Here is a 72,089-nt window from a genome sequence, read left to right as displayed (position 1 = left end):
TCACGTAGAATCCATTTTTGAACTTAGTTTTTACAAAAAATAAACTGAAAGTGGCAAAAATAGTAAAAAGACAGCCCAGTTTTTATTTTTTCAAAACACTATATCCTTCACCAAAAATCATAAAAATTATATTACAACACTCCTTATAACTTCTACAATACAAGCATGATTTTAATTTGACAAGAAAACAACATCAAAAGTCTAAATTAAAGCAAAAACAGCCCCTAAAAATCCAATTTTTTTGTTGCCTTTTAGACTACAAAATCGACAAAAACTTAATTAAACAACCTCTCCAAACCATTAACTAGTCATGATTATTCATTTTAACAACAATATATGTACAAAATTAACATTTTAATTCGATTTTCCATTTAAGTATTTTTTTTTCAAACACTTGGCATGCATACGCAAGAATCATTTCCTTTTCCTTAATCTAGCTTATGTCATTCCCCAAAGTTTCTGCAATAAAACAACAACAATGAAAACCAGCAAAAGCAAGAGAAACTAAACAACCAGAATGTATCTAATATGCTTTAAAAAAGGCTGGAAAATACCTCAATGAAAGTGGAGTTCCTTGGTTAAAACTTTGAATGAATTCCTAAGCCTCAACCGTTTGTTTGCTTGTTGTCTTTACTCCTTTCCTTCACTTTTCTTTGCATATGAGAGCCAAGAGAAGAAACCAAATGGAGTGATGTGTGTGTTTGTGTAGTGGAAGTGCCGTGAATGAGCCAAGGGGTATGTTGGAAGATTTTATTTTTTTTTTTTTGGGAAAGAGAAGGGCTGAGAGAGGGAATTGAGAGCGGAAAAATTGGAGTCTTTCTTTTGTGTCGCTTGGAAGAAAAAGAAGAAGCAAGGCCGAGAGATTAGTATTGGATTTGGTTCTTGTCAAATGATGGTTTTTTACCAATGAAAAGAAAGGTGCATGGAAATTGAATGTAAAAATGGGTTAATAATGGTTTTGGTAGGGAAAATGATTAAAATGTGTAAATTTGGTCATGATTTGATTTTGATTTTTTTTCATAATTTTCTTTTCTTAAAATAAACCTACAAAAATGAGAAAAAATATACATTAAATGAAATAAAATAAATGACTCATCAAATGAAAAATATTCAAGAAAGCATTAAAATTTGACAAAATTTTGGTGTTTACAAATCATACTCTTGAAACCTTTGTCATACTATATCACATGCATCATTAATTGAAAAATATTGGCATTGTTTCTTCATGAACACACACACATACATATATAAAGAATTTGAGTGGCACCAAAATTCACATTACGTAACATGAGCATATTCACAGAAAACTTTACAATCGAATAGCATGTCAAAACATACCATTTTAGTTCATAAGCATAGGTCATAAATAGGCACATACAATATTTGACTTCTGAGTACTCAATTTAGAGTTTAACCCCTTCTAGAAGGGCAGTAGATAGCATTTTTCTTGATCTTCACTTGATCTATCCATACATGGGTCAAAGGCCAGACATACGACTACAATTGACCAATTATTACCAATCAAACATTTTCCCTAATCTTTACTTGATCGTCATATATGATAGAATTATAACTCCTATCATCTATTTCATGACTGTTTGGAGATTTTTGTAACATAAAATCATTTCACAAGTCACATGCATATTTCTTTCATTCTACGAAAAGTGTACCACTCATTTCATAAAAATATTGCATTCCAAAATATTTTACATAAGAATATATGATCCAATTTACATGTATCAAAATAAAGCATTTAATCGAAAGAAAAAATTCATATTTAACACTTTAAAAATTATAGAGGGGTAAGCACCACTTATCCTGAACTGATCGTGTAAGATACTCTTAATGCTCATTGCCCTTGCTTTATACCTATAGTAGATGCATGTTTGTTCTAGTTAGTTTACATTCTGATTCATAGGGTACATTTCCTTGTTCTAAGTATCCGATTAGTCATGTCAAAACAATCTATAAAAAGTACTTTAAAGTTTCCCAAAATGGAAAATTTTCATTTTTTGAAAGTTTACTAACACAAAAAGTTTCCTTTTTTAGAAGGTTTCTTGACTTAGAAAATTTCCTTTTATAGATGGTGGCCATTAATTAATATTCTAAGAAATGATTTTTCATTTTATAGAAATGGACCAAAAGAATTTGAATTAGATTGGGGTTTGGGCTAGGCCCAAAAGCTATACCCATCTAATAATTGGGTTTCCTTTCATTTGAACTTGGGTCCAATAAAATTAATACTTTATTTGGACTCTCAAAAGTTATCCTTTGGTTGCCTAAATAATATTAATTAAATATAATCAAGTTGGACCTTATAAATATATTTTTATACTTTACCAAATGAATTATAACAAGAGACTCTCAAAAAATCTAAAATTTTATAACCAAGAGACTGTATTGTGTCTTTATAGTTTAATTACTAGAAAATATTCTTGCATTTTAATCATTAGACTTGTTAAGTAAAGCCTATTTGCCTTTTCTTGAAACTTATTAGGCCCAACCCATCTAAATGTGGCCGAAGTTATATTATCTCATTAGTGACACACACGACCAAGTAACTAAAACTGGCCCACTTAAGTTAATTAGATAGGCAGCCTATCTACCAGCCCAACATTTCAATTAAACAACCCATTTAAATATCCAACCATTATTTGGCCAAGTTACTTAAATGCACCTCACCCATCTCAAAAAATAGATCAACCTATCTCAGAAAATAGATCAACTCGAACACCAAACAACCCAACCCGTTTCCCTCTTGGATCTATTCTTTCCCAAATCACAGAAACCCTAATTTCCCTTAAAACTCTAAGTCACAAACCCTAAATCACTACTAACCTCAACATAGTTATCATCATCATCAATCACTACCATTATCACTTGTCCCTAGCTTGTCTGACGTTGACAGTCGCTGCTGCTGTAGTTGCACATTGCAGCTGCTGTTGCTATCGGTTACCGCGGCTCATGATAGCCACAGCTGCCTTCATCTTTGGCCGACTAAGACTGGCTGACACGCATGACCCTCCCTCTTTTCCCATTCATTTTTGCTTCTATTCTTTTTTTTTTAAACTTTTTCAGATTTTCTTTTCTTCTCTAAGTTCACCCTATTATTAATGAATGCTTCTACTTTGACCCTAACTCTTTAAAACTTTCTACAGTTTGCCCTTAATTTCCTAAATTATGGTCCTAACAAATTTTCCCTTTTGTAAAGTTGTCATAGCTTGTTTTATCGTTATTAATCCTAACAAAGTCTAAGACCAAATCTTATCTAGACATGAACCAAAATAATAATTTACATAATGATCTTTTATAAATTATTCTTATATAACAAATAATTGATATAGGAAATTAACAAGTTTTGAAGGTAGAAAAGGAAAAGACAATACTAGATTAGGTACTTACTTGATTAGGTCTCTAAAGAGATGTGTCCTGTCTGGGATTCCGATTGATCCTTAGAGTCTCTCCCTTCCTCACAAAAATTCCTACTTTCCAATATGAGAAATAATGAGAGTTGGAAAATGTCGTAGTTTCATCTGATAACTAGTAATATAGTAGTCATAGGGAGTTAGTTTTCTTCTTGTAACCATCTATCCATTATTAGACGCTACTCCCCCATTTTCTACCCACTATTGTGATAACTTCTTATATATTGACAACTCGTTTTATTCCTTTATTTTTATTATTTTATTATTAATACTATATATATGTATTATCTATTTAATTAAATACATAGAATGGAAAAAGGACTCTCGGATATTACATTGGGTTGCTATTTTTTTTAACTTGGTTTACTATTTCTTTTTAGAAATTTTGCATTTTAATGATCAAAACATGGTTTACACTATCATGTACTAAAAGAAAGTAGACATGATAGCTACTAGAAATCAATTTTCCATTACCAGAGTATAAACATAGTAAAATAAGAAGAAACAAGTATAAGAGAAAGAAAAAGAAAGATGGAGAAATGGAGAAATGGAAGGAATAGTTCTAGTGTGAGATTTTGTGTGTGAAAGAAGAAGAGTAAAAAGAAAAAAAATGGATGAGACTGCGAGGTAGAGGTAGGGGACAACAAAAGTTGTTGCCCTCCCTAACTATTGAAAAAATTCATTTGGGGCCTATAAAATTTTACTTTAACTCCTCCTTTTGCCTCCTCCCTAAAACTTTTGTTGAGTATCATCGATCCCTCTAGCTTTTCTTTGAATTTATTCTTTCTCCTCCTTAATTTCAATTTTACTCCATCAATTTTCTTTAAAAGCAAGTGAAACTATACATTTTGAAACTTTTCAATAAATGTTAGTAGGAAAACTATACCCATACAATTTTATTTTATGATTCTTATTTACTTCGTCTTTACATTTTATGGGAATAAATCATAAAAAGGGGAGGAATATTAAAACATTTTTTAAAAACTATCATCATAGTTTGAACCTTAGAAAATATAGTTTGCATAATACTACATTATTTACAAATAATTATTTTGTTCTATTTGAAAACTATACGGCAAAGCAAGAAAAAGGTCAACTCATATTAAGTTTCATTTGGAGTACAATTTATCTTTTGAATATCTTGATATATATTAAATGATAAGCATGAAAATGAAACTTTATATATATTACAAAATAACTTATATAAAGATTTTTGTGATATGTTAACTTCACCCACTCTTATCAAATCTTGGCTCCACCATTGATGAGACCACTAGTACTTGTGGTGGTTGCTAGTGGTTACTAAAGAAACAAGTAGAAGTAGTAACAATAATATGAGAAATGACATTGACGACGAAGAAAGGGAAAAAAATTTTAAGTTGATGCTCAATTTTTCAAAATTATGAACTTACTCCAAAAATTCATTACACCATATCATAAAGTAGATATCTTTCCCTGATTACTTTTCCTACTTTCAATTTCATCCATATTTAACTAGAATAATCTTAGATTCTAAATTTTTTGCTTTATTTTAACTAGAATAATTTTTTCTATGTTTGGAATTCCTTCTAATTTTGTACCAAACTTGCAGATCCTCTGCATTTGACATTCGAATATTTTGCAGCCTCTATGATTATTTAAATTATCTTTTGTAGAATTCTACCGGTCAATCTTCATTTTATATAAGTTGCCACTACCTCCATGTTGCCACGGCTCCTCTAGGGTCAATCCCTATCTCTTTTAATTTTCGTCTCGTAATTTTTAGTATTGCTTTCTTGTGTAATTACTCTGATTTATCTATTTCAATTGAAAGCTATATTGGGGTTTGTGTTAGGACAAGCCTACCAATCTAAAAAACTACCATTGTAGGCATATCAACTAATATCCATCTATAGATTGTTCTATTTGCGACAACAAAAACATCTCCTATGAGTTTCACATAATTCTTACATGATTTTAGTGGTTTTTTACTTCAAAACCTGATTCCAACTGAAATTAGAAAATTTTCAAAGTTGACATACCTTCAACAATCACCTTAACTAGAGCTAAAAATTGTTTTTAAAATCTAAAGATATTGGAAGAGACTAGACTTAAAACTCAAAAATTTTTGTGAAGAAACCATTTTGAAATTCCGTCAATCCATCACTAAGAGCTAGGGTCAAAAGTCAGTCACTTGTAAAAACTAGGTTGACTATTTGTATTTTTTGAAGAACCACTGCAAATTATACTTGGTATGAAATTTGTATAAGACCTTAACTTTAGAAATCATCTTCTTCCCTTAATACCAAACTAGAGGTAGCTACTACCCTAGAGGAGCAACGGCAACATGGAGGTAACGGCAACTTTTGAAAAAATGAAGATTGACTCGTGGAATTCTAAATAAGATAATATAAACAACCAACCATAGAGGCCACAAAAGATTCAAATGTCAAACTATTTGGGACATTTTCAAGATCTGCAAGTACAGTAAAATATTAGAAGAAAAACCAAACATAGAAGAAATAATATAAACATAAACTAAGATGAGCAAATACTAGAAACAATCTATTAGGATATCAATATTCCATGAAGAATAAAAAATTAAATGCAATACTAAATGATACCTAGAGTTGAAAAAAGCAATTGCACTATCAACCTGAAAAGAAAACAAATAAAGAAAATACAAAAACAAGATTAAATCCAATACTTTAGATTACTTAATTAACCTTGTAGGAGACAGATGAAAACTTATGAACAGTGATACACAAACTCCTTATATAGGTATAGGATGCTTATACAATTTGTTTAACCTATCTACTACCAACAATTTATATTACTTCATTAGCCATGTAGGAGGTGGATGAAAGCTTGTGAACAATGATGCACAAATTCCTTTTTATATAGCTATAGGATATATTGCATCTTTTCCTTTTTTTTGTATTTTTTATTAGTATTGCCTTCTTTGAATTATTGAAAGTCTCTTTGTTTAATAAAAAAATAAAAGAAATATATGGTAAATAGGTTCGATGCAAGGCATTCATTAGAATTCGTAATGTGAAGTTTATTAATCTTACTTCTCCTTATTGCAAGTGCACAGTCTCATAAGGGTTAAGTGCGTAAACCCTTAACTATGTTAATTTATCACAATAAAGAGTCTAACCATTAGGCCTAAGTGATAACTTCTAGCCAAGATCATTTTCTCATTCTAGTAAGACATTTTCTCATTTAGTGAAACACGTATGTCAACTTTAAACATTTACTAATTTTTTTTATTGGTCAAGAATTAGGGTGAGATATTCACGTGGACTTAAAGCTTTCTGAATCTAGTTTTTGACACCATAAACATTACTTAATTCTAGTTTTCTACATAAAGATGTGCTTAAATTACTAAAATGTATTCCTTAATTGTTTGAAATAGTAGGTGTGATGCCCCCACCTCTCCCTAAGGTGAACCAAAGGGTATCCGCGGAACGCCTGCCCAACTCTCGTCAGGATTCGGTATAATTCTCGTTCAAGCTTAATACAATAATAACTAATACGACGAGACAAAGTAAGAAAGTGAAGTCGCTTCCATATATAAATATCCGATCTTATACCACAAGTTCAAGATACATCAATTTTTCAAAATATACAACTGCCAAAAGCTGTCTAGTCGATTACAATCGAAACCCTAATACAAAAGTTCATCCTAATGGTTTCTCCGAGTTTCACTCCATCTTCGTTCCTATTAAGGAAAACAAATCTGCGGGGTGAGTGATTGCTGGTGAGGTCAAGAAACACACATACGAGCACATTGTTCAAGTAATAATCCCATTTAACAAGTAAAATAGTAATATTCAAGTAAATAACAATTCGGGCGAGAAAAATAAATAGAAACAATTCAAGGATATAAGACTTCTCAGGAGCTAATGTCCACTTGCGCGATCAAGAACCTCCACGAGTTGACACTCCGTCAATCGGGTAAGTTATAATCTGTAGAACTTCATTTACTCGTTCCCCGATCACCGTTACTCCCCCTTCTCCGGGCTCGCACGTTTTTTTGTTATATGCGATACTGCTCAAGTATGCCAAGCAAGATCTCCCCATTAGATCAAACTTATACACGTTTCTCATGGCTCACCAAGCTTCTCGACCGAGCCCATGCCGGCTCGAATCGCAAGGTCGGCCGATGAGATTTAGGCGTCCCCCACTAGTATCACTAGGAGTCGAGGAGATTCATTCCAATCGACTTATGCAGCCATAGCATAATTAATCATTGAAACATGTCACTTAATTCACTTAACAAGTCACTTCAAGCAATTCAAGTACACTTCACGTAAATATTCACTTCAAGTATTTCATGTCAAGTAATTCAAGTACACTTCACTTAAATGAGAACAAGTGCGGTAAAGTACACACTCAACTCAGAATTTTCAAAATATTCAATCACTAATAACGATTAAGCACCTAACAAGTTCATATACACTTAACACTCACCAAGTCATATAAGGAAGTAGTGCGTAATTCAAGTGCTTAGGCGTCCGCAATGAGATCCTCTTGAAGGTCCCCTTGAGTGCCTGAGCAAATAATAATTAACTATCACTCACTATCACTTATAAGTCTCTTGTTAATAAGAGAGACCATACACTTGTACAATCTAAGAAAATGTCATGAAATAGAGCTTTACTTGATCAAAATCCAATGTTCAAAAGTGGTGTTTAACAATACAAGAAAAACTGATTTCCTTCATGAAAGCAAGTCCAAACTGGTCAATTAATATTGAAGGATAGGGAAGAGTTTTCAAAAACTCAATTCCCATCAAGTTCGAAAATTTCAAATTTGAAGGGCAGTTCCAAAAAATCGTATCTTACACTCCATAGGTCCAAAATTGGAAAACTTGATACCGTTGGAAACTAGTTCCAAAATACTAAAAGTTCCTAGAAGACACTTTTCTAAGATTCTAAATGGGAGGCACTCAAATTTCAACTTAAAACTACTGACTTGCACTTCCAAAACAGATTCGGGGTTGGTTTTTGGCAAACTTTGGAAATTCGGCAAAATTCACAGAATGTGAACTAGCCTCTGAAATTTGTACCTCAATTAGAATTCCAATCAAAGTTTAAAACACAATAAGTAGAACTAAAATTGGAGTTTCGAGCATCAATATATAGCAGTCCAAAGTTAGTTTAAAAAATAAGGATTGATTGAACATTTTCAGATTTGAAAGGCTATCTTTGAAATATCATTTGGCCATCGATTTGGCATTGGAACTACACCAAACTTGATACACTATCTTCCATGTATGAACAACATTTCTACCAAGTTTCATGCAAAAACTCCCACGGAAGGTAGTCATTAAGACAACTAAAGTTCAAAAAATATTCCAAGGCTAAACTGCCTTCTCACATTTCCTTCCTTTTTCGAAAGCTTTGTTCCACACAATCAACCTCGATTAATTCAAATATTGAAACCAATGTTTCATAACCATCCAATAAGCAATTTAGAGGTAATTAACATCAAGGTTTTCAAAATATTACCTCCCAAATCAGGTTTGACCATTCAACCAAGAGAAAGGAAGAGTTTTCCAGTTCGAAAAGCAACATTGGGACATCATTTGTATACCGAAATGGTCTGAGATTAACACCAAAATTGGTACAATTCAACTTCCATATGAGGACTACTCCTCTACCAAATTTCATTTGAAAATTCACACGGGAAGGTAGTGAACCAAACTACCAAAGTTTAAGAAAATCCCAAGACCAATCTGTCTTTTGGTTTCTTCTTCCTGTTCAAACATTTTGTCCAATGAAAACGACTCAAATCTGGTAGGTGATTGACATCAAAATTTGCAAAACAACAAGTCCCAAGTCAAGCTAGGCCATTCGACTAGCCAAAATTAAGGTTTTCTATCACTAGTGTAGTTAGGTAATTTGACCACATCTCACTCAATTCAACTTGAAATTAAGCATGGTTTGTGGCGTTGGAAACTATAGTCATAAGGCTACAATTCATCAGAAGAAATCCTTTTGAAATTAAGTTCATAGCTAGCTCAAATTCAAGCAACAAGCCTCAGCATCACTGACTCTCGAGCACAACAATCAAACAAAGCAGGTAATTTTGAAGAACTGGTACGGCTCACTCAAGTCAAATCAGGGGATAAATTTTATACCGTTAGAAAACTGGAAGTGTCTAGTTTCAAATGCCAAAAATGGCACTTGATTTTGACATCGGAGCAAAGAGTTATGGTCGTTCAAAGTTTACTGCCAGTGAAGCTCTGTTACATGTTTTCAAGATTTGAAGATATTTCGAAAATCTAAGTTTTGCCCAACCAAATCAAGTGATTTTTGGTGAAAACTTTCCACACAACCTATACAATATATCTACATCAAATTCAAGGTCATTTGATCACAAAAAAATTGAACAAGGGCTCGGCAAAAATAGGGCAGAATCGGCTAAGCTTCTCATGCAATTTTCCTTGGATTTTCCATCCACTTTTCAACTTATATCCACTTGTTTAAACTGAATCAACATAAATAACACCCAAAATCATCATATCAGTCCAACATGTCCATTGTAGAATTTCATAGAGCTCACTCCAAGCATTTTCAACCAAATAAAGACACCCACATGGAGCTACAAGCTCCAAGGCCAAATTTAATCCACTAGAACCAAAATTCAAGGGTTAGATGATCACTACCTCTTAGATGATGAAAAATCAAAAATTTTGGATCACCAAAAACTCCAAGAAACCATGAGAAAGATGCTCCCTTCCTAGTCCAAGTGAATCTCCAAGTTGTTGTGAGTTTGTGTGGTGAATTTGTAGTGAAATGGTGCACGATTTGGAGTGAAATGAGAGAGCTCTTCTCCTTCTTCTTGGCTAAGGAATTTGGGCAGCTTGAGAGGAAAGAGAGAGAGAGAGTGTAGCTGATGGTAAAGCTTCTTGGAGAAGCTTGGTAGTTGTGGCTTTAATGTGGCACTAATCTGACTGTGACTTTTCACCCTGATTCGTACCGAATTAGATTTTGGCCAAAACATTAAAGTTGTAGAAAATAGTGTTAAATAGTTGCCTAAAAAGTTCAGCTCAATCCGAGCACTTTAGCATGTGAAATGACCGAAATACCCTTGACTGTCCATGAACCCTGTTCCGCGCCCAGATTTCTATTTTCGGGGAAATTTCCATTTTTGACCCTGAAAATGCATGATTTGGCTTTGGAGGTCTTCATAAGGAATGTAGGTATATGTCTTGGCTTCGAAAAGCCATAAGATTCGTTTCAATCTGATAAGGGTAGCTTCAGTTATGGATATTGTGCCGAAAGGTGTTAAGCGGAACTTTTACACGTTAACTGCGATCGTTGCGGAAAATTTACGCTTGAGAAAATGAATTCCGGTTTCTAGGGTTTCATTGGGGGTTTTTCTAATGGTGGCTCTTAAGTTTCTAATTAGCTTTGATTGAGGGATATTGTGGCCTAATTAGATATATTTTATTACTTATTAACCGTATGTGTGATTGGTAATATATTGTAGGTTGGAAATGAAGCATTTATGGAGAAATGCTATCCGAACTTTGAGAATGTATGATTGCTTTGAGTTTGTGATTTAGGGCTTGGACTCGGGCAAGGTAATAATATATGATGGATGGTTTCTGAGCCGCGGAGGTGAGTGACCCTAAACTGTTTCCAAAGTACTTTTGAAATGTTTCTTGCATTATTTACTCGTTTGCATATCATGTGTGCCGGCATGCGAGTTCATGACATGATTTGGTTTAAATGAGTTCTTGGGGAGTCTTGTGCTGAACACCAACGTCTCCATTCCTGTTTATTGTTTATGACATGATTTGGAGCACCAACGTTGCTCCCCCTTATTTTTTCACGTTAAGTGATCTGTTTGAGCGTTGGGTGTTTAAGTGCAATGATTTCACTGGCTCACGAGAGTAATAAACGTACATTTGATCTTTGACTCTTGACATCATCGAAGTGCATTATCTTGAAATATATTTGATTACCGATTTTACTGGTTACTCACTAAGATTCTAACTCACCCCAAAGCTATTTTATTCCCCTCCACAGGGCTCGTGGCGAAGGAAAGACTTGTAGTACTTATTCACGTGGCTAGATGGCTTATATCTCGTACAGTTTGGATTTGGAATCATTTTATGTATAGTTGGGAATTGTTTCCGCTGCGTACGTGATATGCAATTATTGGAGAATGTGATGTATATTTGAGATTTATATTGTAATTTATTTGAGAATTGTAGTGAACAACTGACTCCTGGCGAGTGTTGGGCAGGCGGTTCGCCGAACCCTTCGATTCGCCATAGGGGGAGGTGGGGCCGTAACAGGTTGTATCAGAGCTTAGGCATCAGATTCCTGTAGCGTATTCTAGGCTTGAAATTTAGGATGCCGGACTGTGGGTTTGGTTTGAACCATTAGTGATTCTTGCGGGATGTCTCGACTTGATTGGTACAAGAGGGAATGTCGAGGACGACATTCTTTTAAGGAGGGGAGTTCGTAACGCCCCGAAAGAATGAGTGTGAGAACCCGAAAATTTTTATATATTTTCGAGACAATATTTTATTTCCTTGTCTATAATTTTATGCCTTTCTTCACTATATTAATTTCCTATACATTTTTATAAGAGAATATAGTTTTCAAATCATTTCCTTGATACAAATTAGTCCACGTTAAGTTTGAAGTGTATTATCAACGTGGGATCCGCTAGTGCGATTAGTGCGGTAAAATTTTAATGACTAGAAGGAGTTTTGTGCAAAAGAAATTACGTAACAAAAGGTGTTAAGAGATGATTGGAGGAGTAATAGATATTTGAGTGCTTAAGAGAGACAATTAGATAGACATCCCTTGGATTTGTGCCACTTGTCAAGCACCAAGCCAATCTTGACCAAAATCATGACCAAAATTAAGTTTAAAATTTATCCAACTCAAGTCAATCACCATTTTCTTCCTTTGCCTTCCATGATGGACGAAATTTTGGGAGGAGAAAAAGAGAGGGAGAGCTTCAAGTTCCATCTTAGATTATATCTTGTTTGAGTTGAAACCACAAAAACTAAACCGATTAAACTTGCAATAAGGTGACAAGGAAGCTTTGGATGGAGTGATTGTTGCATGGGCAGCCTTGTTTTTGTGTATTTCCTTCAGGTTTGAAGGTATTAAACTAAGAAACTCTTCTTCTACCTCTTATATTGTATTTTAATGGATAGATGACCTGAATCTTAGAAGTTTTAGGGATGAAAACCTAGATTGGTAAAGGGTGATGAAATTTCAGCCTGGGGTTTCATTGGAAAAGAACTTGTTCTATTTTGCCTGATTTTATTTGTGTATGATAGTGGCCAAATTAACCTTAGGTTAAAACATAAAAGTTGTAGAGAATGAAGTTTTGTAGTTTTCTGTAAATTTTCAGCCCAATCTGAGCTTGGTAGCTTGTGAAAATTTGGAAATACCCAAACTGGTTTAGGTAGGAGTTCAGCGAACAGCGTTGTCATTTCACCTAATCTGACTGTGACTTTTCACCCTGATTCGTACCGAATTAGATTTTGACCAAAACATTAAAGTTGTAGAAAATGGTGTTAAATAGTTGCCTAAAAAGTTCAGCTCAATCCGAGCACTGTAGCATGTGAAATAACCGAAATACCCTTGACTGTCCATGAACCCTGTTCCGCGCCCAGATTTCTATTTTCGTGGAAATTTCCATTTTTGACCCTGAAAATGCATGATTTGGCTTTGGAGCTCTTCATAAGGAATGTAGGTATATGTCTTGGCTTTGAAAAGACATAAGATTCGTTTCAATCCGATAAGGGTAGCTTCAGTTATGGATATTGTGTCGAAAGTTGTTAAACGGAACTTTTATACGTTAACTGCGATCGTTGCGGAAAATTTATGCTCGAGGGAATGAATTCCGGTTTCTAGGGTTTCATTGGGGGTTTTTCTAATGGTGGCTCTTAAGTTTCTAATTACCTTTGATTGAGGGATATTGTGGCCTAATTAGATATATTTTATTACTTATTAACCGTATGTGTGATTGGTAATATATTGTAGGTTGGAAATGAAGCATTTATGGGGAAATTGTGACGCCCCTACTTCTCCCTAAGGCGAACCAAAGGGTATCTGCGGGACTCCTGCCCAACTCTCGCCAGGACTCATGCAAAACACTCAAACTTATTACTAATCTAAATGTCATAAGTACAACAACATAAATATAATGATGCGGAAGCGTCAAGTTAACCATGGTCATCCATTATCCAACCCGTACATCGGGTGTTCAAAATATAACTTTAAATCCAAATTTACCTCATGCCCAAGTACTACATTCCAATTACAAAAGTACAATCCAAAACCAAGAGGCATAATCAAAATGATGATAGAAACCCTAAACAAAAGTACATCAGGAGGGTTTCTCCAACACTTCTCCGGGTTCAATCCTATTAAGGATAACAAATCTACAAGGTGAGCAAAACGCTCGTGAGGCCAATAACACACATGCAAGCACATTGTTCAAATAGCAAGCCAAGTATACAAATCGAGCAATAAAGGTTCGATAAATAACAATTCACCGGAAAAGTAAACAGAAACAATTCAAGGATATAGGAGCTCTCAAGAGCTATATTCTACTTGCACGATCAATAACCTCCACGAATTGACACTTCGTCAATCGGGTAGGTTTTGTCTGTAGAACTCCACTTAACCTGTCCCCTTTCACCTTACATACCCATGTATCGGGCCCGCCTGTCATTTGTTTGTGGCGATACTACTCGAGTATGCCAAGCAAGACCTCTCATTAGGTCAAGCTTATATATCTCATGGCTCGCCAAGGTTCCCGACCAAGCCCATGCCGGCTCGAGTCTAAGGTCGGCCAATGAGATTTGGGCGTCCCCATGTGCACTTGTGTGTCGAGGAGATTCACTCCAACGACGTATGCAGCTATAGCATACCATTACATTTCATTCATTCATTCAATGCATTTCAATCATTCATTCAATGCATTTCAATCATTAAAATTTCATTTCTAATGAGAACGAGGGTGGTAAAGTACACACTCGACTCCACTTTCAAGATTTTCAATTATTAATAACAATTAAACATGTAATAAGTTTACATACACCTGGCACTCACCAAGTATTAGGTGTAAGTAAGGTCAAGGAAAGTTCAAGCGTCCACCGTGGGATTCTCTTGAAGGTCCTCGTGTGCGCCTGAGCAAATAATAGTGAATTATCATTCATATCCCAATTATCGAGGAATAATTCATTCACTAGTATTAATCTAAGGAATTCCGTGAAAATGAACCTCAATTACTCGTAAATCGAGGTTCGAGTAGGGTTTGATAACATTCAAAAGTATTTAAGTCTTTATCTAGGAAATCGGGATAAAACGTTTAGATAATATCAAAAGAATAAAGAGTTCTTGAAAAACTCTATTTACTTGAAAGTTGGAAAATTTCAGTTTTGTTATGAATCTTTCAAAAATCGTAACTCATTCGGCATAAGTCGAGAATTGAAAAAATTTATACCGTTGGAAACCTCTTAGAAAGTACTACAAGTTCCTAGAAGACACTTTTCCATGAATCGAAGTGAAAAGTGCTCAAAAATGAGCTTGAAGGTACTGACTCGGTTCACAAGGCAGAATTAAGTTGGATTTTGGCCAACTTTGAAAATTTGGCACGATTTACACGTTGCGAATCGGCCCCTGAAATTTGTAACTCAATTAGAGTTGCAAGTAAGGTTTATAACAGAGCAAGCGGATCAAGAATCGGAGTTTCGAGTACCGAAATAAGGTAGCTCGAAGTTGGAGAAAATTCAAGACTGGAGAAGAATTTCCAGATTTGAACTTCCAACACTAGAAGTTTAGTTAGGTATAGAAACGAACTTGGATTGGTACCAAAATTGGCAGTATTTTACTCTTATATGAAGGGTCTCTGTCTATCAAATTTTGTAGAAAAATACCTTCGGAAAGGTGGTTAACCAACCAACCAAAGTTTGGAAAAATTCTTAAGGCAATCTGCCTTTAATCCTTTTCTTCCCAAATCCAATCGTTTGGCTAAGAAAATCCTCCAATCATGGTTCATATGTGAAAGGAAAGTTTAAGGATCATTCATGGTACATTTGGTAGCTGTTTAACACCAAGAATTTCATTTAGTAAGACCACAACAAGTCTCAACTCAAATCTGTCCAAAACTAGGTTTTTCCAAAACAGAGCAGTGTTCTTGTTTTGATCACAATTCAGTCGACCTAACTCGGAATTGAGCATGGTTCATAGCGTTGGAAAATACATTCATAGGGATAAAAATTCACAGAAGGAAACGCTCTGAAATTTGGCAAACAACCAGCTCGAAATTGAGCCTCAAATTGCTGCCTCTACAAATCATTCCAGCAGAACAGAGAAACAGGACAGCTATCTTAAAACGAATGGTCCGGCTCCTACACAAGAATCAGAATACGCATTTTATACCGTTGGAAAGGTATGGATGTCTAGTTTCCAGTGCCGCAAACGGCACTCGATTCCGATATCGGAGCGATAAATTATAGCCGAAACAAACTGGCTGTCTAGTAGTGACGGGAATCATTTCCCAGTTTTGGCAGATTCTAAAACTCAACATGCACTCACCCAAATCACGTAAAATTTTGAGGAAACTTTAAACATAACCTATATTTCATGTTTTCATCAGAATCAAGTCAATTGGACTTCAAAAAAATACACTAAAATGCATGAAATTAACAAGGCAGAATCGGCAGCATCACATGCAGCTCCTCATTTGATTTCCTTTTCATTTTTACCACTTAACTCTACTAAATTAGCACTTAATCAACACAATCAGCATCCAATCCTAGCTAATCAGATCATCCAAGTCATTGTGGGATTTCATAGAGCCCACTCATCAATTTCTCAACAATTTAAAGCTGCCCATGAGAATTCAAGAGCTCATGAGTGTAATTTAGCTTCCATAAACCAAGAATTAAGTAGTGGATCATTACTTACTTTCTTAGAGAGCCAAGACAGAGATTTTTGGTCACTTTGAGCTGGAGAAAAACCGTGTGGGTTAGCTCTATTCCTAGCTGATCTTGATCACCAAATGATTTGAGAGTTGCATGTGAAATTTGGAGGAAATTGAGCAAGGAATTGAGGAGAGAGGGTGGAGGAATTTTCTGGTTTAGCTTTCCCTTGGCTGCTCGGCTGTTTGTGCGTAGGAGAGGAATGAAATGCAGATGATATGAGCTTCTAATGGTAAGCTTATACGTGTGGCTCAATTGCACTTAAGCTGTCCACTAACTTAGGGCACATCCGCGTGCGTTTCGGCTCAATTCCTCGCGAGTTTATTTCACTAGTGCACTAAACCTCTAATACACTTGCATTCATATTATTATTATTATTCACTCTTAATAGTCCCAAAATAATGGCTTAAGGTTCCTCAATTACTCGCGTGCGTAAAACGCGTATTTTCAATTTAAGCGCGAGATAATGAAATTTCTAAAAAATTCCTATAACGGTAATATAACTAACTAACCTTTGAACACTTAAATATAAAAATGCCTATTTTGAGATTAATGCACAAGTCTCCAATTTTTTCAAGCTAATTGTATTCTCGAATCGATTATTTATTCCAGTCGCGTATTTACTATTTTCACTAAACGAGCTTCCAAAAAAATTAATTTTTGAAACAAGTCACTTAAAAAAATATAATGAAGCTATAATTCCATATATTTAGGTCTAATAAGGATAGAAAATAATATTCGGGGCAAAAATCCAAATAGATAATTAATTGAGCCAAAATTAGGGGTTTAAAAAATAATAATTTTACGAGTCCTCACGTGAGTTGAGTATTAATTTTTCAATTAACCTTTCTTAATCTATTATTGATCGTTCTTAATTCTCCAATATTAATACACTCCCGATTCAAGTATAGCCTAGAAAAACGTGCACCCGTCGTTCCGGACTAAACAAACTTTCGAAAAGCGAATTTTTCAACAAAACGCTTTAAAAATATAATGAGGCGTCGTTCCATATAAATGGATTTAAAATGGTCGAAATAAATAATTCGGAGAAAATGAGTGAATAATCATTTAAATATTCCAGTAATATTCTATAAAAATAAGAAAATTTTCGAGTTCTCACAAAAATGCTGTCCGAACTTTGAGAATGTATGATTGCTTTGAGTTTGTGATTTAGGGCTTGGACTCGGGTAAGATAATGATATATGATGGATGGTTTCTGAGCCGTGGAGGTGAGTGACCCTAAACTATTTTCAAAGTACTTTTGAAATGTTTCTTGCATTATTTACTCGTTTGCATATCATGTGTGTCGGCATGCGAGTTCATGACATGATTTGGCTTAAATGAGTTCTTGGGGAGTCTTGTGCTGAACACCAACGTCTCCATTCCTGTTTATTGTTCATGACATGATTTGGAGCACCAACATTGCTCCCCCTTATTTTTTCACGTTAAGTGATCTGTTTGAGCGTTGAGTGTTTAAGTGCAATGATTTCACTGGCTCATGCGAGCAATAAACGTACATTTGATCTTTGACTCTTGACATCATCGAAGTGCATTATCTTGAAATATATTTGATTACTGATTTTACTGGTTACTCACTGAGTTTCTAACTCACCCCAAAACTATTTTATTCCTCTCCACAGGGCTCGTGGCAAAGGAAAGGCTTGTAGTACTTATTCACGTGGCTGGATGGCTTATATCTCGTACAGTTTGGATTTGGAATCATTTTATGTATAGTTGGAAATTGTTTCCGCTGCGTACGTGATATGTAATTATTGGAGAATGTGATGTATATTTGAGATTTATATTGTAATTTATTTGAGAATTGTAGTGAACGACTGAGTCCCGGCGAGAGTTGGGCAGGTGGTCCGCCGAACCCTTTGGTTCGCCTTAGGGGGAGGTGGGGCTGTCACAAAATTATTTATTAAACAACAACAATTAATCGTTAGACCATTGCTAATGAGATCTAAATTTTCTCTATCTATTTGGGGATATATTATATTATATGTAGTAACAGTTGTAAGAATTAGTCCAACGAATTATCATACTTATTTCACCTTACAATTAGTAAGGCCTGTTTGGCAAGCGAGTTTTTTAGCAATTATGTTTTCTACAATATTTTTAACAACTTGAGTTACAGGAATCCCAAAAATGCCAAAAACTCTCGAATGCCTTCATTGAACCATTTAATGAAATGATGTCATTTTGGTGTTCCTTTATTTTGAACATATACATGGAAAAACACTCCCAATTTCTATCCGCAAGCACTGCACTAATTCTCTGCCCTAGTTGTCGCCTACTTGGGAATTGACTGACCAGGTGAAGCTGTTTGCAGCTGGTGAAAGACCGACCAAGTGAAGCCGTATGCAGCTAGTGGAAGAAGTAGGAAGCAGCTTCATCTGTAGCGGTGGAAGCTTTTCCTGTTAGAGTTGGTGCGATTGTCAATTGTCTGGCGAAGGAGAAGTCAAACGAATCAGAAAAATCTCATCTGACCAACGAACGGCGCCTGAAAACCTACCATCTGCCATGAAGCTCTATGACGAAGGCAACTTCTCCTCTTGTCATTGCCGCTGCAAAGCCCAATCTAATTTCAGGTATTTCACTTGTGAAATCTCCGCTTACTAGTTCCATTGTTTTCCAAATTCGACCATCATTGAATAATTCATGGTTGTGATATTTTGCTGGTGAAAATCACGAGCTAAAAAATTTTCATCCTAGTATGACATATCTTACGAGTTGCCAGTTAGGCGGAGGAAAATTTACGAGTTGCTTTAGCTTATTAGTATATGCCTTGGTCTTAAAAGTTGACCGACTATGCCTTAATTTTTAGCAACAAAAAATTTGCGATCGATAATTACTCCATTTAGTTAATAATTGATGGAGGGCCTGGTAAAATTTTGGATTCTATTTAAAAAAAAATTTCAAGCTTAAACGATTAAGATTGGCTTCATGCAATTACTAACGATATGTGGGTATTTTTTGAAAATAGTTAGAATGCAATGGATCATAGGCTTTGTTGGTTAATTTTATTAGGTAAATTTTGCCTTCATTGTAATTCTATTGCAACATTTGTTTTGTTTGTTTGTTGAAGAGTTGAAAAAAAAACTACCACAGGCATTACCAATTGCAAAGATAAAGAGAAAGACATGGTACAATCTTACAGATTACCAATTACCACTTTTGATTGGAAGCAATTATTACCAAAAGTTTATATATTACCAAAAGTGGAGGAACAATGTCATTAACTGTTGTCTTCCACTGGAGTTTTTAGACAAGTTGAATTTAATACTGAAAATTCAAAACAGAGAATTGAAAAATATTTAATTTCAAGATGAATGATAACTTTTAACATAAGATATTTATATGATGAATGATAGTTCAATGTCCAACAATGACTTCTAGTTGGCACTACACTGGATTTCATAGAGTTAGATTTCTTGAAGCAACCCAACTGAATTCACATCTTCAGCAAAAGAAAAAACTAAAAAAAAATCTTAGTTTAGCATTGATTTCTTGCACTAAAAGTTAGTTTTGAGGTTTTCTCTTTTATTGAGCAATATAATTTTGGCATTGGATAACAAGCGGACCATGGATTTGGACGTCCAAGCAAACACAAAAAAAAAAGGTGTTTGAAATGAACAAAAAAAAAGAGAATTGTATATATAATATCCCCTATATTTTGAAATACAAGCATACACTCTTTATTTGTAGGTTTATACCGCCGCACACTCGATAGCAAGGTCTTGTTACCTTAAGTTTTTTACACAGCCGGATAACTTGTTGTTGCTGATCCTGTGCACGATGTCTGATCCACGTGTTGAGAGAATGACTTATAACTTTGCATTACTAATTACTTTAGGGTATGCATTTTGTGTATTTCTTTTCCCAACTCTGTGTGCTGATTTTTTAAGTTCATTACACATATGCTTTATCATTTGTTCCAAAATTACTATATACGGAGTGAAATGCTTCCTTTCGCATGCTACAATTTACCAACTTATGCTAATACATATGCCATTTATAAAGAAAAAAAACCAATGGCAAATCAAGTTGGTTCATCGAGGTAAGGCTAAGCCCAATTTCTAGTGGAAAGAGAACTTGAGTTTGTAGAGTAGTTGCTTGAATTTAAATGAGCTAATAGAATCAACAAGGGCAACTTAAAGAATGAGATCTTCCTTGCAATTACTGATAAGTTTACCCAAAAAAGTTGCTGCTTTGATACATCTCAAATCAAGACAAAGTATTATGCATTGCACACCACCCAAGAATACAATTGCATGCGATTTAGGGTCACCAGTGCCGCATGGGATCCCATTCTACAGACTGTGACTATGGATGAAAGCAAATGACAAGTTGTGATTAAGGCTGTCAATTAAGTTTTTGGGTTTAATTACACATATTTTTGCTTTGATTATTTTTTTGGGCAACCTCATATGTTGTTTGTGATGTGAAATATGTAGAAGAATTCATTCGAGACTTACCATAATAAGGACTGTCATGTCTTTTACATTTTATCGGAGGTGTTCGATAAAATGGATGTACAAGGGCGATGTGTAAGAGATTCAAACCAACCATCAATTGACATAAATGAGGAGATAAAAATGAGACAAAGTCAGGTAGCAAACAATATGGGTGGAAAGGGGACATAGCCTTTGGACTTGATTGACGATGAAAACATTCAAAGCAGCCAATTGTAAAATCGAATGCCAAACATTCAAAGGGCAAAGGGAAGAAGAAGACATCGGAATCTTTATCTGTTAGGGACCTCCTGCCAGGTTTAAGTCAGAGTTCATTCAACAATGCAATAGTCTGGATGGATACCACATTTGCTTCTGATCGGAGCACGTCACAGTCCGTGAAAGCTCCACCTCCAGCAGCCCTTGCTATGGCTCCTTCTCCTACAAACTTGGAGAATGACCCTTATTTTGTGGATAAACCAAATGATGCTTTAGAATTATTGGAAGGCTTGCACGATAAAGTAGCGGTCACAGCAACCTCCATCTTTGCTGAATTAGCTGCCATCGAAAGACTTTTTTGAAATAGAAGACTGAGATTAGGTGGCAATTGTATGCACTCAAGATCCTAGGAGGCCAACTAGACAACTGAGAACATTTCTACCTAAGGGATTGTGACCCTTTTTACATGGCATTGATTGCTTGTCTTAATGTAATGAATTTTTCTAAGTGATTGGAAACAGTTTGTTTAAAAATCATTTTGACAAGTTTGAATACTTTCGCTGTCTTATGCAATGGTTTGGCACATTTTAAGTACTCGGAAAAATAGTAGTGCAAGATATTTGACTTGTTCAGAATATTCAATAAAGTAGTTCTAATTATTTAATTGTAGGAGTACCTCCTTAGCATAATTGTTGTAGCATACTTTATGACCCATTTGATGCTTATCTGTCAATTATTTTGAAGGTGCATGCATTGGTGCTCATTAAATAAATGGTTGGATATCAGCCTAATTTTCAACTGAATTTAGAAGATTTGGATGATATGAGAAAAACAGCAACTGCTATGCTAATACTAACATGGCTTTGTCAAAGAACTCAGATACCAAAGCTGAGGCAGATGATTCAAACGAGTGCTTTGATAGGTCAGGGATGGGTAAACGAGTTGATGGTTGGACACTATACTAGAATACTTGAGAACATGCACATGATGTGCCAACCTTTGTCCAACTCTGTCAAGTGTTACGGGATGGTGGATACATCACTGAGGGACCTTATGATAAAGTATCTTTAGAGGAAGGAATAGAATTGGTCTATATGGCATGAGCCATGATTTGATACAAAGGGTTCTGGGTGAGCGATTCCAGTATTTCATTGAGACAATCCACCAACATGTGCACTGAACGTGTCAAGCCTTAGTGTATTAACACCTGTTGCAGTCGGACATAGGAACACAGATGCTACTCATTCTAGAATATTGAATAATAGACAGTTTTATCCATGATTTAAGGTACTTGCCTATCTTGAAATAAAACTATTAAGTTATATATTATATAATTTATATAACCTATTCTAATACAGGACTACATTGGGCCTATTGATGAAACCCATGTCTCGGCTAATGTGCCAAGAGAGGAACATGATGCGTTTCGTAACAAGAAGGACATGTTCTCACAAAATGTTCTAGCTGCATGTGACTACGATATGAGGTTCGTATACATCAAGGCTGCTTAGGAAGGGAGTGCCCATGATAGCCGTGTCTTGATATGAGGACCTAGAAAAAAAAAATTTATCAATTTACTTAGTCTAAATACATGGTATTTTATTTATTTAGTCATCTATACTTATTTATTTATTGATTTGATAATGATTTTGTTTTAAGGCTTTTATTAAATTTTACATGTGAAAATTTGTGTGTGGGGTAAAATGCAATTTTCTTTTTTAGTGGGGTGTGAAAGGAACTTTAAAAAAAATGACGGGGTTTAGTGTAATAAGAATTCTCTAGAAGGTGACATGTGTCACCATAAGAGTTTAGCCTCTTTCTTTGACTTTTGACCAAAGCTTTTTTACCATTTATCTTCCATTTCTTGCCCTAAAAAATAATAAACAAACACAAGAGAAAGCAAGAGAGAGAGAGGGCCGTGAGCTTGAGGAGAAAAAGTGAGAAGAAACTTCACCCAAAATAGCTTGAATCTTACTTGTATTTTGCGGGAAAATGAAGAAGATAGCTTGGAGATTCCATCTGCCTTTGCTAGAGTTTGAAAAAGGGAGAAGATTTGGTGGTTGGAAGTTCATGTTGGTTGGAAGAAAAAGAAGTAAAAAGCTAGATTAACCTTCTTTCTTGGTTTTATTTTGAAAAACAAGATTGATTGTTGGATAAAGACAGGATTTGGTAGTGAATCTTGTAATTTTCAAGTTGATGATGTTTATACTTCATACTTGAGTTAGGGTTTGATTATACATATGCTTATGGTATAATTTTGGTGGCTATTTTGTTGTAATTTTGGCTTCATAAGTGTTTATTATTGTGTTGGTGATGAAACCCTATGGAGTTACTAGATGGTATGGGCTGATTTTGGGACAATTAGTTGGAAGAGTGTCGGAAAATTTTGGGGAAAATTTTCTGTCTGATGGCCGAACCTAAGAGCTGGAATTTCAGCTTTGAATTTTACATTTTCATGATGATTTTAAAGTTGATTTTTGCTCAAGACACTCTATATTACTTTAAGCTAAAGGATGTGCTGAAATTTGACTAAAAATCATGAGTTTAAGTGGGAAAATTGAGTCAAGTGGTGCCGAAAATTTTTCCCGCAGGTGAGTTTGAGCAGTTTTCAAAAATCTATTATATCTTAGTGTAAAAAAATCTAAATTGAGTTCCGCTTGTTGCGTTTGAAACTAGATTTAGAGTGCTTTCTCCCGTGAAAATTTCACAATTTTTCTCAATTTCTATGAATATCTATGATTTTTCAAAGTTGACTAAATTTTCACACCTGCTCTGTTTTTCTACCCGATGAAGTAGCAAATTGAGACTGGAATTTGATTGATTTATGGATAGAATCTTGCAAATGTTTATTCTGGAAAATTGTAGCCCTTTGAGTCTATTTTCCAACGGTATAAAGTTTATAAATTTTGGACTTAAGAAACTTGTGATACAATTTTTCAAACAGTATTGTTCAAAACTGGAGAAAATTCTATTTTTCTAAAGTTGTTCTTGCTTCCATTTCCAACCTTAAGTTAGAGTTGTTAAACCATTTTGAGTTTAGTTTTATGATTGGAATGAGAAAATTCTTGGTTAATCATGTCCCTTGGGTCTAAATATTCTCTTTTCACTCCAAAACCATATTTGCATCATTGCACTAGTAGTTACTTGGATTTTCTTTGGTTGACCTAAGTTTTGAATGGTTGAACCATAATAGTTTATTTTGGCTGTTCTTAGGGTTTGTTGGTGATCAAAGACATAACCCGAGGGCGAACTTTAGATGCTATTTTGCTTAAGTGTCAAGTGCATGTTTCTTGATATCATGATTCAAATGATATCACGTGTTATGTGTTGAATTCTGAAATTGATGAGGCGAGGGTATACTTTATCATACTCGTCCTCCCTTTTTTAAATGATCTTGTACCCGCTTGAACTTAATTGACCTGTACTTGTGTTTGTGCTTTTGCTTGACTTGTAAGTGCTGAGCGCCTCTCATTCCGTCTCAGTACTTTTATCCTGATTAAGTCGATTGGAGAGTTATCTCATCGACTCTAGTGCTAAGCGATAGCATGTACCATACTCAATTCGAGTGGGAGCTGCCTCTCATCCCGTCTCAGTACCTCTATCTTGATTAAGCCGATTAGAGTGTTATCTCATTGACCATACTTGTTCTTACTTGGTTATACTCGAGTATTACCACCACTATTTCTATTTGGCGTTCGGGCCCGGTAGGAGGTGAAACGATGGATGGGAATTCGTGTCAAGTGAATTCTACGGACTTATTATTTGCGTGGTTGGCGGAGTGTCAACAAAAGAAAATGATATCCAAGATCGTGAAATGGCAAGCTTGTGGATTAGCTCCTAAGAGCTCTTGTATCCTTTTAATGAACATGTTTTAGTCCTTTTGTGGTTTTACGTGGAACTATTGTTGTTATTCGATGCATGTGCTACTTGAGTTGAATTATGGTACTTGTTTTAATTGCTTGCATGTTTTCTTAGCCCCACTAAGCATTAACTTATTTCTTTTAGTTTGTTTTCCTTAGCAGGGGCTGGCAAGGCGAAAGTAGGGAAATAGACAGTTCGAGAGTTGGCGTCTAGCTTTATGTAACTTGCCATCATAGTTGTACTCAGTGATTTGATTAGATGACTTAGATTTTATCAGTTTGAATGTATGTATCAGTAGGGATAACCCGGAGTATTGGATGGTTTGTAATGTTTAACCATGAAATTTTGATACTTACTTTGAGGTTGATACTATTGGAGTTTTGGAATTGTTATTATTCTCTGGGATTTGTGAGTGAGTCCTGCAAAGAATTGGGCAGGCAGTTCGCCAAACCCTTGAATAAGCCCTGGGAGAAGGTGGGGTTGTCACAGGTGGTATCAGAGCCGTCTCGCGTGGTCTCTGCGTGGGGTGAGTTTGGGCCGAGTAGTGTTATGGTCCCGATTGTGTGAATGAATGTAAAGGATTAAATGCTCTTCTTGAGTGTAAGTTATGAATCATAAAAGTTATAGGTGTAAAACCTTTATCATGATACTTGGGAAAGATAGATATGTACATCTGGTAGGAATCTCAAATATAGGTGATTTACTTTTGGGACTGGCCAACTCAAATTGTGAATTATCCTATTTTTGGATTCTTGTACCCGAGTATCCAAGAGTTGAGAGCATTTGGATAAGAGTCAACATCACGACTGCCTTTGAAGTAAATTGTTATGGCAAAGGTGAAGACGTGGGAGATTCTAGTCTTAGAGCTGAGATTGAACCGATCAAGGGAAGTGGATCAATGGGTGCCGTCATGGACTAGTCTTGTACATGTCTAGCTAGGGTTTCTAAAGATGATAGCCAGCTCGCAGTTGACGTGAATGTTTAAGATACTAGTATTGTAAGCCTGTTTCATTTCTCCTATACATGCCTACCCTTGTCCCATGTTTTCTTAATTTTGCTATGATCTGATTATAGTTACATATGTATTTATTATGAAATCATTTTAATTCTTATTTGACTACCCTTGTCTATTTCCTACCTTTTGGCGATGCCCTATAGAAACTTGATTTTGATTCCTATTTCTCTATAAGTTATGAATTACGTACGAAGATTTTAGGGACAAGGATGCGGGTTCTACACTTGTATGTAACTTTTGGCAGAATTAGGATGACCACTTTGAAACAGGATGGTAAAAAGTACTAGTGGGGGCAAGAAGTCATGATTTCTTCTTGAGCAAGTTTGTAAGTGAGTATATAAATGAAAGCGAGTTAAGGTGTGGAACTTGTAATCTAAGGAGTATGATTTAGTGCTTCATTATGTGTATAAGACCCCAAAATGGGAGTAAGTGGCATAGTATCTTGAGGTATTTTCCTCTTTGCGTTTCACTGTTCATTTATCTTAGTTGAGACTAGTTAATAGCTATTTTGGAAGTAAAAGACTTTAAGAGATATGTGGTTAGAGTTTTAATTTGTGATTAGCCATTCTTATCGATCTTTTGGTCTGTCTAGCAAGTTTTCATTTGAGTTAAAGTGAAGTGGTGATATGAAGAATTTGAAACATATACATGAGGAAAGAGAGGTTTGTCGGAAGGAGGAAGAGTTCTACAAGAAACTAGCTGACCATTAAGACGAACGATAGAAACAAAAGTGAGTTATTGAACAAGAATGTGAAAAGGCAAGGAAAATACGAGAGGAAACAAGAGAAATTGTGAAATAAGGTATGAAATAAAATTATTGGTGCATTCACATACTTAAGTTGTCTCTCCCAGACATTCCTAGCAACCAAAGTAAAAGTGGTGAAGGAAACTCCCACGATACAAAGAAAGAAGAGATACATTAAAAAGAGATTTGTAACTGCTAAGTGTGAAATCTATGACAAAACTTCATACTGAAAGGTGTGAGTTGAAAATTGGTACCTTGTAGATGCAGCAACTTTTGACGTCAAGTGAAAGATTGCCCGAAATAAAATGACTTAAACTTTGGAAAATTTGCTATTTCAGTCAAAGTTAGCCCTTCATGATGTTTTATCTGGAAGAGTTATATTTGTTGGACTACATGTAGCTAAAGTTTTATATAGTAAGTTGGATTCCCGTTATAAAGTTTGAACTTGAAACCTGATGTTTGCATTAGTAAATGAAATGTCTATGTTCAGTTGGCATTAAACTCCTATCCATGAGTCCATTGTTACAACTAAATCTCAGATTTAAATGAGAATTCTTCATTTATGGTTAGTAAGGGAGGAATTTTGATGAAAAATGATGATATGTGTTTAGTTTGGATAAGTCAGAGGAAACCCTGTAGAAGAGAGAACTCGAGTTTATTTTACAAGTAAAGGGTGAGAATTTCGAGAACGAAATTCTTTTAAAGGGGAGAGGATGTGAGGATCTAGAAAAAAAAATTTGTCAATTTATGTAGTCTAAATACATGATATTTTATTTATTTAGTCATCTATTTGTTTATTTATTGATTTGATAATGATTTTGTTTTAAAACTTTTATTAAATTTTACATGTGAAAATTTGTGTGTTGGGTAAAATGCAATTTTTCTTTTTTAGTGGGGTGTGAAAGCAACTTTTTTAAAAAATAGGGGGTTTAGTGTAATAAGAATTCTCTAGAAGGTGACATGTGTCACTATAAGAGCCAAGCCTCTTTCTTTGACTTTTGACCAAAGTTTTCTTACCATTTATCTTCCATTTCTTGCCTTAAGAAATAACAAACAAATACAAGAGAAAGAAAGTGAGAGAGGACCGTGAGCTTGAGGAGGAAAAGGGAGAAGAAACTTCATCCAAAATAACTTGAATCTTACTTGTATTTTGTGAGAAAAGGAAGAAGATAGCTTGGAAATTCCATCTACCTCTGCTAGAACTTGAAAAGGGGAGACGATTTGGTAGTTGGAAGTTCATCTTGGTTGGAGGTAAAAGAGGTAAAATGCTAGATTAACTTTCTTTCTTTGTTTTATTTTGAAAAACAAGATTGATTGTTGGATAAAGACATGATTTGGTGTTGAATCTTAATAGTTTTCAAGTTGATGATGTTTATACTTCATACTTGAGTTAGGGTTTGATTATACATATGCTTATGGTATAATTTTGGTGGCTATCTTGTTGTAATTTTGATTTCATAAGTGTTTATTGTTGTGTTGGTGATGAAACCCTGTGGAATTACTCGATGATATGGGTTTATTTTGGGACAATTAGTTGGAAGAATGTTGAAAAATTTTGGGGACAAATTTCTATTTGATGGCCGAACCTAAGAGCTGGAATTTCAGCTTTGAATTTTACATTTTAATGATGATTTTAAGCTTGACTTTTGCTCAAAATACTCTATATTACTTTAAGATATAAGGGTGTGCTGAAATTTGACTAAAAATCATGAGATTAAGTGGGACGATTGAGTCAAGTGTTTCTAAACATTTTTTCCACAGGTGACTCTGAGCAGTCTTGGAAAATCTGTTATATCTTAGTGTAGAAAAATCCAAATTGAGTTTCACTTATTGCGTTTGAAACTAGAATCAGAGTGCATTCTATCATAAAAATTCACTATTTTTCTTAATTTCTATGAATATCTATGATTTTTCAAATTTGAGTGAATTTTCACAACAGCTCTATTTTTCTACCTGATGAAGTAACAAATTGAGACTAAAATTTGACTGATTTTTGGATAGAATCTTATAAATGTATATTTTGGAAAATTATAGCCCTTTGAATCTATTTTCGAACGGTATAAATTTTATAAATTTTGGACTTAAGAAACTTGCGATACGATTTTTCAAACAGTATCGCGCAAAACTGGAGAAATTTCTATTTTTCTAAAGTTGTTCTTGCTTCCATTTCCAACCTTAAGTTGGAATTGTTAAACCATTTTGAGTTTGATTTTATGATTGGAATGAGAAAATTCTTGGTTACTCATGTCCCTTGGGTCTAAATGTTCTCTTTTCATTCCAAAACTATATTTGCATCGTTACACTAGTAGTTATTTGCATTTACTTTGGGTTAACTAAGCTTTGAATGATTAAACCATAATACTTTATTTTGGCTATTTTTAGGATTTGTTGGTGATCAAGGACATAACCCGGGGGCGAACTTTAGACTTTATTTTGTTTAAACTGGTGAGTGTTAAATGCATGTTTCTTGATATCTTGATTCGAATGATACCACGTGTTATGTATTGAATTTTGAACTTGATGAGACAAGAGTGTACTTTATCGCACTCATCCTCCCCTTCTTGAATGATCTTGTACCCATTTGAATTTGATTGACCTGTACTTGTGTTTGTGTTTATGCTTGACTTGTAAGTGCTGAGCGACAGCATGTACCACACTCAATCAAAGTGGGAGGTGTCTCTCATCCCGTCTCAGTATTTTTATCCTGATTAAATCAATTGGAGAGTCATCTCGTCGACCCTAGTACTGAGCGGCAGCATGTACCACATTCAATTCGAATGAGAGGTGTCTCTCATCCCATCTCAGTACCTCTATCTTTATTAAGTTGATTGGAGTATTATATCATCGACCATACTTGTTTTTGCTTGGGTATACTCGAGTATTATCACCACTATTTCTATTTGGCGTTCGGGTCCAGTAGAGAGTGAAACGATGGATGAGAATTCGTGTCAAGTGAATTCTACGGACTTGTTATTTGCGTGATTAACGGAGTGTCAACAAAAGAAAATGATATCTGGATCGTGAAATGGCAAGCTTGTGGATTAACTCTTGAGAGCTCTTGTATCCTTTTAATGAACATGTTTTAGTCTTTTTGTGGTTTTACGTGGAACTATTGTTATTATTCGGTGCATGTGCCACTTGAGTTGAATTATAGTACTTGTTTTAATTGCTTACTTGTTTTCTCGACCTCACTGAGCGTTAACTTATTCCTTTTAGTTTGTTTTCCTTAGCAGGCGTGGGCAACGTGGAAGCGAAAAAATAGACAGTTCGAGAGTTGGCATCTAACTGTAAGTAACTTGCCATCCTAGTTGTGTTTAGTGATTTGATTAGATGACTTAGATTTTATCCGTTTGATTGTATGTATATGTAGGGATAATCCGAAATATTGGATGGTCTGTAATGTTTAACCATGAAGTTTTGATATTGGAGTTTTGGAATTGTTATTATTCTCTGAGATTCATGAGTTCTGATGAAAATTAGGCAGGCGGTTCGCCAAACTCTTGGGTACGCCCTAGGGGAAGGTAGGGCTGTCACACTTGATGGAGGCAATTTCCAATTCAAGTGCAATATTTCCTGTACCGCCGGTCAGTAAATATTACATAAATGATGTTGCTTACAGACATATGCCAGGTTTCATGGCCTCTTTCAAACATAGCCGGGGAGGGAGATCACAGACAGCACAGAAGGGATTGTTCAATTACCACCATTCTTCAATTCGGAATGTGATAAAAATGATGTTTGGAGGTATGAAAAATGAGATTTAAAATTTTGAAAAGTCCGATGAAAAACTACCCTATTGAGGCACAGAGAAAAATTGTACTGGCTTGCTGTGTACTGTACAATTTTATTAAAGACATGCAGCCACATGACCAATTCCTGACGGATCTCAATATTGCCTCTAATATGGATGTCGGAGATGCTGAAGGTGCTCAAGCGGCGCAATTTCATGTCATGTCAAAAGCGCAACATGATTAGAAGGAACTGAGAAATGTGATGGCTTATCATAAGTGGTTGCACCGAAATGAGTAGTACATGGGGGGACCTGTACAACTTTTCATGCTAAAAAGTTGATTCCCACTTATTCTAGACCAGTTTTTGTATCAAATGACCTTTATCCTTTTGTCAAATATTTGGTTATGTAGATGTTTAAGCCTTTTGGTTAAGTAGGTACTTAAACTTTTTGGTTATGTAGGTATGTAAGCCTTTTGAATGTTTTCCAAATATTATTTACTACTTTGCGTGCCTAATCCAGAATGCATTTTGAGGTGCAAGTTTTCTAAATTATTTTGGCAAAGCAAATAATTTTCACAATTTTTTGACATTGCAAATTATTGTAAAATATATGAAAAACTACAATTTGTATCAGTCAATCGAGAAATTTTTTATTTTTACTACAGTAAAGTTTTTAAAAAAATCGAACACCATAGGAGAGTTTTTCACAGAATTTTATAATACGCTATAGTAAAGTTTTAGATAGATTTCCAAAAACTCATTTGCCAAACGGGGTTTATGTGACAGCCCCACCTCCCCCTAAGGCGAACCAAAGGGTTCGGCGGACCGTCTGCCCAACTCTCGCCGGGACTCACTACAGTTCTCAAATAAAATACATCACTTACATCCAATAACATAGGGTACAACCTCAAGAATAAACAAAATAACATTTTTCAAACTTAGAACGAGATAAGATACATTACAAATCTCAAGTAAGGGTATCATTCCCCGAATAAGACAAAAGTCCTCAGTTCTCATATAATTACATCAAATACTTATCAAGTGAATCGAATTCAAATTATATATGAGATATCCCTTCAGGCACTAATCACTCAATACAAACGCTTTCTTTGGCCTCGAGTCTTGTGGGAAAAAATTATTTTTGGGGGTCATTAATTAAGCCTCAAAACTTCCACTTCCAAACTGTTAAGGAAAACAAATTGGGGTGAGCTAACGCTCAGTGAGGCCAAGGGAAAAACATACAAGCATGCTAGCAAAGACACAATATAAAACAATAACTCGAGTAACAAGTAACTGCGAAACATTAAGCAATTAGGGAATTTAATCACAATAAAAGGATACGAGAGCTCTCAGGAGCTAATCCACGCGCGATCCAAGCTCAGGTAGTTGACCCTCCGTCAACTTTCACAGTTATCCATGTAGAACTCCACTTACTACCTCCAGCCACCATGACACCGATCCGTAACCAAACAAGCATGTAGGTGGTATCACTTAATAAGTATACCTAGCAAGACCCCTTATTTGGATCAAGCTATAACACTTCCCAAGGTTCACCAAGTTTCTCGACCAAGCCCTTGCCGGCTCGAGTTACAAGGCTAGCCAATGGGTTGGAGCGTCCCCCCCATTCACTTTTAGGTCGATGAGACGAAGCTCCAATCGACAAGATTTGGTCATAGCATTGAGACGGGATGAGCGGTACCTCCTACCCAAAAAGGGCATGATACATTCTGCCGCTCAATGCTCACGAAAAACACTTTCATTTGCATTCACATGTAACACGTATCACTTGTCAAGCAAGCAATCTCATGAAAGAGAGGACAAGGGCGATAAAGTACGCCCTAGCCTCATTAACTAGCAAGTACAAGAATCATTTCATTTAAACACTTCACATGCACTTGATACTCACCAAGTATCAAAAGTCAAAGTTTGAGAAATTAACTCTAAGACGCTTCGCCGGGAGTTCCCTCGAAGTCCTCTTGAGATCCTGAAAGTATGCAATAATGCATTGTATCTCAAATTCCAGGCCATACAGTATTCGTGTAAAGAAAAGAAATAGTCAATTTTGACTCCAAAATTCAAGTTTCCAAAGTATTTCAGTTCATAAGGAACCGACTTTCAAATGAGGTTTCAAGTGATAGGTGAACTCAAGTTCACCATGAAAATAGGTTTGAAATGCTCTAAGAATTGTAAAAATGTAACCTAGGCCCTTAAAAGAACATTTAGGTCCAAATTGGAAATTTTCACTTTTCGAGTCATTCTTGAAAAAAAATCAGTCCGGAAGTTCGGAAAGTCTAAAAATGGAAAATTTTACACCGTCAGAAACTTCATTCAAAGCATAACAAATTTGTAGAAGGTCACTTTCCAAGAATCAAATCAGAAACAAGTCAATTTCTCCAAGAAAGTTTACTATTCATTGAAGATAGGTCAAAACAGTCCAAGTTTTCCCAATAATTTTGGAATTTCGCTAAAAATCATAGAATCAAAACCAGCCTTTGAAATTTGATATGCATGTAAAGTTCCTATCCAGGTTTCAAATAAGAAAAAAGATGGAACTCAATTCCGATGTTCCTAGCTCAAGAAATAAAAGTTGAAGTTTCGCTAAAATTCCTGGACTGTTGCCCTTTCCAGAAATTTTCCAGATTTAATGCACTTCGCTAATTAGGCTGTATCTCACTCGATTCTCAGTGAAATTGAAAAATATTGGTGGCTTTAGAAACTAGGTTTACAAGGCTATATTTGTTTAGAAGAAATCATTTCCAAAATCCCGACATAAGTGGTTCAAAATCAAGCAGCAAAATGGATTTTCTGGACAGTCTCGGATGAACAGTAATCAGCAGGCAGCCAAATTTCAAAACTCGCCACGAATCGTTCGGGATGAACTAGAAAATGAGCTTGGTACCATGTTAAAGCTCTAAGAGTCTACTTTCAAATGCCACAAACGGCACTCAATTTCGATCAACGAGCAAAACGTTATAGCTACACAAATGTTGCTGGTCAGAAAATTCTGGAGCTTGTTCCAGTTTTGCTTCTTTACTTGTAACTCAAAATTTAACCAACCATTTGGGTTGATTTTTGGTAGACAACCACAATACACATAGCACAACATATCTACACCAATTTGGAAGCTCAATTAGCACCAGAAAATTTTCGAAATTACAGGGCAGCAGCAAACAAGAAAGTCGGCAGCAAGTCAGAAATTTCAGACAGTACCTTCTCCAAATTTCTAACTTTCTTCCAACTTCATTCCATCAATCATTCTATATACATGTAACATAGCACAATATCAGCAACCAAAACATGTTAATTCATCAAATCAGCCACCAATAAGCATCCTCCAGCAGTCCAACATGTCATGAAATTGCAATCAAATAATTAATCAACCAATCAACCAAAATTCTGCCATAGGTTGCAAACCCATGCTACCTTTGCTCCATTTGAGCTATAATTTTGCAAGATTGAAGTGTGGGTGAGTGAGTTACCTCAAGCACTTAGTTGGACAGCTTTAGGGCAGAAATTTTGACCGAAATTCCTCCAAGAAAATCGATGAGCAGCCCCCTCTTCCAAGCTAGGATCAAAGCCCTCTAATGGATGATGAAATTTGGAAGTGGATTGAAGTAATTTTGTAAGGATTTTGGCTAGATTTTTCTAACCTTTTTCTTCCTATTTTCGGCCAAACAGAGAGAGTGAAGAGAGGAGAGAGAGTACCATCAGATATTGTAATGAAAGTGGAGAGAATTGATGACTTAATGGTTAAGTCTAAGTGTCAACTCATGCTAGGTCCGTTTAGGGTCTTCGCGTGTCCAATTTTCGCGCTCGTTTGCAACTTTTGTGCACTACACCTCTGAGGTAATTTCCCTAGTACATTAATAGTACATTACTAGTAGTCTAATATCATGTTCTTAAAATCTCCAATTAATCAAATTAATGTGCCTATCGGGGCCTTTTCGGCACGCGCGCATATAAAGGTCAAACTTAAGGGTTTTCTCGTTTGAACTTGGAAATTCAACTTATTCGACTCTAAAATATGATAATCCAAGTATATATATATAATAATAATAATCACGATAAGCAATTCATCTTGAATAAATTTGGGCATTAAAATAATATACACGTAAAGAACCGATCGGTAAAATTTATTTTCGAGAAATTCATGTACTTTAGTATTTTTTTTTATTATTTTTTTTTTTGGGTAACTCGAGTACGAAATATTTTTAAAATGACCAATTTAACAATATTTTGAAATAATAAAATTATGGGTCCTCACAGTTTATTTGGTAATAAACCCAATATTTCTCTTTTGCAAATTTTTTGTTGTGCGATTTATGTTTCAATCACACCATCCCAATGGACTAAATTAGGCCCCTAAAAAAGATTGATGTAGGATATGAATCACCTTCTATATTTAAATATATTAACCATTAACTGATAATTTATTTACTGTAAGATTTGCAAATTTTCATTTTGATGAATCATATTTCTTGACATTAGGGAGAGGAAAACATTAACCTAAAAAGGAAATTATTTAAAAAATATTATTAGATTTACTTGATACATGTACAAAATAATGCGAACTAAAAGTTCAAAAAATAATTTCATTTGCAAAAAATTACAAATTAATGACCGGATACTTTTAGTAATGTCAGAAAAGTTACTAAATCACATATTTCTATATCAGAAGAGTTATTAAATCATATATTTCTGCAAAAAATGCTCCGGTTAAAATTGATATCTCAAAAGGATAAATTACAAGTGATAATGATTTTAGAGCACACCTGAAGCGTGGTAGACCTGTTGGGTTCAAAAATTAAAATTCTCGAAAGAAAAGAGAATTAAATAACAATAAAATCGACAAGTCAATAATTGATCAAAGATTTCAAAATAGTGCTAGTCATAAAATTCAACCTCCTGAAGAGGTTGTTTCAAAAAAGTTAGTTCTTGAAGAACATACTTCTGAAAAGGTTGAAATTATAATAAATTTTGTCACTATAGGAAAAAGTTGAAACCGAAAAGAAATATTATTGATGATATTTTTGCATATACTATAGCACTTGAAATTATGGAAGAGGATGAAAACTATGAACCTAGATTGATTGATGAATGTTGGCGAAAAATGATTGGTCGAAATGGAAAGATGCGATCTAATCCGAATTGGATCATTGGCTAAAAAAAAGAAGTTTTTGGACCTATAATTGAAATACCTGAAGGTGCAAAACCAGTGAGATATAAATGAGTATTTGTAAGGAAAAGAAATGAGAAAAATGAAGGCCCCATTTGGCAAATGAGTTTTTTTGGTGTTTGTCTAAAATTTTACTGTAATTTATTATAGAAGTTGTAGAAAAATTTTTGAAGTGTGTAAATTTTTGAATATTTTGAAATGTATAATTTAAAAATTTTGAGAAATTTTTTGAGTTTACTGTAGCAAAAGTTGTTAAAAGACTTGCAGCAGACAAATTTGGCCAAAAACTTGTTTGCTAAACAAGCCCGAAACTATGAGATATAAAACAAGGCTAGTAGCCCAATGATTTTCACAAAGATCTAGGTTTGATTATGATGAAACATATTCATTGGCAGTGAAAGCAATCACATTTAAATATCTTGTGAGTTTAGCCGCACATGAACAACTAGATATGTGTTTAATGGATGTAATCACTATTTATTTGTATAGGAATCTTGATATCTATATGAAAATCTCTAAAGGATTCAACATGCCTGAAATACATAAATTAAATCCTAAAGATATTTACTCTATTAAATTACAAAGGTCTTTATATGGGTTTAAACAATTTGGATGTATATGGTATAACTGTCTCAGTGAATGTTTAATTAAATAAGATTATACCATTGACTCAATATGTCCACGTGTTTTTATGAAGAAAAATTGATCAAATTTTATAATAATTGCAGTGTATGTTGATGAACTTAATTTAGTGTATGTTAATGATTTTAATTTAATTGAAACTCTTAAAAAACTTTAAAGACTATTTTGAAGAAAGAATTTGAAATCTAGAATTTTGGAAAGACTAAATTTTGTCTTGATTTGCAAATTGAACATTTGAAATGTGAAATTTTGTCTGTCAAACTACTTCTACCCAAAGGGTATTAAAACGGTTTTATATGGATAAAACACATCCATTGAGTATCTTGATGGTTGTCAAGTGTTTTGATTCCAATAGGGATTCCTTTAAGCCAATAAAAGGAAGATAAAGATATTTTTGGTCACGAAATACCATATATCAGTGCAATTGGTGAACTAATGTATCTTGCTAATTGTACAAGATCAGATATATCATTTGTTGTATCTATTAGCAAGATTTAGTTCCTTTCCTAAAGATGACATTGAAACAGTATTAAACATATTTTTCACTAACTCCAAGGAACAGTTAGTCTATTTTATTTGAATAAATCTTGACATGAATTGTTTGATTATGCTGATGCTAGATATTTATCTGACCCACATAAAATAAGATCTCAAACTAGATGTCTATTTATATGTGATGGTACAGCTATTTCATGACTATCTACAAAATAATCAATAGCTGCCACTTCTTCGAATCATACTGAGATAATAGCAATTCAGGAGACTAGTTGAGAATGTATTTGACTACGATCGATAACCCATTATATTTGAAAAAATAGTGGATTATCCTTTGAAGGGGGAAAATCCTCCGATTACATTATATAAAAATAATGTAGCTTGCATAGCTCCATTGAAAAGAGAATATATTAAAGGAAATAGAACGAAAAAAATTTATCAAAATTTTTCTTCACTCATGATCCACAAAAGAATGGTGAAATTGATGTACAATAGATCCAATTTAGTAACAATCTGACATATTTATTTATCAAAAAATTGTCAACTACAACATTTGAAAACTTAGTGAAGAATATTGGAATGTGTTGGCTAGAAGATTTCAACTCACGTTTGGATCGAGGGGAGAAATTAAAACACAACAATAGTGTACCCTTTTCCCCTCATTAGAGTTTTTTTCCGCTGAACTTTTTTCTAGTAAAGTTTTAACTAGACATATTTTTTGTCCAATAGACATCTAAAGAGGAGTGCTATGAAATAATTAAATATTGTAGATGTCTATCACATTTATCTCATCGCCTAAATGATGACAAGTCTTTCACGTTGTTTGAGATAATAAAGTTATGAGGTGCAAAATATATCATGACTTTCGATAAAACTATCACGTTTTTCAAGGTGATGAAATTAACATGACTTACAAGAAGATCTTATCATATCTCAAAAAAGTTAGTTGATTTACTTTGAATTCACCTATAAATAGGGTTAAGCCCCTCTTGTATCAAAGTGAAAGAAAACTAAAGTTTCACTTGAGTGAATGAAATAATAATTCTTTCCTTACTTTTCTCTTCATTTGAGTTCTCTAGTTTTCTTGTTTTTCTTAATATAGTACCCACCGCATATACAACTCAAATCCTATATCACATTAGTATCATTTTTATAATAATTTCGAGGAAAAATTTCAGATACCTCCCCTGAGGTCTCCGACAGTCTCACTCCCCCTCCCCTGAGGTTTCCAAAATATCAGAGAGCTCCCCTGGCGGAATTTTGGGTCCCATTTCTTATATCATCATGAGCGAAAAGACTTAAATACCTGTAGAAGTTAGTAGATATTTCATGATTATCTGGACAAATCCAGTTAAGTTAGTTACAAACATAGTTAATGTAATTAACGATAATTTACATTCCTTTAATGAATATATAAAAAGCCTTCAGCAAAATGGCGCGAAATTTAGGTGCCAGTTGGTACATATAGAAAGCTATAGGTACATACAGTCACTTCAATTAGTCTCTTCCAACCATTGTTGATACATAACAAAGAAAGCTTGATACATGGCAAACAAAGCTCTCAATTCTCACATTTGTTGAAGAGTTTTTTAGCTTGTTAAGCCTATTCTAGGTTAGTGTTTAAGAATTTTGGAATATTTCAATATTCCTTAGCAACCTATGTTGATTTGGTTGTTGTTTGTGCAAGTATGATACATGTTTACTATGATTTTCTAGTTTGTTGTATGACTTTGTTTGCTAAGCCTTTACCATTCCATATTTCTCATATGACTTGGGTTACTTCATACAGTAAGATGCCAAATCTCTGTGCTTAGAATGCTTATGTATGCTCTGTAACTTCGGGAACTAATATTGTTGGATTGTTAACACTGATATTCATGATATTGCGATCCATTTTATGGGAAGAAAAGTAAGAGTGCCCAATGTAGATTCCAACAGTTACTTGTACATTGACTTACTAAATGATGTTGTTGAGAAGGCATTGCATGAAATGCTTGGGAATGTTAATCTACTACTACACATGAGGTACGAAATACCTGGAAGAGATGAGTACCTAAATGTGAATGATGACCAATTTGTTGTTGAAATGTTCAAGTTGCATCAATCTCATGTAGTCATCAATGTACAAGTGTTCAATATGGATATCATCCCTCCTGAACAGAGTGATAACTTCCTAAACAGAAATCCAGTAAATGGGCATGAAAATTTAGGAATTGAAACAATTGGTAGAGGCAAGAATGTCAAAATTGATGACATAAACTATGAGACTGAGGAGTACGGTTATGATTTTACTTCTGATGACTCATGGAAACAAGGTTGGGATAGTAACAATGAGGATGATTTAGGTGATGAGCATTAGTCTATATCCCAAACTGACTGTAGTAATGATGATTTTTTTTACTTTGAGGACTAGGAGTGTGCAAAAATAAAAAAATTCTGATTTACCGACCTAATTCGAAATTTTCGAAATCGGTAAATCGAAATGAAAATTGGGTTTCCTAAATTCAAAATATACGAATTTGGTTTGAATTCGGTAATGGAGTTTTTCAAATCAAAAATCGAATACTGATTTCGATTTCAAATTTGTTATATATATATATTTATTTATTTATTTCATTATTTAATACATCTAACAATAATTACATTATTTAATAATACATAATAAGTCTTATTAAGTTAGTTATATATTATGTTATAATTATAAACATATATTATACAAAAGTTAGCATTTAGTTTAGCAAAACTTATGTATAATTATAATAAAAAAAATTAGAAATACAAAACAAAACTCAAAATTGAATTCGGTGAAATTGGTTATTATCAAAATTTGACTTGAATTCAGTACGAATTCGAAATCGAAATATGTGAAATCAAAATTGAAATTAGTCAAATTTCCTGATGTCCAAATTTCAAAAAATTCCAAATTACCGAATTTGATTTCAATGCACATCCCTATTGATGACAATGAAAATTATGATATTATACCTGATTCTGAATCTCACCATGAAATAGATCCCATGAGAGAAGTCTTGAGAGCCAAGATGTGGACTTACACCAAAAGGAGGACATAGAGTTTAAGAAGGGACAACTTTTCACTAATGTTGATGCTTTTAGAGCAGCATTAAATGATTATGTGATCCAAAAAGATTTTCTCCTAAAAAGTTTGAAGAATGAAAAAAGTAGATGTACTGTCAAGTGTGGTGTTGATGGATACAAATGGAGAATTCATGCCTTACCTTTAGCAGATAAAATCTACACACCCAAACACACTTGTATGATGGACAACAAGAGCCGAGAGGCCACCTCTGATTAGATCGCAAAGAAACTTGTTGCTGTGATGGGGGATCATCCTGACATTTCTAGAAAGGGGATTGAAGCTGAGATGTTGAAATATGGTGTTCGTTCTAGCAAACAGCAAGTGTATAGGGTAAGAGAAAATGCCAAGGAAGAAATTGAGGGTACACATGTAGCTTCATATAGTAAAATGCCAAAATATGTTCTTTTATGGCAGAGCAATCCTAGCAACATATGTAAAATTCATTATGATAGACCCAATTTACTTGTCGAGCAAAAAACTTTTAGACTATTTATAAGTTTCAAAGGACAGAAAGATGGTTTCTTAACTAGTTGTAGACCCTTTATTGGTTTTGATGGCTATCACTTAAAAGGCAGCTTTGGTGGAGTATTACAAACTATTGTGGCCTTGGATAGAAATAACTCAATTTTTCCTATTGCATTTGTTGTGATTGAATGTTGAAGCTGAAAACAAAGAAACCTGGAGCTGGTTCTTCTACTTTTTTCAAGAATTCTTTGGACCATTTGATAATAGTGTTCCTTTAATATTCATGAGTGATAGACAAAAGGAATGGAGCTTGTTTACTGTCACTTCAAATGTGTCATGATTATGTCCAGATGTGCCTATTATTGACTAGTTTGATTCTTGTTGTAGGGATTAAATCTTGCTTGTGAAGAGATGATTCCATTAGTTACTGGACGATATTACTGCAAACACATTTGCAGCAACTTCAGGCTTCAGGTTCCTAGACTATTACTAAACAATTTTTTCTGGAAAGCTGCTAAGAGCTATGATGCAATAGGCTACAATGAAGCAATGATGAGCATTATAGACATAAGTATAGAAGCATGGAGATACTTATCAAAGATTCCATCTGCATCTTGGGCTTGGCGTGCATACTCAACTGAGATAAAGTGTGACCATGTCACAAACAATTTTACTGAATCTTTCAGTGCATAGGTGGGAAATTTAAGAGGAAAACCAATACTAACACTTGCCGATGGTTTACGGACAAATTTCATGAAGAAGCTGCATAAAAGATATTAGAATACCTGCACATAGAGCTCTAAAATCATTTCAAAGTTCATTGAAAAGCTGAAGAAAATTGCTGAACAGTTTAGGAGATGCTCACTGCAGATGGCAAGTGAGGGGATAATTAAAGTTGGTGATATGGACAAAGAACATATTGTCAATTTGGCCCAAAGGACTTGTGATTGTGATGCTTTCCAATTGTCAAAACTGCCTTGCAAGCATGCTGCACTAGGCATAATATACAAAAAAAAAAAAAAAAATTAGAGACTTACTGTGATGGTTGTTTCTCAAGAGAAATGTGGCTTAGTGGCATGATCCACCTATCCCTCATGAGAAACAAGTATCTCCATTACCTAATGTCACTACAACAATTGTCTTACCACCACCCCTGAGGAGAGCTCTAGGTAGACTAAGGGTGAATAGGAGGCAAGAACCTAATGAACCAACTTCATCTCAAACAAAGAGATCTACTACTTTGAGATGTGGGAACCGCAAAGTTTTTGGCCATAATAAAAGAACATGCCAAAGAGCACCTGTGAGTGGAAATAACTAAGTCTCTTCTACAAATTAGTAGGTTCATTAGGGGTTTGACATAAAACTTCATGATTTTTGTTCACCATACTTTGATCATGACATAAAACTTTATGGTAGATTCCTCAGAGAAGAGCAAAGCTTGGTAGTGGAATTGCAAACATAGGCTTGACAGGATCTGTTCTCTTGGTAAACCAAATTTTACTGTACATTTAGTGAGCTCAAACTATTTGGTATCAACTTCACAACTGTTAACTAATTAGTGTGATTGTATTGCAGGATCATGTAGAAGGAATTGTGCCTATCGTGATTTCCACTGAAGGTAGCAATCCAAGCCCATCAACTCAATCTGGTGTAGCTAATATTCAATTGAATGTACAAACAACTACAAATGCTGCGAAGAGAAAGGTATTTGTGCAGCTTTCTAGTCATGATTTCACAAATTCTGAGTTGCTCACCATATGCAATTGTCCTACATCATTTCAGAGAGGAAGGCCCTCAAAGAAAGATGGAACATCTGCTACAACTAATAGCAGGTGGAGAACTTCATTTGCAGCTTCACAACCAACTTCAGTTGTGCCAACTGTTGCAGCCAATTCCACTGGCAATTTGCACTTAGAAACTTGTGTGAGCATCAATACATCAGCTAATAATGAGTCACACAATGTCAACAGCAGCTTTAGCTTGAGGTTTTAAGTAGTTAAAACTCCCTTGTCATATATTGTCCTTTTGGATTTGCTAAGATATTACTGTTGTTCTTTTGTATCTACTGAGGATTTCACTACTTTTGTCACTTCTTGTTTTGCTAAAACTTTGTAAAACCTTTTGGTTTTGTAAACCATCTATGGACTTAGTACCCATACTTGGTCTTTTCTATGGCATTGAAATTCCAAACAGCTGTGTAAATTCATTAAAGACTTATGATTCTGGTATTTGTAGTAAAGTTCAATATGCATGGTGTTACTTATTGAACTTTTTTTTGTGAATATGATTTTTTGATTTTGTCTTAGTAAGATCATAATAGAAAAGGTCTTGCATATCCTTCAATTATAAGTTCAACAAATAGCAATAGGAATATCACTCCAACAATATTTAAACAAATAGCAATAGGAACATCACTCCAACAATATTTCATTATTAGCATTCTACTGCACCAATCCCGTTAAACGGACTTTACAATTTGAATAAACATATAAATTGCTAGGAATACAAGGTCAAGTATGATCAGTTTTGTCACTGTGGAGTATGGTTGTTCAACTCTATCAATCTGGACTTGTTCGTCCCTTTACATTGATAAATGTCTTCGGTCTCTTTGGTTGCTCACATTTTTTCTCTTCAGGACCTTCATACCATTCAAAGAATTTGCAATTTGTGTAGCAAAAGTATAGTTTGTGTGGATTTCGTTCACTCTCAGAAATCTTAGTTGTTGCCTTGCGATTACATTGACAAATATCTATTTTTAATTGTAAATGATGTAGGTGAATTCCAGATTTCACCTTTGTTGCTTGAACTAACCATTTGTGTGTGTGTTTGTTGCTGCTACAATTGCTTACTTCATTTGCTGCTACTACTAAAAAGCTCATCCAACACCAAGCACTTCAATTACATCTCTTGCTATTGCATTTTGCTCTTATAAATTGTCTTGTGAATTGGCCATTACATATAGACGTTACAAATGATGACCAAAAAGAGCCATTGGCTTCCACATGTGAAACTAATGTTCAAACCTTCCTTCATGCATTAGTTTCACTTACACCTCTTAAAGTTTCATTCTTGTTAAATTTCTTGGTTATTCTTCATATGATATTAGCTCACTAATGCAAGAAAATGAGAGCATTTGTACTACATAGTTGTTTCTCTCTCCAACTCCCCATTTTTAATTGTTTATATTTTTGAATTGGGTTGGATTTGAGATTGCTATTTAGTTTTAGGGGAACTTTGTGATATTTTGGAAACATTAGTGGAGGGGAATGAAACTCTTAGAAAATTTAGGGGGGGTTTCTGAAATTATCCCTAATTTCAACGTCAAAAGAGTGAATGACTAGAAATTACTTTTATAATAATTTCACTACCAAAAGACTGAATGAGGACATAATTACGTCATTTTGCATTTTGGTAAGAAGTCTGAACTAAGCAATGGGGTCTGAGAATTACATACCAAATTTTCAGGAAGTAAAACCCAACTCAAAATGCATTTTGCATTTTGGTAAAAAGTCTGCCCTAAGCAATAAGGTCACCCTGAGAATAAAATAGCAGCCTTTCAGGAAGCAAAATCCAACTTTAAAACGTCAAAAATATATTAAAGGGAAGAGACGGGACACGGACACTGGTCTCCTATTGCTGCAATATTTGACTAGAGATCGATTACCAGAAATGTGTATAAATAGACCAAACCCTTACAAAATCTTTGTCTGTTGGAACAAGATCTGTGTTTGTTGGAACAAGAATTCACACTCTGCACTCATTTTTTCACAGAAAAGGCGGCAATAATGAAGACAGTGTGTGTAACAGGGGCTTCGGGCTACATAGCATCATGGCTTGTCAAGTTCTTGCTCCAGCGTGGTTACACTGTCAAGGCATCTGTTCGTGACCTCAGTCAGTATCTCCTCCAAACCCTTTATTCTTTTAATGGTTTCAATTCGAATTTTGACCCTTTTTCTTTGGTTTGTTGTCTGTGAAGTTGTGAAAATTACAAGATATGCAGATTAGTTTTTGGGTTTTTTTTTGGGTGAATTGTTGGAATCTTTTTGATGTTTATTGCTTTAGTTTGTTGTGCAATACCGTTTTCCTGATCAATCAGAGATTTGCTGGTCATATATGTGAACTGAGAATTCCAAATTAGGCAGGTATTCATATTCAAGTATGAAGAGAGAAGGGCTTTTGTGATGATAAATAAAGGAGAATAAGGAAAATAATTTGGGTTTAGAAACACAGAATTGATGAATTGCATGAAATGCAGTTTGGGGCTTTTTTTTTATTAAAATCTGTACTGCATCCCCGCCACACACAAGAAGATAAAATGAATGAGTGTTGCAACAAAGTATGACATCATATTATGAGATGTCATTGCCACTGATGTGGCATCTGTCATTTTTGCTATTCTATCCTCCATTCTTTTGCTTCTACCCGCAATTTACTGTAGGAGAGAGACCACCACCATAACCACTATCCACCATTGATGATCACTAACATAAGAAGAGAGAGGGACCTAGATAGCTGGAAGATAATCAAAAGGGAACCTGGAAGATCACGGAAAGGAAACCACCTGTCCACAGCATACCACCGCCACCATCAACCATCATTGAGATATGGGCAATAGTAGAAAGGAAAACATTATGCAGATTGTTGGAAAAAATTGGGTAGGAAAAGGCCAAAGGTTATGGGAGGAGACAGAAGAGTGGTGAGAAAGTGGGGCTGCACAGTGGAGGAGGGAGAGGGAAAAGGGGGAGAGGGGAGAGGGGAGAGGGTGGAGGGAGAGCAAGGGGGGAGGCCATCGCAGATTTAGTACTCTTTGATGCGGGAGAAGAAAGAGAGAAAGGAGTGGGTTTTTGGGAATTTAAAACTCTCTCGTAATGAAGTCGTGTTAAGATACTTGTGTAGATCAGAATAATCCAAAATGAATATATTGTCTATGATGGTTAGCCGAGTTGCTTGAGTAGCTCGCCCGTGGCCTCAAGGCACAGGTTTTCGTCACCGCTAGGGTAGGTGGAGTCTTATGGTTGATCCTCTTTCGGAAAATATTAAAAGGAAAAATTTGCAGCTTTATTGTTGGTTAAACCTAATTTCTCTTCTATGTTGACACCTGGAACCTGTGACTTGTAAAATGAATAAACTAATGAACATTAGTGCTTTTGCTAATCAATTGTGTTATCTTGGCTTAGACAAAAATATTGTGAGGAATTTAGTACAAGTCAGATAGGTTCCTTACAGATTTCCGGCTAATATATGGCAGAACATGTACAGAAATCCTATGCTTGTGCTTTATTTTGTATTGGCATATGCATTTCTTTTTGGTTTTCATTTTGAGATGGGGAAGAAAAATGAAAAAAGAAAGATCCAGGTTCTTTTCTGTCTTCTACATTTTCCATGCATATTTTCTTTGCGTTCTTTTTTTTCCCTTCCCTTGTTATGATAAGGGTGGCCACTTTGGGAGACAATATTTTGCCTCCGTGGAGAGATCTCTGTGTGTGAGCTGATAGTGGGTTTTAAGTAGTACTGTACCTGGCATCCAGAGTACTTCTGTTGGTCCATGTATTTTTATTTTTTTTAAATCCAAAAGTATGAGATTTGGGATATATTTTAACCAGATTTGGGCTATCCTATATGAGGAAGGCAGTGCATGTTTCAAATGAATCAAAACTTAAGATACAAACAGTTACATTGAGATTTGCATGGACCCTCTTTCTATCAACATATAGCGTCAGCTACTGATAGCCAGCGTCCTGTATGATGTCAGTCACTCTTATGTAATCAACTTTCCAAAATTACCATGCTTTTGTCATCCATGGTTGTCCAATCTTCCGAATGCTTACCGTCTCTTACTATTCATGTCAGGATCATCATCCACTTTTGTGATTTCATGTAACCCACTATGCAGAAGGAAGATATTTTGCTTCTTAGCTTGTTAAATTTACTATGGGCTTTGGCTTAATTTATCTGAATCATGCAGATGATCCAAAGAAAGTAGAACACTTGCTTGCACTTGATGGAGCTAAGGAGAGACTTCAGTTGTTCAAAGCAAACCTACTGGAGGAAGGTTCCTTTGATGCTGCGATTGATGGTTGTGATGGTGTTTTTCATATGGCCTCTCCTTTCTACCATACAGTCACTGATCCTCAGGTCCATTGAACACTTCCCTTTCTCTTATTTGGATATGCATTTTATTCTTGTCTGATTTTCTTTCTTACAAGATGAAAGTAAGAGAAGAAGGCCATAAACAGTACAATTTAGCTTGCAGACATGGAATTTCTTGGCTTAACATAAATTTCAAGCATATGGTAATACTTTATTTCTAGCCCTCAAGTCTCTGTGTATGGCAGATGGCAAGGTAGTAAGTGAAGTGGAATTCTGAGATGGTGCCCCTTTAGTATGCTGGTTCTAGTTGACTTTGTTTATTGCCTTAAAATTATAGATAAACTATAGTTGGCTTCAAGAATTGATTTAGAAAATATAAACAAAGTTTAGATGAATAAGCGTGTCAAAGAAACTATAGCTGGCTTCAATAATTGCTTTAGCAAATGCAAAAGGTTTTATTAATCGTTCACTGGATTCGCAGTAGGTATTAGGTAACATAATTTCTTTGCAACTTTACTCGATTTGGATACCCATTTATGCACGGTGTCTTAAGACTCTTTCTTGTGATTAGTTGCAAACTCCGGTGAATAAGCTGATAGATGTACTGTGCATATGCTATAAGCTATAAAAATAATTAAATCTAGAAATGCACAACTTTTACCTGGCCAAAAAGAAGTTTAAACGTGCTGGTAATCAAGCATCAAATGCTTGCCACTTAGCTTGAGTTTTCTTTTTTTTTTTTTCATTTTTCTACAATTTTAAAGATTTGACAGTTATTATTGAATCGCTTTACATAGTTCTGTGTCCATTTTAATGTTAGAATTCCAGAATTTGACTTATGAGGGTTCAGGAATGATGACTCTAAAGCCTTATAAATTCTTCAGTGACAAAAATTTGGTCAAATGTATGCTACTTCAGTGCTTTTTCTTGTTATCGTTTACATTTTTGCAGTTTTTCGAAAATCTTCTCTCTTTTTCTGTATACACATTTGAAATTACTAATTTGTTGCACCCTTTTCAGTATAGTTTCAATATTGTTTTCTCTGCTTTTAGGTAAATAACTTTTTTTGAAGCCATCCTTTTTATTTTTTGGGCGGCTGCTTAGATGGTGCTAACTGTTGTCATCAATCTCCTTTTCAACATTTAGGAAAAGAGAAAAGAGCATCCTACTTATCTTACAAAAGAAGATACTCGATATGGTTCCTTGCTTCACCAAACTAATGCTAGACAGCATGTCTATGGGCCTAATTTGTTCAGTCTGTCTATTTAAAACAAGAAATAAGTAACAGTTGATGCGCCGTTGAGAAATGTATGATTGTCGATCTTAAAGATGCTCAAGCTATTTGAGTGAAGCTAAAAAAGAGAAGGTGGGTAGTTCCATGAACTGCTTAGTGTGCTGCCTTGATGTTCTAAGGGTACAGGTTCTCTGCATTGGGTGATCTCTCTCTCTCCCTTCCCTTGATTGGACGCATTTGTACCATAACCACAGGATACCCCAGATAGTCTTTCAGAGCCTTCCCTTGCTGACTTCAGTCAATTAGCAATATTTTTCCATGTCATGTAGGCAACACTGCAGTGCTGTCTGTTGTACTGTTGACTCTTTCTATTGATTGAGTTTGCTTTCAAATCATGTTCAGCCCTATGTTCAGATCATCCCTTATTTGACTAAGGATTGAAAGCATGTCTGCTGTGTTCTTTTAAGAGGAATTTTTCTTTGAACTAATTCTTAGTAAGTATGAACTTAGGCTTGGAACTTGTTACCGAATGGGTATTGCTGGGCTGGCAATTAAATTGTAGGATCAAAAAGGAGCTTCAGGGCTCTTGTATTTTTTGAAAGCTAATAGATACCTCAAGAAGGGGCCAAAATCCAAATAAATAGAAGTGCCATGCTAAGGAAATGTTAATATCAGACATACAAGTATGCTTGAAGAGCTTCATTTTGGCAGAAGCTAGTTTTAAATGTCTTTTTCTTGAGTTTTCCTTCAGTATGTCAACTCTGTAGGTGGTGACTTTGAGGTGAAAACCAATACTTGATGTCTGCAAAATGTCTGTTGACCAATTCATATATGTGGACACAAAAGTAAACACCGTGTTGCTTGTATTAACTTTATTAGTAGTCCTTATTTTAAGTTGTATCAAACCATTGTCCGACCTAAAATAGACGAATAATTGTTTTAACTGGTGCAAATCTTTCTTTAACCCTGATAGAAGCAGGGTATATTTGCTAAAGGAGCCTCACTTACTGTTGAGCCACTTACTGTTGAGCCTTTTGTCCTCTTGACTTATTGCATAGTTAATGAATTAAGTATCAAATTAGCACTATTCCTTGAAATTGAAGATAGTTTTTTTTTTTTTAAATTTAAATATCTCTGCTAATGGGTTTTCTATTACTTCATCTTAGCAAGGTGAGTGATTTGTTATGGCTGTGAGTCACCATAAGGAATTCTTTGTTGACAGGCTGAATTGATTGATCCTGCTCTAAAAGGGACTCTTAGTGTTCTGGGATCATGTGCAAAATCTCCATCTGTTAAAAGAGTGGTTTTAACATCCTCTATAGCTGCAGTTGCCTTCAACGGCAAGCCTCGTAGTCCGGACGTGGTGGTTGATGAGACTTGGTGGTCTCTTCCTGAATTTTGCAAGCAAATGAAGGTCTGTAAATGTCACTTTCTCTTGCATGAACTTAAACAATTACTCTTGATATACTGGCATGTCTGCTGTCATGTATAGCGAACACCATTGCAGTGTGTTCCATAAGCTTTTGTTTTACTTTCCTGTTGGACTAAACTATAGATATGGCTCAGAATATAAGATACTTGAGTAGCAAATGCTCATAAACTCTGTAGATAAAGTGCATGTCACTAAAATAGGCTTACATATATCACATCATAATGCCACTGAAAAATATTCGAATATGCATCAACTGAAACAATTCTGTTTGTGTGGTTTCTTTATTTCTGTTATATGAGAAGTTGAGATGTAGGGCGCTTTCAGCATTGGAGATTCTATTTGCTTTAAATCAGATACTTTTTAAACCTTTTAACAACCATTGATAAAAGGCCGTGTTTTCATAGACATCTGATGGATTCTTACCTTAAGACATTTAAGGCTGGTGCCACAATATTCATTTGTCAAGGTTTCAGGATAATTACTCCATCCTGTTTGCAATTGTCCATTTTAACTGGAGGTGTAGTTAACTGGACATCTAGTTAATGTATTAATATCTGTGACTTTTGTATAAACCTCGGAATTAAAAGTCTCGAGACAAAGCACACATGTGAAAGCAAATAATGGATATTTCAAGGAATTTGGTAATTGGTGATATTTCACCTGTTATGGCAGGCTGTTTTCTTGAACTGTGTAAAAGGTACATGGCCAATAAAAATAGATTGGGGAAAATTTCTTCAGTTCTATGTCGGATGTTCTTTCTGCCCTCCAAAGGATAGGCGATTGGATGATATTAAGCTTGGGCACACTATAAACTACTATTAATTAAAGATTTTACTGAAAACTGAGCGGAGTATGATGGCAATCTCTAGAACCAGAAAAATCTGTTGACAGGAAGAACTTAGAACCGTGTAAGCTACAAATGAACTAAAAGATATCAAAACTCCCAGACATGTAACTTAGGCTGAGCTAGTGAAAAGCCAAAAGGTGAAATTTCTGGAGGAAACCCAAAAAGGATTTTCAGATTCCCTAGGTTATAGCAAATTTTTAAGTATCTAAACCTGTAAATTTTACAACCAGACCCTGAAATAAGTAAATCTAAATAACCCTTAGCAACCAATTGTATGCATGTTCCTTATTCAATTCTGTTTAGATTTTCCATCATTGTGATTTTGAGCTCATTATGGTAGGGTCATTTGCCCTACTTTAGTGTCCTAGTTATGGATAAGTAATTGAAAATTACTTTTTGTGCTCTCTTCTAGCTGCTTCCACTATGTCCTGAATATCATCAGTGGGAAGTTTTAGATATTTGAGATGGCCCCTCTCTCTCTCTCTCTCTATCTCTCTCTCTCTCTCTGCGTATGGACACTGACTAACTTGAGGAACCTCTTTTGGGGGAACCTTCTTTGATGTAAATGCAATTGAGAAACGGGCACACTGTCAGACCCCTGTGTTCGTCCCACTGCTTGGGAGCTTAACGTTCATGTTTGTATAGGAAGAGAGTTCAGAACTCGTTTTGTGTGTGGAATTCTTATTATTATCTTTCCTAGAGGCCCAGTTTTTGCTGTTGTTATAGTTATTGGATTGTACTATAAATGTCAATTCCCAAAAAGTGTTCCAAATTTAGTTTGCCAGATCAGATGCTTTTTCTGTCTGATGCCTAACAGGAATAGGATTGAAATGGACGATGTTTCCCATATTTTTTTCTGGATCTCCTCCGGAGTTGTCATCCTTAAATAAAAAAGCAATCATCTCTACTGGTGGTTTGATAATTCCAATAGGAAAGGGTACCTGTCATAAAAGAGAGGAAGAAAAACCAATGAATGCTGGTATAAGGCATCTTAATTTTGCCTCTGCTTTAGTCAATACTGGTATAAAGCATAAAAAAAGGTACCTGTTTCCATGAAATAATTGTCTAGTTCAACCCTTCGAATCATTCTCCTATACTTCTCTGTATCAGAACAAGAAGTTCCTACTGTTTACTTTGCCCAACAAGGTAAATCTACTGTTTTGTCATCTTTAGCTCTGATACCAGGAAAGTAATAGAGAATTGTGAAAGAAGTAGAAGGGAGAAAAGGGGGGAACAGCAAAAATAGAAGAGCTGTGATAACTTATTATTCAGATCCCTAGGAAGAGACAGATTTACTTATTGGCCTAAATACCCTTATTACTTCTAACAACATGCACTTTGTATCAAAATTGCTTCTTGATGCATGTTGACATTGAACCCATGGCTAAAGTGTGTACATAAATTTTAGAACTTTTAGTTGAAAGGAACCTTTTCCTGATTGAAGGACTTGTGTCCCAGATTATTAACTACCTGAAATTTCTGTCCTTGTATGGTTGCCAGACTAATACTATGTGATGCCAGAAGCTCAATATTACAATTTTTCAATTGAAGTACTGCGATAAGCGTTCCACAAAATTTATGTAAGAAAGGAGAGAAAGCGCTCATCTTCTGGATTCTGGGTTTCATAGAATGGAACTTGGAAACTAGATTAGAGCTGAATGCCTCACCTTGGCTTTGGCTATAGTCATGTTATATTGTCTTGTCAGACAAGTCTATGTTTGCTTGAATGGAGCTTTAATTGGTGCACTCATTTTGTCCCATTTGTGTCTCCAGGGTATTGTATTATTAAGGCAAGATGTAAAGGAAGAAATTTTTTGTATGTCTAATGATATGCTTTTATTGATTAATGAATTAGTCTTAGATAATTACTTGGTTATCTTCCATTACCATTTAGTAACTGTTGTAATTTTGTTTTCATGTCCAAATACTATACTAGAATAGCATCTTTTACCACTGGCCTGTTAAAGCATTTTAGACAAGTACCACTTCTCTGTGCTGCACAAACTCATCAGAGAAACCCAAATTAAAATTTTCATGAGATTTGAAGACAATTTGCTCATGACACCTCCTAAATTGATAGGGACATATAATCAAGTAACTGTTAGCTAGACAGTCCAAGTAGTTAACATGGCTTTTGGTGTAATTTAATATTCATACTAAACATTATATTTGATGTCGGTATTTTTTCTTATTATTTTTCTTCCAGTTATGGTATGTTCTCTCAAAGACATTGGCTGAGGATGCTGCCTGGAAGTTTGTAAAAGAGAAAGGTTTAGACATGGTAACGATAAACCCAGCTATGGTGATTGGGCCTCTGTTACAGCCAACACTTAACACCAGTGCTGCTGCAATTTTGAATTTAATAAACGGTATGGACATCGTAAAATTATGAACTCAATTAATTTCTTGGTATATGTTCTTTTTATTGGATCAGTGCTTATTTATTTTTTGGTGTCACAGATGTGTATGATATTCTGTTGGTCATCTTTTGATCTTTTATTCCTTGATTATGCTTTTAAGGGCAAGTGAGTGGATTGGAAGAAGGCTTTAAAGCTGACCTTTATGGTGCTAATGATGCCACTTTGCAGATGGTGGTGAAAATAATGCAGATACAGATGTTCTCAGAACATAGAAACTGACTTTTTTGTTGTTGTTGTTGTTCTTTCTCTTTTCTTTTTTTTTTCTGATTTTTAACTTAGCCGTATAACTTATCGTTACTTTCTCTGCCTATACTGCTTCATATCTACAGCTTAGAAAACATATTTTCTTACATTTGAGTCTAAGTTGAATGAAAAAAATTAAAATACATAAAAAATAAAGAGGTGATGGTAACATCTGGATAATAATTAATTAATAGTAGTGGAGTACTTTTGATAATATTGGTTGAGCATTCTATGGCCTAGTAGAGTTTTATGTATCCCATGCTGTGAAAGTTTACCATACCAGCAACTAGTTAGCTAACTACAAGGAGTGCCTTAGATATATATGAGAGTGTGGGGACAATTTGAATCAAGATAGAACTTCTAAATCTCTGATTCAATTGAAATGAACTTGAGAATTTATGTAAAGGGCCAAAGCACCCTTCAGGTGGCCTACTTATGTACTTAAGATTAATGTGATATGGAGTTTTGCTATATTGCAAAGCCTTTCATGACCTTTCTGCTTCTCTCATGAAGTTGAGTTTCCCAAGGTAGATGTCATGGTCATTTGGAGGTTAAATAGAATCTAATATGTTTTTGTATGCAGCAGCAGGTGTTTCTAAAATGATATTTGTCTGTGTATATGCTCATTTTGTTGATCTTTATTTGTTGTTGCTTTTCTAGTTGAAAAATTTTGGTTCTTTTTTGTTTCTTGAAAAAGTTTGTTTCAATTGGCTAGTTTGCTTGAAGGGATGTTTTACAATTGCCTTGTACTGATGTTTTACATTGTTTAGAATTCCTGGTGCTTTCTTAATCAAGTATTGAAATACATGAAATTTTAAGTAATCAGTATAGGCATGGGTATGCTTTGAGCAAATGTTTTTCCTTTTATTTTTCTCTTTGCATGATTATGTTCATTTGTAGAGAGAGAAGAGATGGTGATATGAAACATGTCTTTTGTGTGATTGATATTCTGTGCATTCTAATCTTAGACTGATTCATGTATTGACTGTCATTGAATACTTCATGTAATTTTCTTTCTTCCTTTAGTTTTTTTTTTTTAATTTATCAGTCTGTTTTGTTGATTGTTTTCTTCTATACTGAATGCAGGTGCAGAAACATTTCCAAATTCTTCTATGGGCTGGGTTGATGTCAAAGATGTTGCTAATGCACATATTCTAGCTTTTGAAAATCCATCTGCTAGTGGAAGATACTGCCTGGTTGAAAGAGTGGTACACTACTCTGAAGTTGTGAACATCTTGCGTGAAATTTATCCTTCCTCAAAACTTCCAGAAAAGTAAGTTCAAGCTCTGTAATTTAGATTTGACTGTGCATTTAGAGATTTACATTTGTGACATAGGATTGTATTTGGAATTTTCATGCATGTCCATGTGCGTCTCAGATTTTTCTGTCAGGACTATTATGCCTTTCATGATTTGGCCCCTTGCATAAATCATGTTTGGGACTCCTAACTGTGATACATCAGGTGTCTGCAACTAATGGCAGAATATATTTTAGGAAACTTTTTCCGTGGATAAGTATTTCAATTAACATTGTTTGCATTATCTGGATAAGTTCAGTGTTTCGTAAAAGCTTAAATACATGGACTTACCGCCAATTGTGTTTTGGAAGTTCTTGTCAAGGGTTCTGTTTGTTGAATTGACAAGTTTTGACGCTTTTGCTATTTGAAATCGAATTCAGTTTCAGAACGTTCCGGAAAGTTAACAGTAACTAGATAGTCAATTTATTAAGTACTTCAACTAAGAAATCTAATCCTCGTATTTCTGGTTTAGTTCTTGGAATCTTCACTCTACGGATATGTCTTTCAGATATTAGAAAATCTTTTGGATTGAGCATATCAGGTCGCATGATCATGTTGGAATTTTGATTTAGCTTGCAATTGGCTGTTTGATATCCTACTCTGATGTAGGTTGCATTCTAAAATTTCCTCTTGCTTAACTCCTGAGACCTGTTCTTTATTGGCGTGATCTTCTCCCCAAACTTGTGGCTTTTCTGTCTTAAATGTGCATATTCATTCCCAAATCAATACGATGAAATCAGCTCAATACTTTGCCTTTCATGAAGACTTATAGTCTAGATAGATTCTTACTAGAAGTCCTCTGAATTGATAATGTGTACATGACTACCATGACATGATTATAGTTTTTGCACACTCGTGGTAAGAGCATGCATTAGTTATTCACAAATATTCAGGAATTCCTTGAACACCAATCTGCATATGCACTATAAGCTAGTATACTGGTTTTCTACTAATTGTTGAACCTAGAAAAGCATCTATGCCTGGCGACCCGATTTGGTAGGACAGCAGATAGAAGATGAGAATATCCATGTATATGATAGATGTGTCATTGAACATCAGGGAAATTTTTGAGGTGGCAAAAGACATGGTGATGGTCAGTTTAAATTGTTGACGTGCAAGTTTTGACCTTTCTTCATTGCAATCAGATTTTTTACCCTTGTGACCGTAACTTACTTGGAATCATGTCTAAATGGTGAGATATATACATAATAGGTGAAGTTGAGCAAAATTTTACTGCATTTCATTCCTTTAGTGCTTTACTTGATGTTGCATTGAGTAGATAAACATTCTTCATATGATTTGTACCTGAAGATATCATGCCTCATAGTAAGACATGCCTTATAGTAAGACATTCACGCACCCTTTTTAACATCTTGTGCATCCCTACTATGTATTTTGGCTACTATGCCATTTCAATATAGCCTAGAGAATGTAGAAGGGGTGTGCAAGCTAAAAAGGGTGTGTGAATATCGTTAACCTTTATTCAAGCATTATGCTTACAGCAGTACATATTCTGTAGTCCAATGGCAATGAATTTTCCTGTTCATCACCCGCTGTTCATTTAATTTGGCTCATCAAAGACTGATGAGGAAGTAAAAAACATCACGTCTATGAGCGAAATTTTACTTGAATATTGCCAATTCAACGCTATTTATTATTTTTATCATGCCTTTGATGTTTTTTGGTGAATAACCTTTGTAGGTGCGCTGATGACAAGCCATTTGTGCCGACGTACCAGGTTTCCAAGGAGAAGGCAAAAAGCTTAGGTCTTGAATTCATTCCCGTTGAGCAAAGCATCAAGGAAACAGTTGAAAGCTTGAAGGAGAAGAACTTTTTGAACTCTTCTGCTGCACTTTGAATATCACCCGAAACATGATGAGGAACATCGAGAGTTGGTAGCATTGCCTATTTAAAATATGTTTTCCAAACTCCTATATGTACCAAGCCCGTCTGACTGGCGTTACATGCATCCACAGAGATTTAGAATCTACATATGAGACAATAAAGTACTCGTCTTTTTTGCTATACTGAAAATTTGAACAGGAAATATCCTTTTGTTTTTCCTGCTGCAAATTCAAGGATATAGCAATGATGAGTAGATTTTAGTGCGTAATTATATGTTGGACGAGAATTTATAAAATCAAGGAGCAGCATTCCTTGTAATATCAGGGTAACGACTTTATAAATTGTGTATGGAATTGTTATCAACAGAATTTTTTGGTGCGAATTGCTTTTAGGCAGTCCACCTAAAATCAATGCGATTCCACCCTTGATGCCATTTGTTAATTGGACATGAATGGCTTTCTTTAATTTATTTTTTATTTTTGGTGGCTGAGTTCTACTTCTGAATCTGTTAACTCTGGATAGTTGGGTAAATTGGAAAAGGACTGAAGTGGAGGTAAATTTCTCATGAATCTTAAACAATGAAAGTCAGGAAATAATTGATAATATTGTACTGCTAAATGTATCACAATCCGCTAGTTAATCTGGCACTAGTGTTCTCTGCGATGGGAAATTGAGTATGTTAGCTTTGCCCAGAATAGAACTCATGTAGAATACTAGCTATGGATAAAAGTTCATTTTATTTTGTGGTAGTGTGAATTAAGGATCCTCTAGTTCGTGTTAATCGCAGAAAATTGATGTTAGCCACCACAGTTAGTGCCATCGTCAAAGAAAAAAGAGCGAAAATTGAAGCAGTGATCATCTGGTTTGGTGGTGGTTCAGTACCTTCCAAGTTATTTTTGAACCTTTTAAGGTCCTCTCGCTCCTCCTAACGTAGGATAATCTATCATATCGAAAAAAAAGATTAATACACGCAAACCCGAAGTGTAAAGATTGAGAAGAAAGCAAAGATAACAAATTTGTTAATACTTAGGTCCTGTCGAATAATTCAATCTACCATTTAAACTTAATGGATTCAAATTTTAATATATTCGACTATTTGACAATCTAAAATTAAATATCTGAATTAATTAAGTGGTACTAAATTTTCTAGACAAAACTTGCTCTTAAAAATAAGTAATAAACTATTCACTTTATCACTGAATGTGATATACATTCTGTGACGCCCCGAAAGAATGAGTGCCAGAACCCGAAAATTTTCTAAGTTTCTAGGGTTTATTTTTTTTAATCGCCCGCCTTTTCTACATTTTCTTTGTTAGAAAATTTTCCCAGATAAATTTTTATGAGTCAATATAGTTTTAAGATGATTTTTCTAGTATCGGTTAGGTTTTGAGAAATTAAGAGCTTATACTGGACGTGGGACCCGCTAGTGTGATAAAATTTTGGTGATTAAGTGATTTTTGTGTTAAATATTATTATTTTATAAGGTGTTAAGAGATAATTAGAAGTTGCTTAGATGGATTATTATTGGAGAGACAAAAGGATAAGTGTTAACTTAAGAAGGTGCCAAGTGTCATGACCCTATTGCAAGTTGGACCTTTGACCAAGACCATGATTTCTTCTTCTTATCTTGACCAAACCTTTTGTTTTCATCATTTCTTCTTCTTGTAAGCATGATGGACGAAATTTTGAGAGAGAAAAGGGAGAGAAAATACAAAAACATTCAGCCTTGATCTCTTGCTTAAATCATGAAAAATCCAACGAAAAATCCTAATCTACACCGATCAATCTTGAGGTAAGGTTTGAGAGAAGCTTTTGGTGAAGTTTTAGAAGAAGAAAAATCTCTAAGCCATCACCTTTCTTGATATTTCAAGGTATCATGTCTAGCCTCCTTGCTTTGTTCTTGATTTTGTTAGATTAATGACTTGTGATGGCTAAAGAGATGTTTTAGTGGAAGATTAGCACTTGAATGCAAAAATTTCCAGATTAGGGTTTCATTTTCCCCAATTCTGCCTGGCACTGTAGCACCTAGTTAGAGGCCGAATTGGCCTTAGGTCAAAACGTAAAAGTTGTAGAGGATGATGTTTTATAGTTGCCTACAAAATTTCAGCTCAATCGGAGCAACGTAGCCTATGAAAAGACCAAAATACCCCTGATGCCCTGTTTATGTCCGAACCTGCTAATCCACTTCTGTAATTGGTTATTTTGACCAGGAATACTACTGATTTGGTTGTTGATGTTTTCTTAAGAATTCTATCCTTGTATCTTAGCTTTCAAATGGCTTTGGAATTACCTGATTTGGAGTTGTGTGTGCTGAGATATGACTAAATGAATTAGGACTGCCACAGTAAACTTTGAATTGGAAAATCTGGGGATGTTTTGGTAAATTCGACCTAGTTAGGGTGAGAACTGGAATGAGTTGTCTTCATAAAAGTTGTAGGTCTTTGTCTTAGCTTCGAAATGGTGTAAAGTTCACCTCAATCCGATAAGTGTAACTTCAGTTGTGGTTGTTACGCTAAAAGGTGTTTTATCGCCATGTGTTGTATGTGAGATTGTATTTGACTTGAGATGATTTGGTAATATATTGTAGGTTGGAAATGAAGCATTTATGGGGAAATGCTGTCCGAACTTTGAGAATGTATGATTGCTTTGAGTTTGTGATTTAGGGCTCAGATTCGGACAAGGTAATGATATATGATGGGTGGTTTTTGAGCGGTGGAGGTGAGTGACCCTAAATTGTTTCCAAAGTTACTTATGAACTGTTTCCTGCATTATTTACTCGATTGCATATCATGCGTGCTTGCATGTGTTTCATGACATTATTTGGTTTTAATGAGTTCTTGGGGAGTCGTGTGCTGAACACCAACGTTTCCTCCTCTGTGTACTGTTCATCTGGAGCAAATGGCTCCCTCTCTCACTGTTTACTGTTACTGGATCTGTTTGAACGTTGGATGTTAAGTGCAATGATTTCACTGGCTCACGAGAGCAATAAATGTACATTCGATCTCTGAATCATGACATCATTGAAATGCTTTATCTTGAAATATATTTGAGTACTGATTTTGCTGGTTACTCACTGAGCTTTTAACTCACCCCAAAAATGTTTTATTCCCCTCCACAGGGCTCAAGGCGAAGGAAAGGCTATAGTACTTATTCACGTGACTGGATGGCATATATCTTGTACAATTTATTTTGGATTTATTTTATGTAATAGTTGGGCTGGTGTGACTGCTTGGAATTGAAATGGATGTAAGTATACGTCCCACGCTTTGGAATTAGTTTCCGCTTCGCTTAGGATTTGTAATTTTTGGAGAATTTGGAGATTTACATTGCAATTTAATTGAGAACTGTAGTGAACGACTGAGTCCCGGTGAGAGTCGGGCAGGCGACCCGCCGAACCCTTTGGTTCGCCTTAGGGGAAGGTGGGGCCGTCACACATTCAAATATATTAGATTTAATATTTAACAATTCAATAATTTAATGGATTCATATTTCAGATTTCAGGTTTCAAACTTCAATTTTTAGACTTCAATTTTATCAAACGCACTCTTAGTCCCTGAACTTTGCAGTTTCTTTTTTTCTACCCCAATTTTTTTGTTGATTCCAAATTCTTTGCTATCCTTTGTTAATTTTTCTTGTGGCCTCATAGCCCAACTCTTTACATAAATCAACTCATGTCATCATTCTATAAATGCTTATAACATCAAAAGTAACCCGAAATCATCATATCTTGCACAAAACAAGAAATAGTTTAAGAACAACCCATATTTCAACCTCCTACTACTTCACATAACTCAACAAACAAATTGCAGAAACTCTTGTTCTACATCTTTACAAGCTTAAAACGACAAGACTCATGTAAAATTTCAGGGCAAAACATCCCCCAAAAAAAATCACTATTGTCAACCAAGAATGGGAGAAAATTCTAAGAAATTAGTCAACTATGATATAAAATGAAAAGAGTTGATCAGTCAAGGTTATCTACAACTCCTCTAAGAGTTTTAAGTTGAACTAGATAGTGGTGGATTGCTGAAATTCAAGATTCGTGGAATTCCTCTCTGTTGGGATGAAGAACTTCGAATTTCAAGAGCTGAGAAATGGGTGATTTGAACAAGAATTTGAACAGCTTTAGAGTGGTTTTCCTTAGAAACCTTCAACAGAAAAGTTACTCTTCGATGACTTGTGAAAGTGTAGCAAAAGAATCTCCCTAAAATGATGAGTCATGAAAGAGATATTTAGGCTTGAATAGGGCTGGTTCATCAGCTCTGTTTTCTCTTATTTTTCCAGAGAATTTTCTCTCTCTCTTTTTTTTCTCTGATTCTTCCCCAAATCACTCTTGTATGGCTGATGATCCCACCAAACCTCACCCTTAACATCATGAGACATGAATCAAAGAAAACAACCCAGACACTCATTTATCAGGCTTCAAGCTTCATCCAAATATGCATAAGTATCAAGTGAAAAGAAAACTACATGATGCATGCCATTTATATTAGAAATTGAAAAGAGAGAGTTGAAAATTTTACAATCCTTTCTTGGTGAGTTGGATGAGCTCAATGGTGGCAATGGCTCCTGTAGCAACAACTTTCTTCCTCTACTCCCTTGGGTCCTTTTTTTTTTTGTTCCATGTGTGAACCTAGAGAGAAGGAAAGAATGGAGTGATGTGTGTGTTTGTGTTGGTGTGCAAGTGTAGAGTCTAAGAGGAGGAAAGAAAGTTGTGCTTGTTCTTGTGTGTGGGTGTATTGTGTGAGAATTTTTTTTTTATCCAAGAGAGAGGGCTTGTGTGTGTGAGTGTGTGATGATGAAATTGAGATAGAGTTGAGGGAGAGGGGAATTGGTGGAGTTGTTGGAGTGATTGTGACCATTGAATTTTTTTTTGATACCAAAAGAAAAAGAGGGTAATGGGGGTGAGGTGTAGTATTGGGGTAATAGTATATTAGGTGGGAAAAAAAGGATTGAAGAGTGAATTTTCTTTTCTTGATTTTCTCGTCTTTTTTATTTTTTCTTTCTTTTTCTCTTTTTTTAGATAAACCTGCAAAAATAAGAAAAATGCATGATAGAATACATGAAAATTAATGACCCACAAATAGATAAAATTTTAAGAAAATATCAAAAAATGACAAAAATTTAGTGTCTACAGCTAGTTTATATCTACCATATAAACATGAGTTTAGTATGAGAATAACTAAAAGAAAATCATTCTAATATCCAGCGTAGAAAATATAAATGAATGCATAATTAATACGGCAGCTTATTTAAAATTTACCTCTTTTGAACATTGTTCACATTTTCTTTGAATTCTTCTTTTACCTGATCAATTGCTTTATAGGGAAAGCACATGGTAGGTTTCCCATTAGAATCCACCATTCTCAATACTTTGATGAGAGGTCAAACTAGAATTGTTGATTATAAATAGTGGTGCTTTCAATTTTCCCCCTTTTTTCTCCTAGCATATACACACTTGCCTTCCACTAATCCGAAGAGAAAAAATATAAACGAGCTACCTTTGAACTAACTTGGATGTCTCATGGTCAAGTATGAAATAGCAAAGCAAGTAACTCCAAGTCTAATCAACTTCTAACCATTTGTGAATTGTTTCATCCAGTCAATAACTATACTCCATAAGTAAATATATGTAACCACTGATTTCGCTTTTTCTATAGTGCTTTTATTGAGAGAATCAAATTTTTGAAAATCTTCTAACATGAGATTAATGCAATGAGCAGCACAAGGGGTCCAAAACATTATTTTTCTCTTTTCCAACAATATTTTTTCAACTACCTTATTATTGGAAGCATTATTAGTGATGACCTACACAACATTATCCTCTCCAATTATTTCCATAATACCATCTAACAATTCAAATAATTTTTGAACTATCTTTGAAATGTCAGTGGTATCTACTAAAGGGATACGAGGTAGGAACGGTCACCAGACCGACCGTTCCTGAGCGGTCTACTCACAAGCACAAATGTGAGGCGAGAAATGATCCCCGTTAGGAAGCCTTAAGCAGGGGTAAAAAATGACGCTATTAAAAAAATGTTTAGCCTAAACGGGATCAGACGGCCAAACGGAAGAGTTGAAATTTTGAAAATCAAGTTAAAATTTTGAATTAGCAGCACAAAACAAAACTGAGGGAAGAGAGTAGGCATCCTGTTGAAGGTAGCAATTGACAGAAAACTGGGTGGAGAGAGTTGGGGTGATGTGTGCACGAATAGAGATGGAGATGAACAAGTGCAAGTTCCATTGGACCCAGTTACACGTGCATGGGCCAAGCACTTCAAGGGGTCTCTTCAAGTCCTTGTTCGAAATGTGCAAGACCAACAAAGGGTCTATAAGAACATTGAAGGCTTGGAAGTTGCTAACCAAGTGGTGCCTCGTCGTTCGAAGTTTCTGCCCAGATTTGTCATGGTGTTTGTGTCTAAAATTCTGTTTTAGAATTCACCGCTATGTGTGTTGGCTGGCCGTGTCGTGTCCAGCAAGAAAAACAAAAAAATTGGTGGTGGCAACTAGGGTTCTTATTCTCTTTGTCTCGTCTAACGCTGCTTTGTTCTTGAGTCACAATCTATCCAGAAATTCTGTTCGTTGTGTGTTGTTGTGCATTGCGTCGTTAATCACTTCCTCGTTGTTACAAGTCTGTCCAAGTGCATCATGTAGTGTTCCATCCTTTTTGGCATTCAATTTCTGTCCGAAGTTGCTTATTGTCGCGTCTCAAATCTGTGCACCCTTGTTCTTGAGTTATCTGACTTGTATACTTGGTTTTCAAAACTGAATTTTGGTGAACCTTGTTGGTATTTGTGAATCTTGAGAGAACCTATGATAATCTTGAGGTTCTTGAATTTCTTGATCACAATCTTGAAATTTTTGAAGTTCTTGATAACTTCCTTGAAAGTTTTTGAAAGATTTTGAAGTTCTTGGTAGTTTCTTGTGTGCATGATTGGCCGAACCAAACCTGGAAATTAATGCATTCGGCCAAGTTTGTGTTGTGTTGTTCGTATAAGTAAAAAAAAAACAGAAACGAAAAGAAAAGAAAGAAAAGAAAACTTGAAGTTTATTGCCCAAATCAGTCGCGGTTACATCTTGTTTCCAAGCCAAAAAAGAATAAAAACAAAGAAAAGAGATCCAAAAGTTTTGATCTTGTGACGGCCCCACCTCTCCCTAAGGCGAATCAAAGGGTTCGGCGGGCCGCCTGCCCAACTCTCGCCGGGATTCAGTTGTTCACTACAGTCCTCAATTAAATTACAAGATGAATCTCAAATTTACATCAAATGTCCCAAGAATTACATATAATAAGCGAAGCGAAAACTAATTCTAGGCGTGGAACGTACACATACATCCACTTCAAATCCAAACAGTCACACTAGCCCAACTATTACCTAAAATGAGTCCAAATCCAAACTGTACAAGATATACGCCATCCAATCACACAACTAACGTACTACAAGCTCTTTCCTTGCCTCAGTCCCTGTGGGGAGAAGAAAAACATTTGGGGTAAGCTAGAAGCTCAGCGAGTGAACAGTAAAATTAGTAATCCAATACGCTTTACGATAGTGCAGGTAAATGATGTCATGAATCCGTGATCAAATGGATGGAGTTTGCTCTTGTGAGCCAGTGAAATCCTTGCACTTAAATATCCAACGCTCCCTTAGATCAAGTAACAGATATACAGAAATAAGGAGCCATCGTTGATGCAGATATGGGTGCGCAACACCTTCAACCTTGGGTCAAGGACAACATTGACGGTCCGATGACAAGATCAAGATCCAAGAAGGTGAAGGATGCTTTACAAGCCTTGATCATTCACCATACAAGCAAGGAGCAAGCTAGGTTTGAAGATTTGATGGACCATGACGTTACTTTGTTCACTTGTACGTTTGAAGTGAAGGAATGATCTCATACTTGTTAGTTTAGTTGGTAGTTGTTTTAAGACTGTCTAGTTTAGTAGTTGTTAGGCGTTAAGTATTTTATTACTTATTGGGCGTTATCGGAAAGCCTTAAAGAGCTGGCTCTTTAAGCTCTTTATGCGGACCGAATTTCTTTCAAGATTATGTGGGCCGGAGTTTTGCCCTAGTTTTAGCCTATAAAAAGGCACCTCTTGTATGAGCAAAGACAGAATATATTACAACCAGAAATCGTGAGGAATTTTCCTTCAAGTTCTTAATTGAACTTACTCTTGAATTCTTGAGTTCATGGCTTAGGATTCAAATCTGACTTTATCGATTAGCTTGTTCCCTAATCGTGGTGTCTCTTCATCCATCATTATTTGCTTAAGGTTGCTGATTGCCTTTGTGTGTCAGAGGTCTTGAGTTCATGAGAACAATCGAGTTCAATTTCCATTGGGAGAAAAGGTCCAACTCTGATAATTACAAGGTTGGGAGGTTCTAGGAGGGTCTTCCCCTAGGGTTGCTCATCAGTTGGTATCAGAGTATCAGGTTAATTCTCTTTCAATTGAAGTTGTTCATATCTTATTAATTTGTGTCTTTTGTCAAAAAAAAAAAAAAAAAAACTGTAGCGATTACTGTTCATCGTTACTGTTCCGAAATACTGTTCATCGTACTGTAGCGTACTGTTCACGTTACTGTTCATCCGAAAAAAAAACTGTTTGGGTGTTGTCTTTTTGTGTTTTCTGTCCAACTTTTGTTCTTGAGTCTGTTATACTTTTGTTTGGGTTTGGGTTGTTAGGGTTTAAAGACAAAAAAAAAAAAAAAAAGAGTCACGTACCTTATATTGTTTTAGTATCCAAGTTGCTAGAGTATTGCTGGAATCTTTCTTTTGAGTATTGCTGAAATTCTGTTTTGCCTATCTCTTGAGTATTGGTTGTTGTTCTTGCAAACCCTAAACACCACAACGTAATTTGGGGAAGTTCTTGAGCTTCTTGAACAAATTCTTGAAGTTCTTGGACCACCAAGTCTTGTTTTGAAAATTCTTGAACAATAAATCAAGAACCAGGGCCTTCTTGAAATTTGCATAGCCTTTCATCCGTTTTCTTGAACTTGTTGGTGTGATCTGAATTTGTTTTCCTTGAAGAGCCGAAAAAAAAAAAGAAGAAAAAAACAACGAAAGAAAAAAAAAAAGGAAGAAGAGAAGAAATTGGCTCTCACACAAAGGAAATCAAGTTTCCCAAATCTTGAGTTTCCAATTCTTGATTGGTTCCCAAATCTTGATTAGTCTCCAAATCTTGGTTGATTTCCCAAAATTTGAGTTTCCTAATCTTGATTGGTTTCTAACTCTTGAGTTCCAATCTTGATTGAATTCCAAAGACCCCAAACGACCTAACCAGCCACAAACACCTTAGCCACACCGCCTTTAAATTCTTGGGTTTCTAATATCGGTTGAGCTGGTCTTTGCGAACCGATTTCCCTGAAATTTGAGGACTGGTTCGTACATTATTTGAACACCCCAAAAGCACCGTTTACTCTCCAAAGTACTGACCAGAAACTCAGCAAAACAGCAGTTCAAAAAAAAAAAAAAAAAGGTTCCAGCTTTGGGTTGAGTTTTTCTAGGATTTACAAAATTCTGCTTTGTGTCTTATTACTTGCTTATAGGGTAATTAATTCTGGAATTTTTGAGAGTTTGAGTTGTTTTAAGAACTTTGAAAAGGAAAATTGAGAATGAGTGTGTTTTCCTTGAGTGATACACGAGTGCTTGCAAGGTAGACTAGGATACACTTGTTTTGCAGGTTGGACAATATGTCTCAAGAGGGGAACATGCCCGAGCCGTCTGAGATCGACGTGTCACTCAAACTGGTGATCCAAGCTCTTCAAAAACAAACGGAGAGACATGAATTGGTGATGACACAATTATCCGACCGATTGGCTGCCATTGCGATGCGAGGTACCGGAGATACACACAATAGGGTTTCGAGTGTTCAGAGTGCTGACCATGATGCGGATGATGAGGGGTATCATTCTAACATCTCCTTTCGATCAAGGAAAAGCCAGAGGGAAGCGAGGGAAGGTCGAGGCCGACCTAGGAGAACTGATGACAATCTTGGTTACATCAAGACCAAGATGCCTACCTTTCATGGGAAAAATGATCCTGAATCTTACTTGGATTGGGTTAGACGAGTTGAGCAAGTGTTTGAAGTCCACAACTACTCTGAAGAGAAAAAGGTGAAACTTGCAGCTATTGAATTTCAAGATTATGCATTTATTTGGTGGGAGTAAGTATGTGCCACAAGGAGGAGAAATAGGGAACAACCGATTGACACTTGGACTGAAATGAAGCAAGTGATGAGAAAAAGATTTGTACCCTCCCATTATACTACGGACTTGTACGATCGGCTCCAACGAGAGAACGAATCTCTCAAGAGGAGAGGTTCCATGCAATCTACCTCTTTAAAGCCGGTTTATACAAGAGGTGATAAGAAGGTTCATTCAACTTTTTCTAGGCCTAAACCTAGAGTTGAATCACCTCATGAGGAGTCATTTTGGGAGACATATCAACGTCTTCTACACCAAAAACAAATGGAGTCAAATGGATGCTATCAAAGTGAGTTTTCTAAGAAGGAGGTAGCTGACCCTATCCCCAACAAAGGATTATCTCATCCTATTGAACCATTTGTTGAGGAGGTTGATAATGAGAAAATAATTGAGGGCATTAAGCTAGATAAAGAGATGGAAAAATTTGATGAGATGAGTGGTAAAAAGGAAGAAAAAGGAGAAAGTGAGCCGATTTTGAGCAAAAATGTGAGGGCTTATTGTTTTCCTAACGAACTTACCTTTGTTTTATTTAGTGTTTCTTCATTTGTGCAGATTAAGCAAAGTCAAGTGAAGTTAGTCATACCATGCTCCATTCCAAAGTCACTTGCACAATTCACTAGCTTCCATGGAGTTTGTCTTTTAGGAATTGAATCTATTTGGAATCATCTCATGGAACAATTTCAATTCAAATCTGTCCATACCAAAGGGGAATCAAGTCAAATCCACCATGAAGGGAGAATTCCAAATTTTGACTCTCATTTGCTACCTATGGTTCATTCATCATCTTTACCTTCTTTTGAGTATAATTTCCATCCTAACACTTGTATTTCTTATGCAGATTTTGAAGGAAAGTGTAAAAGGCTAGCAATGCCTTCTCAAGTTGAATTAATTGGTGGAAGGAATAATGAAGTGGCAAAGGGAGTTTTCATACTTAAAACTTGTTCTATACCTTCTTACCATTTGGTTGATGATGTACCATTACTTCTTTACCCAATTTCTAATTTGTTTCAAGTTGAAGGTTATTTTGTTTTTGTAGGTTGTAAAGCTGTCCAAAATTTTCCAGTTTTGATTAAAGACTTACAACCTGATTTCGTGCTTATTCCAACTATAGCTGATGAGAAATTGTGTGTCACGCAAGATCCCAAAGCTGTCCTCCACGAGTTGTTTAGTGCCTCATCCGTGCAACAAGTTGCTTTCAATTTATCCATGCAAGATGATTCAAATCAATGTCAACTAGTGCTGGATTTTACACCTTTGCACAATCAAGGTGTCAATGTGAAGATTCATGACCAATGGCTAATTAGAGAGTTTTGGATTGCCACTTGGGATTTTCACACGCCTTACACAAGCTCTTTCCTACCTTGGCGCATGTCCTTGTTTGAGAGCTTCCCGAAACTGACCAAACGACATGCAACATGGCTCGTAGTCATTCATCTATTTCCAACATTACTGTCCTTTAAGCGCACCGTCGATTTGTGGACAAATCACTTTCAAGAGGAGACCTTGAAGATTCGAGGACGAATCTTTTCGAGGAAAGAGGGAATGATGCAGATATGGGTGCGCAACACCTTCAACCTTGGGTCAAGGACAACATTGACGGTCCGATGACAAGATCAAGATCCAAGAAGGTGAAGGATGCTTTACAAGCCTTGATCATTCACCATACAAGCAAGGAGCAAGCTAGGTTTGAAGATTTGATGGACCATGACGTTACTTTGTTCACTTGTACGTTTGAAGTGAAGGAATGATCTCATACTTGTTAGTTTAGTTGGTAGTTGTTTTAAGACTGTCTAGTTTAGTAGTTGTTAGGCGTTAAGTATTTTATTACTTATTGGGCCTTATCGGAAAGCCTTAAAGAGCTGGCTCTTTAAGCTCTTTATGCGGACCGAATTTCTTTCAGGATTATGTGGGCCGGAGTTTTGCCCTAGTTTTAGCCTATAAAAAGGCACCTCTTGTATGAGCAAAGACAGAATATATTACAACCAGAAATCGTGAGGAATTTTCCTTCAAGTTCTTAATTGAACTTACTCTTGAATTCTTGAGTTCATGGCTTAGGATTCAAATCTGACTTTATCGATTAGCTTGTTCCCTAATCGTGGTGTCTCTTCATCCATCATTATTTGCTTAAGGTTGCTGATTGCCTTTGTGTGTCAGAGGTCTTGAGTTCATGAGAACAATCGAGTTCAATTTCCATTGGGAGAAAAGGTCCAACTCTGATAATTACAAGGTTGGGAGGTTCTAGGAGGGTCTTCCCCTAGGGTTGCTCATCAATCGTGCTCCAAAGAATGCGTAAACGGGAGTGGAGACGTTGGTTCTAACCACAAGATTTTTCCAAGAACTCGTCGGAGCCAAAATGTCATGGCACACACACAAACACAATGATATGCAATCGTGCAATCAATGCAGGAATCATTTCAAAAGCAACTTTTTGGGAAGTAGTGGAGGGATCACTCACCAACCACGGCTCATGAACCTCATCCATCATAGACAGTTTCCTCGATCAAGTCCAAACTCTTCATTCTACCAAGAATTAACCCAAACTCAAAACGATTGAATGTCCTCAAAGATTGGACAACACTTCCCCTTAAATTTCCTTATTTCCATCCTACAACAATCACCAATATCCATTCAAAACAGCACACACAAAATAATCTCATTTCAATAGCCGTTCCATAGGCTCAAAGTGGTACAAGTACAAATTCAAGCTAGGAAAAGTCCGGAAATGAAGTTTAAGTCAGAAAACAAAAGACAGATTTGACGTTGTTTTGCGTAATGAAGACAACTGCAGCTACGCTTATTGGATTGGGCTGCAACTTATACCGTTTCGAAGCTAAGATGAAGGCCTACAATTTTCATGAAGATCACTTAGTCAAATTTCCAGTGCAACCTAGTCAAATTCCCAGTTTACAGAACCAAATTCCAATTAGTCGGCTAATTAACTATACTACCCTTAAATGCCCATATCTCAGGCTACCAAAGTCCGTTTAAGGCGTTCTTAGAGGCGTTAGAAAGCTAAGACAGAGTACTAAAACTTTCATGTTTTGGAAAATGGTTAAATCTGAACGGATCATAGTGAATAAACACAGCAAAATAGATTGAACTGTCCACGCCGAATACTGGAATTTAACCTAGGGCAGTGAGGGTATTTTGGTCTTTTCACAGGATATGTTGCTCCGATTGAGTTGAAATTTTGTAGACAACTATAAAATACCATTATATACAACTTTCATGTTTCGTGCTAAGCCTAATTTGGCCTCTAACATGATGAAATAAAACCGGACAGAATGGGCTAAAATTTTCCAGAAATCTGGAAATTTTCGTTTTCAATGCAACCTTTCTTGATTTCTTGCTCCAATCATCACTACAACCACTTATATAAGCTTAGATACAACATATATCATCCATATAGCAAGTATAGGTAGCAAATACCTCAAACCCTAACTCACATATACCACCTTTAACTCATCATAACAACTTGTTTCACTACTAATCCAACCACAACATGAATTATACAACAACTTAAACCACAATAAAAGAACCAAAGCCATGGTTTAGCCTTATACCTCAACAAATGAAGCTTGCAAGAGTAATACTTCACCTCCTCTTGGAATTCTTGTTTCCCCTAGCTTCTCAAGCCCACAACTCACACTTTCATCGGTTTAGAATTTTAGTTCCTCACTTGGATGATCAAATTTCAAGATGAAATGGTGAAGCTCTCTCTTGGATTTTTCTCTCTCTCTCTCTCGGCCAAACAGCAAAAAAAATGAGGAAGAACGGCTGCTCCATGATGATAAGAAGGCAAGGAAAAAAATCAACCAAAGAGCCATAGGGACTTGTCACCACCAAAGCCATACAATTTTCTCTCTCTTTCCCTTGCATTTTTGGCCACCAATTTTGGTCAAAGCCAGCTGAAAATTAGGAGATATTTTGCTCAAATATTAATGAGCTCATGTGGTAAGAAAGTGGTGATCAAGTGGTGCGTTCAATCGGTAGTGCACGGTACCCGTCGATTCGCAACGTTTTTCCTTAAATCACACGTACTAGGGTTTTTACTTCCTATTCACTAACTTTTTATCATTGCTCCTAATCACATATTATTTCTCACCTAAAAATCACTCTTGAGCACCAAATTTGATCCTCGTTCTGTACCGGAAAAATCATCCTATGGAAAACGCAAAAACCCTAACTTGCTCCAACTTGAAAACGAAAAGTGAAACCCTACTTTCTAGATTCATTTGCACTTATTGTGGAATGATTGGGTAGTGCGGCTATAATAAATGAATAATTTCCAAATAATAGGGTATTTTTGGGGAAAAAATAAGGAATTTGCAAGTCCTCACACATAAAATTATAAACAAGGAAACAAAATAATGTCTCGAAAATATATAAAAATTTTCAGGTTCTCAGACTCATTCTCTCGGGGCGTCACAGATCTACTACTTCTTGGAGCTCTTGAACATCTTGATTCTTGAAAACTTGTCTTTTCCGCCTAGTGAACATCTTCTTGTATTCCCGAGCATTGGTGAAGGGTTGTCTTGGAGTTCTTGCTTCCTTCTTGGGAACATCTTGGGTAACCCATTGAGGGGGAGCCTGAGGAGGGTTGTGTGCACCACCTTATTGAGATTCCATTGTCTTGAGCGAAAACCGAAACTGCCTTGGGTACTTGACCAGAAAATCCGAGCTTGGTCTTGTGCGTTTGCAAGTGAAGGCTCGCGTAGGAGGGGCTTTAATAGCCAACCTTCCAACCGACTTGAGTGAAATGTTTTGGGAAAAGAAACAAAATCTGATTTATGAAGTCCTTATAGGAATAGAATTTGGAAGTTCCTAAAAGTTGTTTCAAGAAGAAAAGGGTTTTCTAAAGGTTTCCAAAAATTAACTTGTTTCCAAATTCATTAGGAAACTAAAAGGACAGCTTGGATAACTCTCCTAATCCCACTTGCATAAGTCGTTCCAAATTAGGAAACTAGGGTTTTTATGCATTTCCCTTTTCACACTAGCGGCCCTTTCCAAATCTGTCCGCCACCTTCCATACACTTCCGCATCCCATTTGCTTCCAAATTGTGTCTCACTTCTTGGTTACTCTTGTGGAAAGTTTGGGGAACAATTTTTGGATTGTTGTGCGGCATTTCTCAACTAATCCGAGCCAGCCAGGTAAGAACTTTTGGTAAGAGATTTAGAGTGCTTTGGAGTGAAAATACGAGAGTGAATGACATACTAAGGGAGTAAAGTGAGGTTATATTTGCATTATTTTCTTGTCACTAACCTTTTGTAGGGCAAAACAAGAGACATGGAGCAAGCTCATCCAACCTCCAACTACACCTTGATGTTCAATGCTATGAAATCCGAACTCAAGCGGATTAGTCATCAATCAATGGAGGAATTGCACAACCACTTTGATGAACTCTCCAAGAGTCTCACGAGAGGCTCTCGGTCTAGATCTCATAACCGAAGTAACCATAGCACCAAAGGGACAAATTATGCAGATTACTCGGCTAGTGAGGACGAGGAAAGGGTCGAGAGACCTAAAAGGGACACTTCTAACAATGAGCTTAAGGGACTTAAAATCCAAGTTCCTACTTTTCAAGAGAAAAGTGACCCTGAGACTTACTTGGAATGAGAAGGCCGCATTGAGATGGTTTTCGATTACCATGACTATAGCGAGGAACAAAAGGTGAAGGTTGCCAACTGTTGAGTTCACCGACTATGCACTCATGTGGTGGGATCAAGTACAGACTAGTAGGAGGAGGAATATGAACCGCGAGTCCGAACTTGGCTTGAACTCAAGCCCATGATGTGTAAGTGGTTTGTTTCACGCTACTATAACCGTGATCTCCATTCAAAGCTACAAACCCTCACTCAAAACAATATGAGTGTGGAGGACTATTACAAGGAGATCGAGATGGCCGTGATGAGGGCTAATATCCAAGAAGAAATTGAGGCCACAATAGCGAGGTTTCTTAGAAGTCTAAACCCTGACCTTCAAGAAGTTTTGGAACTTCAACACTACTTGGATATGAGTGACCTTCTTGAGTTAGCTATTAAGGTCGAAAGGGGTAAAAAGTTGAGGAGGGGTGGCCGAAGCTATCAACCCCTAAATCCGAATGCGTGGAAGGGAAGTCAACCGCGGAGGACATCACATGAAGCTGGACATTCGGCTACACCATTTACCACTGGCCGAACACAAGATAATGTCCCTAGCCG

General features: G+C 35.6%; 1 protein-coding gene and 3 long non-coding RNA genes across 5 annotated transcripts in view; 2 read left to right on the top strand and 2 right to left on the bottom strand.

The window, feature by feature from the left end:
* Positions 1-3,540, bottom strand: part of LOC140014495 (uncharacterized) — a 3,703-nt gene extending 163 nt beyond the window's left edge. The window contains exons 1-3 of the long non-coding RNA XR_011821265.1: positions 3,403-3,540; positions 555-1,044; positions 1-459 (exon numbers count right to left, since the gene is read on the bottom strand). The exon at positions 1-459 is cut by the window's left edge and continues 163 nt beyond it. This is a non-coding gene — a long non-coding RNA (uncharacterized lncRNA). The remainder of the gene's footprint in view (positions 460-554; positions 1,045-3,402) is intronic.
* Positions 3,541-31,166: 27,626 nt separating this feature from the next.
* LOC140014469 (uncharacterized) lies at positions 31,167-34,115 on the bottom strand. 2 transcript variants are annotated; one of them, XR_011821245.1, is made up of 3 exons: positions 33,886-34,115; positions 33,617-33,738; positions 31,167-32,390 (listed from the first exon to the last, which is right to left on the bottom strand). It is a non-coding gene; the product is annotated as an uncharacterized lncRNA (long non-coding RNA). The 2 variants fall into 2 exon arrangements; XR_011821241.1 differs by having other exon boundaries at positions 33,617-34,115.
* A 9,706-nt stretch (positions 34,116-43,821) lies between these two features.
* On the top strand, positions 43,822-56,130 carry LOC113714845 (phenylacetaldehyde reductase). The gene is made up of 7 exons (XM_027238963.2): positions 43,822-43,952; positions 44,053-44,172; positions 46,247-46,416; positions 48,828-49,019; positions 52,091-52,253; positions 53,634-53,820; positions 55,546-56,130. Exons 2-7 carry the CDS (start codon positions 44,067-44,069, stop codon positions 55,700-55,702), a joined length of 975 nt encoding a protein of 324 aa, XP_027094764.2. The 5' UTR covers positions 43,822-43,952; positions 44,053-44,066; the 3' UTR covers positions 55,703-56,130.
* A 1,238-nt stretch (positions 56,131-57,368) lies between these two features.
* On the top strand, positions 57,369-59,060 carry LOC140006478 (uncharacterized). The gene is made up of 3 exons (XR_011814106.1): positions 57,369-57,560; positions 58,277-58,407; positions 58,808-59,060. It is a non-coding gene; the product is annotated as an uncharacterized lncRNA (long non-coding RNA).
* Positions 59,061-72,089: the final 13,029 nt, after the last annotated feature.

The sequence above is a fragment of the Coffea arabica genome, chromosome 1c (genome assembly GCF_036785885.1).
Source record: "Coffea arabica cultivar ET-39 chromosome 1c, Coffea Arabica ET-39 HiFi, whole genome shotgun sequence".
NCBI lineage: Eukaryota > Viridiplantae > Streptophyta > Magnoliopsida > Gentianales > Rubiaceae > Coffea > Coffea arabica.
This window is presented reverse-complemented; position numbering and strand designations above follow the sequence as displayed.

Coding starts and splice junctions, on each gene's coding strand:
- LOC113714845 (XM_027238963.2), top strand. CDS start 44,067: ATGAAGACAGTGTGTGTAACAGGGGCTTCGGGCTACATAGCATCATGG. Junction 44,173..46,246: donor GGCATCTGTTCGTGACCTCA/GTCAGTATCTCC, acceptor TGAATCATGCAG/ATGATCCAAAGAAAGTAGAA. Junction 46,417..48,827: donor ATACAGTCACTGATCCTCAG/GTCCATTGAACA, acceptor CTTTGTTGACAG/GCTGAATTGATTGATCCTGC.